The 72,089-nt window shown below is 36.5% G+C and overlaps 3 protein-coding genes, 1 long non-coding RNA gene and 2 pseudogenes across 6 annotated transcripts; 2 read left to right on the top strand and 4 right to left on the bottom strand.

Annotated features, from left to right (window-relative positions):
• Nucleotides 1-6,739: 6,739 nt before the first annotated feature.
• On the bottom strand, nucleotides 6,740-17,856 carry LOC130048677 (organic cation transporter protein-like; annotated as a pseudogene).
• Nucleotides 17,857-23,155: 5,299 nt separating this feature from the next.
• On the top strand, nucleotides 23,156-31,020 carry LOC130048137 (uncharacterized). 2 transcript variants are annotated; one of them, XR_008796984.1, is made up of 4 exons: nucleotides 23,156-23,224; nucleotides 29,757-29,966; nucleotides 30,682-30,808; nucleotides 30,934-31,020. It is a non-coding gene; the product is annotated as an uncharacterized LOC130048137 (long non-coding RNA). The 2 variants fall into 2 exon arrangements; XR_008796983.1 differs by lacking the exon at nucleotides 30,934-31,020 and having other exon boundaries at nucleotides 30,682-30,920.
• A 19,580-nt stretch (nucleotides 31,021-50,600) lies between these two features.
• Nucleotides 50,601-52,322, bottom strand: LOC130048676 (uncharacterized). Its single transcript, XM_056145690.1, has 2 exons — nucleotides 51,643-52,322; nucleotides 50,601-51,141 (listed from the first exon to the last, which is right to left on the bottom strand). The coding sequence occupies exons 1-2, from the start codon at nucleotides 52,320-52,322 to the stop codon at nucleotides 50,601-50,603; spliced, it is 1,221 nt and encodes a 406-aa protein (XP_056001665.1).
• A 4,712-nt stretch (nucleotides 52,323-57,034) lies between these two features.
• Nucleotides 57,035-58,047, bottom strand: LOC130048675 (uncharacterized; annotated as a pseudogene).
• A 638-nt stretch (nucleotides 58,048-58,685) lies between these two features.
• Nucleotides 58,686-64,824, top strand: LOC125656629 (uncharacterized). Of its 2 annotated transcripts, none has more exons than XM_056144398.1 (10): nucleotides 58,686-58,732; nucleotides 59,427-59,519; nucleotides 60,272-60,362; nucleotides 60,597-60,816; nucleotides 61,069-61,606; nucleotides 61,788-61,974; nucleotides 62,131-62,388; nucleotides 63,398-63,569; nucleotides 64,001-64,149; nucleotides 64,405-64,824. In XM_056144398.1, the coding sequence occupies exons 1-10, from the start codon at nucleotides 58,730-58,732 to the stop codon at nucleotides 64,602-64,604; spliced, it is 1,911 nt and encodes a 636-aa protein (XP_056000373.1). In that variant the 5' UTR covers nucleotides 58,686-58,729; the 3' UTR covers nucleotides 64,605-64,824. The 2 variants fall into 2 exon arrangements, with proteins under 2 accessions (XP_056000373.1, XP_056000372.1); XM_056144397.1 differs by lacking the exon at nucleotides 58,686-58,732 and adding an exon at nucleotides 59,734-59,860 and having other exon boundaries at nucleotides 59,359-59,519.
• Nucleotides 64,297-66,795, bottom strand: LOC125663786 (P2X purinoceptor 7-like). The gene is made up of 4 exons (XM_048896162.2): nucleotides 66,362-66,795; nucleotides 65,275-65,496; nucleotides 65,030-65,183; nucleotides 64,297-64,539 (listed from the first exon to the last, which is right to left on the bottom strand). Exons 1-3 carry the CDS (start codon nucleotides 66,577-66,579, stop codon nucleotides 65,030-65,032), a joined length of 594 nt encoding a protein of 197 aa, XP_048752119.2. The 5' UTR covers nucleotides 66,580-66,795; the 3' UTR covers nucleotides 64,297-64,539.
• Nucleotides 66,796-72,089: the final 5,294 nt, after the last annotated feature.

The following is a 72,089-nucleotide window of genomic DNA, read 5'->3' as shown; positions in this document are numbered from 1 at the left end:
ATACCGTACATAGACATATAACCAAGAGGCAGTAGTAACTCTTGCTTTTCATGAAAGCTTGTATGATACTTAATGATTTACTATGAACTATTTACCAATTCTAATTCTTATCAAGGTCAAGGTCCTAGAATTTGATTACAGTCATATTTTAGATTGAAAACTTTTACAATGACAGAAAACATCAAGCTTATACTTGGTATGCTTGTGATCTTGCACCTGGGTCTTTATCAAGATTTTAAAACTTTCTCAAGAGATATTCCTGAAACTGTGACAATATGCTTGATACAAAGTACGTTTATGTTCTGACAGAGTATTATGAATCTCAAGGTGTCTAGGTCAAGGTCATGTAATTCAAATTACAGATTGTACTCATGGGAGTTGATCAAAGAAAACTAGAGCAATGCTTCTTGCTGAACAGGAACTAGGTCTTCATTAGTTTTGAGCTCATTTGAAGCTAAAAGTTTTCTGGTGTCCATTTATTTATATCTATCTGTCCATCTGTAAACTTTATGATTTTAAACTTATTTAGAACCGAAGGGCCAACTTTCAACCAAACCTGGCACAAAACATTCATACATGTAGGTTGAGTGAAATATAATTTGTTCAACTGAAGTGTCACACTTCTGTCAAAGGAAAAATGTGCAGAGAACAGTAAAAATAGATTGCTTCTCAAGAACAATTTCATAATTTACAAGACACGCAGTATCTTCATTATACCGTATCATAAAATATTAAGTAAAATAAACCACGATCTCTGGGTCCTCTAGCCCTAGGTAGGAATAACAAGCGTTAATTCATACAGTGCGTTTAATAGATCTAGATATCTAGCCTACCAGCTAGGCTAGCCGCTACGATCTTGAACGCAGCCCTGACATTAATGTGTAACTTCTTTAATGTCTTGATAACAACTGAAAGAAACTATCAGATTTTGCGTCTTTCATACCTTTCCTTAATCGTAAAGTTTAAGTATGTAGTCGTAAAGTAATCGTGTCTATACGTAAAGCGTTCGTAATGACTCTGAAAAACGTACAAGCGATTGTAACCCGACGTGAATGCAATCGTAAATATCACTTAGGCATTCGTAATAATCCGTAAACAACTCGTAAACTATCCGTAACATATCGTAAACTAGCCGCAAAGATTCGTAAAAAAAACTTTTTACGAGTGTTTTCCGGATTCTTACTAGCAGTTTACGTGTTCTTTCGAGCAGTTTACGATACTAAAGTCTTACGGATTGTTACAAGTTATTTACGGGTTATTTACGGAAAATGAAATCCGTGGACAATCGTGAATTTTTTTGACATGTCAAAAAATTTGCCCCTACTTTCACGGATCCTTACGAGTGTGTGCGAGTTGTGACGAGTTATTGACGGATACCGACGAGTGATTTACGAATGCTTGCGATTGACTACGAGTCTGAGATCCGTAAGGACTCGTAAGAAAAATCCGCGAGTGTGAAGGTGGTATTATGCAAAATCCGCATAGCTTCAATTTACAAAATCTGGTCCACTGCATAAGTATTTTCACCTCTGAAATCTGTTTCGCTGTCTTGTTTCAACGCCCTCTGGATCAATAACTTGAAGCAACAATCGAACACTCTCCTGATTCACAACAAAACCATTCTTGATATACTTCAAGTGTAACAGTTTATATCCTTGTAACTGACCTGATTTATCAACTTGTTCCGTTATAAACATAGCCACAGCAAGAATATTCGAATAACCCTTGCTGCGAAACAAACCCATTTTTGCCAAAAGACGTCTCAAGCTTCTAATACTAATCACGATCCCATTATAAAAAGCTAGCGATTGCAAAATTTCTTTGTGGTTAGATCCTAACTTGAAATAAAACTTCACAAGCTTGTCAACTGTTTCTACGCCGTCCATATTTGTTGTTTGGTGAAAGTATGTCATTCATGCGGCTTAATTATGTCGTAATAACGACTTATTATCTCGTTCGTATGATTTAGTATCTCGTTATTATGACTTAGTATCGAGTTATTACGACTTAGTATCGAGTTATTACGACTTAGTATCTTGTAATAACGACTTATTATGTCGTTCGAACGACTTAGTGTTTCTCGTACGTACAAGTTATTATGTCGTTCGTACGAGTTATTGTCTCGTTTGTACGAGTTATTACATGTATCTCGTTATTACGACTTATTATGTCGTTCGTACGACTTATTATCTCGTAACTACAACTTATATTTCGTTATAACGACTTATTATTTCTTACGTACGACTGAGTATGTGTCGTTTATACGACTTGTTATCTCGTAATTACGACTTATTACATATGTATGTGGTTCGTACAACTTAGTATCTCGTTCGTACGACTTAGTATCTCGTACCTACGACATAGCAAAAACTTATATCAATTGGCAGCAATACCCTTACGTACGAAAGAAACTGGATGAAACTTCTCCTAATCATAAGAAACAAAAAGCGCTATTTCTTTTGTCTTGAAATTATTGCGAAGTCGCAAAGAAATTAGTCAATCAGTATTGATCGTGTTGATATATACCCATAAGACCTATGGACATCCTATTTTTTCGTCGTCATTAATACTTTCTATTTTTAGCTCACCTGAGCTGAAAGCTCAAGTCAGCTGTTCTGATCGCCTGTTGTCCGTCGTTTGTCCGTCTGTCTGTAAACTTTTATCGACTTCTTCTCCAGAACTACTGGGCCAATTTCAACCGAACTTGGCCATAAGCATCCATGGGTGAAGGGCTTTCAGGTTTGTTCAAATGAAGGTCCATTTCCCTTTCAAAGGGGAGATAATCACAAAAATGCAAAAATAGGGTGGGGTCATTTCAAAATCTTCTTCTCAAGAACCACTGGACCAGAAAAGCTGAAATTTATATGAAAGCTTCCTGACATGGTGCAGATTCAAGTTTGTTGAAATCATGGCCCCCGGGGGTTGAAATGGGGCCACAATAGGGGATCAAAGTTTTACATACAAATATATAGGAAAAATCTTTTAAAATCTTCTCAAGAAAGAGGGCCTCCGTGGCCGAGTGGTTAGAGCATCGCGCTCAAAATCACACGGCCTCTCACCTCTGGTCGGCGCGGGTTCGAATCCCGCTCGCGCCGGTAAGTGACAACGTTTCCCATATTACTTTCGCAAGGTCGGTGGTCACTTCCCAGGTATATTAATTGTATCCGGGTTCTCTCTTCCACCAAAAAAAAAAAAAACGAAAAACTGGGCGCCACTAAATAACTGAAAAATTGTTGAGTGTGGCGGAAAACATCAATCAATCAATCAATTTTCTCAAGAACCAATGAGCCAGAAAAGCTGAGATTTACATGAAAGCTTCCTGACATAGTGCAGATTCAAGTTTGTTAAAATCATGGCCCCCGGGGGTTGGATGGGGCCACAATAGGGGATCAAAGTTTTACATACAAATATATAGGGAAAATCTTTAAAAATCTTCTTCTCAAGAACCACTGAGCCAGAAAAGCTGATATTTACATGAAAGCTTTCTGACATAGTGCAGATTCAGGTTTGTTCAAATCATGGCCCCAGGAGGCAGGATGGGGCCACAAGTGGGGGTCAAAGTTTTACATAGGGAAAATCTTTATAAATCTTCTTCTCAAAAACTACCGGGCCGGGAAAGTTGAAATTTACATAAAAGCTTTCTGACATAGCGCAGATTTCAGTTCATTGAAATCATGGCCTCCGAGGGCAGGGTGGGACCACAATAGGGGATCAAAGATTTACATACAAATATATATGAAGGATCTTTTAAAATCTTCTTCTCAAGAACCACTGAGCCAGAAAAGCTGAGATTTACATGAAAGCTTCCTGACATAGTGCAGATTTACGTTTGTTAAAATAATGGCTCCATGGGGTTGGATGGGGCCACAATAGGGATCAAAGTTTTGCATGTGAATATATAGGAAAAATCTTTAAATATGAGCCAAGGTGACTCAGGTGAGTGATGTGACCCAATGGCCTCTTGTTTCCTTAAAGTGTTTAAGCCTTCTAATAATTAGAGTTTGGAACACTTGATATGATACACCAGATTCGCAAAACTGATAAACAGTTTCTGTTGGTCAATTTCCAAATTTAGGACAAATGTTAATTACGCTGCGGAAAAATACACTGTCCGCCATCGTCATTTTTTGTATACAATGTTTAGAACTTCATTCACGCAATCGACCAAAAATCCTTAGAAACGGTTAAAATAACGTTAAAATTTGCAGCAGTATGTATAATTGTACTACATTATCTTTCTAGAGATTCACGAACCTTTATCAATAGATATAAATATCATTCCTTGATCCTTATAAAAAGGAGAGTACTAGTATTTTATATAATTTTAGGGTTGTGCCGTGTCGACGTATTGCCCGGTGTTTTATCATCAATAATACTTAATTAATGAATGAATATCGTATATATAAGTGAAACTTGTGTATATCTATAAGTATGCCAAATTTCATTCTTGTAGCTTTGCCGATGATGATTTTATAGCATCAGTCCACGAATATTTTGATTACCATAACCCCTCATAAACTGATTTTCAAAGTCTTCATTTGATGGTGTGTATTTCAATTTGACATCAGTTGACCGTGTGTATATCAAAGTCCTCATCTGATGGTGTGTATTTCAATTTGACCCCAGTTGATTGTGTGTATATGAAAGTCCTCATTTGCAGGTGTGTGTATCAATTTGACCTCAGTTGACTGTGTGTATATCAAAGTCCTCATTTGCAGGTGTGTGTATCAATTTGACCTCAGTTGACTGTGTGTATATCAAAGTCCTCATTTGCAGGTGTGTGTATCAATTTGACCTCAGCTGACTGTGTGTATATCAAAGTCCTCATTTGTAGGTGTGTGTATCAATTTGATCTCAGTTGACTGTGTGTATATTACAGTCTTCATTTGACGGTGTGTATGAATTGATCTCAGTTCAGTGTATGTATATATTAAATTGTTTTGCCTCGGACTAGAATGACGTTCTGTCATTAATTAAAATGCGTCACGTGATTCACGTCTAAATTTTTGTAGTAACTGTTGGCGAGTGGCGAAATTTAGCAACTTTCTTATATATAATAATATGAAAAGGTTTTGGTCATCAACAAAACAAAACTCTTATTAAGTATGTTATTCTCTATGAAAAAATGTCAGTAACAAACCTAAAAAGTAATAGTCTTCATTTGATGGTGTGGGTGTATCGATTTGACCTCAATAGACTAAGGTGATCAAATCCTCTTACACGGTGTCATCAATCAAATGTTTGGATTGTTTCAAAGTGAATATATACTTATTTGACATTCTCTCTACTAAAGTTGTCTGTTTATGTCATATCTATATCGGATCATTGTTAAAATCCTTCTGATGTCTATGTCAGGAGAATGTCGACAGATATCATGATGAGCTAAAAATATTTCTGAAGTATATTAACAATATTTCAGGAAATACTCATTAAATGACATTCGACATTTGAAATTTCACAAATGTATATTGTGATTTAAAAAATCGTTCCAATATTCAAAAGAAATGAACATTAAATTTTAGAAAAATATATACATTATGCTTTCGACAAACTAAAACTGGATATGCCACATCAGCGGAAACCTCCGACGTATTTCGCATGCGCTATTCGTATAATTTATGCATGTGCAAGACTGGCCGTGGAGATGCATCGTGAAGGGAATGTCGACATCTACTTGAATTTTCAAGTTTAATGCAACTATTCTGTGTTGCAAAAATCCTTTCATTGTCTATTCGTTGTCCTGACAACTTCATGATTTTTCTCTAAAAGGAAAATACTGCAGCATTGCTAAATACCCATGCTTAAGTTTCCGCATATAAATTTCTCAAACTTTTAAATTTCCTCGGGGAGAGACCGGGCAATAAAGTCAATAGTTATTTTCATTTTGCTCTTTATGATGAATGTAAGTACGTTCGGTTTAAGATTTTCGTAGTGAGCTCGAAAATGTAATAGGAAAATATTCTCACTTTTATGTAAAAACTGCAAGAATGTTTTGATACAAATGAATTAGCTATTGCTATTCTGTAACGGTTTCAGTTGTCAGTATGTATATGGTGTCCTCAGTTGATTGTGTGTGTATCGTTGTCCCAAGTTGACAGGGTGTATCTGTACCGGAAGTCCTCACTTGAAGGTGCTAGGTCATATTGTGAAATACTTGTCAAATCAAAATTTGAAATAGCACATGTCTTTGGTAATATTAAAATCAATATATAGCCAAAAAACCATTACAAAATACCAGCTAGAAAAGGGGATTCCCATTTGCCCGTGCTGAGTTAGAGGATCCAACTTGAAGGTGCTTACGCGTATGTGTGTGTGTGTGTGTGTGTGTGTGTGTGTGTGTGTTGGGATTCAGATTCCCCCATCTCTAGCAGTCTCGGGACACCTTAACCCTGCTGTGCAGTCTTTATAATGCGGACCCGGATTCTGATTTAAACCACTTCCTATTGAAATGGTTGAGTTTGTTTGGCAGTGCTGGTCATTTGACATTCTATCCTCAGTACCTAATACGTAACAGGCACTTGAATCATCTATCACAATGACATATCAAAGACACACAGGGTCGTAGCACTAAAGGTTCATTCTTGCCATTGTAAAACACCTCTCACTTCTTACTTCTGAATGATAAAAACGCTTCGAAAAAGTTGAAAATCTGTGCTGGCTATGTTTTCCGTTCATTGTGTCATATTTCGATTTTAAGAAAATAAACCCAAACTGATTTTTGTTATATTATTAGTTTAATTTATGTGTATCCTTGTGACATCAATAAACTGTACTTAACTGTGGACAAATATAATGCACAGTAACTATTGTCTTCCTCGTCACAATTCAGCCGCTCTGAAAGAAAAGCATAACCGTCCAGTGATCACAAAACGTAAAATATCTTATTGATTTCTAAAATTGCAAAGATTAGCTTTATATGTGTACTTTTGGACAATTACCACAAAAACAAAACATATACCCATGGACTTGCTTCGAATGACAATAAATCATACAGTCCCTGAAAACATTTATATGCACCGTTACCCTTACCTACATGTAACAATGCTTACCCACTAGCCATTTGTAGAAAAGGTATATTCATCATAAAACTACATACCAATTATACTTGCATACTAATTTAGTATCTGTGTAAAATAACTTCAACTGGAAAACCCCTATATTTACTGGGGTATCTTCATATCGTTTGAATCCCGTGGAGACCCGGGTTAGATTAAGTACTCAATACCCCTTGCTTGTCGAAAAAAGGAGACTAGCTAGGACGATCCTTTTGTTGAGACTACGAAAATCGAGGTCTATGTTACAGCAGGTGTGGTACAATAACGATCCCTCTCTGTTCAAAGCCCGTAAGCGTCGAGCATAGACTTAAATTTTGCAGTCCTTCACCGGTAATGGTGATGTCTCCATACGAGGGAAAATTTATCGAGAGGGACGTTAAACAATATACAATCAATCATATTTTCCGAATACTATCAATCTATAAAACGACTTAGATATCAATTTGAGAATATGCGTTTGTAATAAATGTATCATAAATCGCAATGTACTACAAATTAGAGCACATTACTGGACGCCGTCAGTACTAACAGGTGCTTGACTAGAAGAGTCAGTGGATAATTCATAATGTGAGAAAATATCATCATATCCTAGATAGTGTGCAGTATACTATAAATGCAACACCAATTAAAAGTCACAAGCTTATTTGAATGCGAAAGGCTATGGTAGATTAATTGTACCCACTTAAATAGGTGGTTTCCTATCTCATTACAGTTACCTAGTTCCTCATTTACTTCACCACATATGTAATCAACATCTTTTCCTTTAAACGTCTTTAGAACCAGTAATGTGAACTACTTCAGTTTCATATATGTCTTGAAATGAAAAACAGTGTAACTTAAAAAAGACGAGTTATCAACCCCGGACTGTTTAGATGTTTCCAATGTGACGTCAAATGTGGACATGTAATGCTTCTTTCTATCAAATAAAAATTTATATGGAATTATTCAAAAATCAAAACATCCAATTTAAAAATAAGGAACAATACAGTGAACAAAACAGATGTATGATATGTTATACTATAGCAGGTATGATGTATTATATGTTCATTGTATCTAACCGCTACAATATTAATAGCAAGAGTTAGGTACATTGAATTGTTCCCGAGGTTTATTGAAACCTAGTACATACTGCACATTCACGAAAGCAATCGACATTTTATCTATCATGATACAAAAGAACGTCCCCGACTTTTATACACAGACTTTTTATGTAAACATATATCACTTCAAGTATACATACCGTTGAAGTTATATGAAACAGCCATACCGCCAAAGCGAGTGACACAGGAACTAGTTCTCATGGCGCCGTTCCGGACCACAGTGGGATATAACTACCGTGTATATGTAGATGACACCAAAAGCCGCTGAAGACCCCATCTTACCAATGATGGACAGGAGTAACGTCAGGATACCCAATTCTGTAGCAATTACGATCACAAAATCGTTAATTGTGGAAATTCGGAACAAATGAGAACTCTTCGAAAGCAGAAACATTACATTGATAATGAGAAAAAGTTCTGTCAACAGGATTTACGCAAGACAGATTCTGTTTACTCAAGCTTGCTTTCTTTGCCACAGAGGACAGGAAATATAATACACAATAATGCAACACCACCTATGATCATAATCAAGATATGTGACTTCTGACGTCCTATTATATTTAGTAAGATCATGGTGGAATTTTTGCCTGGAAACTCTATAATTGCTAGAATGAATTGATTCAGGTAAAAGTCTCCTCCTATATTTCCAATATGCATATTCACTCCATAGTAATCCATGGCTATTACAATCCTAATAAAAATCAAATATCTGCATACAAATAATGTTTACATTTCATGAAATAAACTTTTCGTTTCTTTGGTATACACATAAATTTCAAAGTTGAGTGACACTAACAGAATTTGTTGGCGGTTGTTACATTAGTTGGATTTTGGAGATAGCAATACGACAACATGTTTACGGTTGTGAGATATAAATATGAACAATATATCATTAACACCATCACAAAATTATTCAATCGGATCACACAGGGAATGCTTACTCTTCCTAGGCACCTGATCCCACCTCTGGTTCATCCAATGTCCCGGGTTTGCCCAACTATCTTTTGTATACCTTATTGAAGTTATTAGATTTATCACTGTTCGTTATCTTCACCTTTTCACATTCAGTCTGCATTCAATTGCATGTATAAGTAGAATCTATCTTACCAATTGAAGAATAAAATCAGGGCACGTATAAACAACACACGGTATCCAAACACATGCCAAATTTTCTCCCCTTGGGGATATCAATTTTCCTCTTACAATGAGATTTCCTTTCACGTTGACTTCGTTTATTTTAGCGATACGTTGTACGATTTTTTCCGCATCCTCCAACTGCCCCTCTCAACAGCCAGTAGGGAACTCCGAACACACTTTAAAACAACTCTCTTAAAATATATTCAAGTGATTACTATTCATTTATCAAGTTTCGTGCAATTTTAACCGTTTATACAGCTATGTACATTGATTCATTGTACTAACAACATGTTTACGGTTGTGAGCTATAAATATGAACAAAATATCATTAACACCATCACAAAATTATTCAATCGGATCACACAGGGAATGCTTACTCTTCCTAGGCACCTGATCCCACCTCTGGTTCATTCAATGTTCCGGGTTTGCCCAACTATCTTTTGTATACCCTATAGAAGTTATTACATTTATCACTGTTTGTTATCTTCAGGACAGGACATAAACTAGACATGGTACATCTACGGCCAGTTGTAGATACTGCTAATTACGGACCAAGGTACCTACTCCCGCAAGGTACAATGTACAACAACCCCACAGTAAAAAAACATATGGACATAAACACCGGCCACTATCCTCTTAGACGGTCCCGTGAAATCAACACCTGGCAAAAGCAATCAAATTCTTTCACCATCAAATTGAGCTGTACTCCTAAAACGTTTGATAGCAAACGAGGAAAGCACCAAAGAAAAAAAAACACAATTGATATCCCACAAGATCATTTATTTTGACATTAACACCTCGAATCAATTGTCAAAACACATCAACTTTTTCCATCAAAGAACAACTAGTTACCAATTCAGGCTAGTATAAACAATAGCCTTTGATAGTTAAAACTATATCTCAAAATTGCTACTGTTACGAATAATTTGGTAATATGCTTGCATTATATTGCACAAGTAAATGTACTATCCCTTACTTAATACACTGGCCGGCATGAGTACTCCATGGCATGCAACTCCTACGATGAAATTCAGGACAACAAAGAGGTAAAAATCAGAGACAAAGGCGACGCTGGTTGCTGAGACAACCTGTAGAAAAGCTGACACCACATGTGTGAGATATTGCTATATACGCACATATCGGACAGGTATCCCAGCACTACATTTCCTGAAAGCAAAATTTCCCAAAATATAAAAACAACTGTACATGCGAAGTTTTCATAGCGTCTTCACAAACTAAATTAACCTGTCAAAAAAAATAGATGTACAACATTTTAGATTTATTGAGGACTACTGGGGAGTTTGATAAAATGCATGGGGCATGGAAATACTCATATCTTGTGATGGGTAATTCAAAAAGTTAATTTGTTCACCATCACTGATTCCATGCACAAGTACTATGAAGTTGATATTAGAACGATGTTGGAGTTGACATTATCTATGTTGTTTTTGGTGATCAAGTCTTCCAACAGTCTGATGGAACCTCCATGGGCACGAATTGTGCTCCTTTATTAGCAGTCCTGATGAGTCAGAATTTAATCAAAACCTTCTACATGCAAAGAAAGAATCTCTTGCTGTGACCTTCAACTCAACAGCAAGATTTGTCGATGACGTTTTATCTACTGATAATGTCCATTTTCTTTCATGCATGTATGTTGATCCTGTATATCCCAGTGAACTCATAATAATGAAAGGAAAGACACCAAAACTTTTTTCCATATCTGCTTCATATTTTTATGTTGTATTGACCATGGATGTTAACGACACACCAATATCTCAACTTTCTGACAAACGGGATGACTTCATTATCTCTACCATCAACTGTCCATACATGTATCTATGATACATTGTTCCATTATCACCTGCATATGGTGCTTTGTCTCCCTACCGATTTAATATGGGTATCATTAATTTTTAAATCTAGACAGACTACTGACAAATAATTGATTTCACGGGAGTTTCAACGTTTGACTTCATGTCAGCAATTTGATTTATAGTCATTTGTAGAGTCCCTATATATCCACCTGCACAATATGTCCACCCAATTTTGGAACACACTGTCCTTATATGTCCGCCTGCAATAAATGTTCATCCGATGTTTTGTCCAAACTGTCACTATATGTCCGCCCTATTTTGGAACATACTGTTCTTATATGTACGCCTGCACTAAATGTCCACTCGATTTTTTGTCCAAACTGTCACTATATGTCCGCCTGCACAATATGTCAGTTTACTTTTATAACGAACTGTCACAATATATCCACCTATAAGAATATGATTACTATGATATTTCGATGTAATTATATCAGTATGAAACACATAATTTCGACATTCATACAGTAATGTTTATCTATGTGAATCACTGTAGGGCCTAATTATTTAGCTTACATCAATGTAGCAGTGATTGTGCATCGAAAATTTGGTTTTGTTATGAGAAATTTCCGTTATTCTTATCATATCGAATTTTCATTTCATATTGGAAGGAAAATGTTAACTGCCATGTGTAGATATTTAGCTAGACTTAAAATGTCCGAAGTGGACAATTTGCATCATTTACAACTATTACAGCATTCTTGGGACCCGTGTAGTGTTTAACCATAGCTACATTTCCAATGTTTTGCCTTTGATATCGTTGCAATGAATAATGCGCGTCTGAATCTCAACAAATATAGTATGTCTACTCTAACAGCTGGGAATATCCAACAAAAATGAAAGTATAATGTAAAAAAAAATATATATATATATCAAATGATGGTGTGAACAGCAACGCTTCACGATAACATGCTTAACTGCATTAACAAGTACAACTAAGTACTTTATTGTCAGAATTCACTACATTGCATGAAGAAAACTGTGATGAAATATAGTATACATAAGTTTTGACAAGTTTCAGTGTGGTTTCCACTCTCGGAAACTTTATCTCAGTTTACAATTGTTTTCCGCTCTGCGTTAACTTCTTGGAAACTATTCCCTATACTTTTTTTTTGCAACACAATATATATCATGCTTTACATATCCTAAGTCAGAATCTGACTTTTAAAGAAATTTATTAAGTACAGCAAGTCATGCAAACTGTTGTTTGTTTCTATTCGTATTTACAGCTAGACAATTAAAACATTAATCAGTTATGCAGATCCAATAAATCACGAACACTGGCAGGTTTTGTCATGGCTTTTTATATAAAGCCAACGACTCACGGAACAACAATATCAACACTTTGAATAAGTCACTATACAAAACAATGATCATGAAGTGAATATAACATTTGTCATAGTGATTCTTCCGTTTTAATGAGGCAGAATTTAATTGGTTACTTGCACAATGACAAAGATACAGAGTGATGATAATGATAAGTAAAAACAATGATCTAAAGCAACTTTCTCAATAGTGTATGGCGTAGCAAGTTCAAAGTAAATGATAAAATGGCAGAATCCCAATTATTGGTCCCAGGCCCAGGAAAATAACGAAAAGTTTATGCATGGCGGACTTCTAACATCAATATTTGTCCAAAAAATCTCACGAGCCCCGTGATAATCCTCCTCCTATATTAAAAAGCCACGACACTTTTGGTTGTATACAGTAGAATATCTCTATTAGATGTTTTGCACCCTCGGTGCCGCCATAATTAATTACTTATTTATATGCGTGTCAAGGGTCATAGGGGAAAAAACGACGTAATCATGGACGCAGCCTTTTCACAAATCAACGATGCATTGCTTTGTTCCCCAAAGTTTATAATGATTTATCCCTTATATTACGATATATTTTGTTTACATAATAGGTAAAGAATAGCAAAAGTTTACTTTAGCATATCTTTTATGGAAAAGTTCCTTTCTAGAATTTCTAAGAGAAACTATTTATTGGCACTGATGTTGCTTTTCATACCCATGTTTGAAGATTCCATTTCATAATAAAACAATAATTTTTACACTTAAAAATCTTAATTCTGAATTGCACAAAAATGTAAAATTTTGATAATACCCCTCTACCGACTACTGGACCCATTGTATTGTGATGTTTTTAGGGGGAGGGAGTATTTAATTATTATCAATGGTAATTTTACAAAGAGAATAGATTATAATGCATTACAACAAATCACGGCAGTATTATCCAGGCACGTCGTAGCATTCCTTTTCAAGGGAGGGGGGGGGGGTTACAAAATATAAATATTGACAACTACTACGATCTATACAGATACTATTTTTTAAAAGAAAATTTTACAAAAAAAGGGGCGAGATTATACGCACGATGACCGACGACAAATTTTGAAAAACACTTGTAGTCTACATAGTTAGTGAAAGTCAGGAATAATTCAGGGCTTTTCCAACCCCCTTCTCTCCTTACACTCGTCAAATACACACCCATCTCCTTACAATAATACAACCCCTCCTTTCTTAGAATCGTCTATTAACCAACCAACCACCCCATCCTTTTCCTTACACTCGTCTTATACACCCCTTTCTCTTTACACTCGTAAAGAGAAGGCGGTGGTTTAAATCAGACTGCTGAAAATGGATTGACTAACAGTTGGGTATTGGGTGGTGACCCACAACCTAAATTGCCTGGTTTATAATTAGTATCCTTGTTATTTGTAATAAAGTGTCTAGCTTTAATATATATAGGCCTACATATGTTATTACATAGAGAAATGAACTTTGAACTGGTCATTTGTCAAAAGTTAGAGATAAATCAAATAATTGTGTAGACATCTTGTTTGATTTTTTTTTAAATAAGATTTAAAATCATACAAATTAAATATATCTCTAACTCTGTCTCACGGGCAAGTAGAAGAAATTCATAATTGGGAAAAGAATATCATGCGGCCGGGCAGGAGCTCTAATTAGAATTATTGGCACGACAGGCATGCTGATAGACACTTAAAAAACAAAACTCTTAAAATCAGTGTGCGAAACTAACTTTAAAGTCCTTTAGACTTTCGGTCCATAGTCATTTAATTTCCTATAGACCACAACAAATTTCTATAGACCAAAATTTAACATGCAATATTGTTATTAAAAAATAAATATTAATAGACACAAATTTGATTGGTAATTCATTCATAGTTTAATTATATTCTTTTTTCAATTTCCTGCACAAGCTTTTCAATTAGAATTTCGTTTTCTTTTTCATTTTGTTCCAGCTCAGTTGCACTGTCTGATTCTTCATCTAAGTCACTTCTACTACGTTTCGTTTTCTCATGATTTTCTGCGACTTTAGCCTTGCTGGAACTTGTTGTACTGACCGCTTTCCGTTTGATTCCAGTGCGTGCACCTTCCACATATTTTAACCGTTCAAAAACGACATTCTGAATTTGCACGAAAAATGGTGTACATTGAAGTAAATATCAAATTGATCCCCCCCCCCCCCTCCCTTGTTGAAAATGGGATAATCTGATTCGAATGATTTGTAATTACATTGTGAAACATTAGGGGTAAAAAGAAACATCAGCGTAATATATATAAACTGGTTCCGCTTTTCATATATGTTTAATAAGCGGCGGGGAACCAGTTATTTACTCAGAATTCCTATAGACAGTCGGTCTATAGCTATTTCAATTGTTATAGACCAACTCGATTTTCTATAGACATTGTCTATCAGTCCATTGTTAATTTCGCACACTGTAAAACTTACTTCAAAATCCTTAACTGTGTGAGGGGTGACTTAATTCATAGATTCAAACTTAATTACTACTCAGTACTGCATACCACAGAAGTGAGAGAGAAATGGGAGGGGGAGGGGGTAAGCCGATAAATCTTAAAAGTCAAACGACTCTGTCATTTTAAAACAAAAAAGACACATTGTCAATAAAATTATTGAACTGTTATCACTTCTCTATGCAATGAACTGCTTCACTGGGTTAATTTTAGAGAGCTATTTATTCCGATAGAAAACATCGCAAGTGAAAGTAGCGAGCGCGAGCAGACATAAACAACCTATACTTCACCAGCTCAAATTAAACAAATGTGAATGAAACATTCTAATCGGCAACTCTTAGTGGTAACTTAAAATTGTATTTTTTTACAATTGTTATATTTTTATCATCTTACATGCTTAAACAAAATATGTCACACCAGTAACATGTTGCTGAGCAGCCGTCGTCGTTCGCTGTTTCACATTAACAAAGGACCCGGATGTAAGATTTTTTCCCCTATGACCTTTTGACCTAGTATGACGTTAGAGTGTGCAAAACATCTATTAGAAGGAGAAGTAAACTCTGATGTATTATTTGAAGTAACTTCGTCGACTGACGGCAATATGTCGGGTTCATCCAATAACGGTGATACGCGTTCAGGGTATGATTTTGGGGAATGAATAGTGACGGACATTGCACTATAGTTTGTGGATATATGCAGTCCTAGAGATGTTTCATTTGCAATATCATATGGCGGAAATTCCTCATACATCTTGTCAATATCCGGATGGTCAGTGTTGCTATCATGAAGTCGTGGTGGAATAACATTCAACGTTACCGACCCTACATTACCATTACCAGTAATGTCAGTTCCCATGCCAGGTATAGGTTCAAGGCTTATAAAATGAAACTCAAACTCATGGCCCAATGATATGTGTAAAAGATTATCTCTATCACTATTTTGAAATGGTAATATATAGTTAATGTTTGAAGTCGTACTGGAGATAACACCTACAACAATATTAAACGCATTTGCAACAGCTGTGACAAAGATGTGGTCGCCCCACTCAGTTCCTAATAAGCCATCTAAGTAAGTATTCCAATCTAAATTATGTACAAAAATTGAAAAGCTGTCACCAGATGGTGTACTTGGATTCTGTATTAACCAATTGACTACTAACTCTCGAATATCTTGTTGATACCGATTGTTAAACCGTTCTTGGCACACTGATTTTGACTGCGATAACTCCGTTTACCTGATCAGGGTATAGGGCTCACGGCGGGTGTGACCAGTCAACAGGGGATGCTTACTCTTCCTAGGCACATGTTCCCACATCTGGTGTGTCCAGGGGTCCGTCTTTGCCTAACTATCTATTTTGTATTACTTATAAGAGTTATGGGATTGATCACTGTTCGTTATTTTCGCGTTTCATCTGAATGATGTCAAAAAGTATAGTCTTTTTTTTCTATATATATATATTATTTGGAAGCATGCAATTTTGGTTGGGATAAAACATCCTAGGATATTCCCACTTATTCCTCACCTATGGTGCCAGGAGCCCATTGGATATGATCTTTGGGAATATTTCCAACGGGCATTAAACCGTTTTCGAGACCGTTTTGAACCATATCCCCATGCGCTGAATCGGTCTGCGAAAAGTTTGCAACTCAGAGTTGTTTAACTGTACTTTTTGAGAGATAGAAATCTGATATATGGGGGAAACTATGAGATGAGATAGAACAAGGTGACTTACTTTTACGACAGCAGATTTCACTCATACTATTTATACAGTTTGGATCTAATTTCCCATAACAATCGTCAGAAGTGCATTCACATGATGGATAAAGTCGATGTGTATGTCCCTTGTCTCTTTTTAAGAGTTCCTCGGCTCGTGAAACTGCAGCTATATTTCTAACATTTACCCAACACGTTTTTCCATCGCAAAATTTTATTTTATACGTAAACGAGTTATGTTTGGTTTTCACAACTTTTCCCTATTCAAACTTTGGTTTAGCTTTTTTGTAATTCCCGCGTACTTGCGTTTTACGAATACATTATCACCGATACTATAAACTTTAACCTGATGCTTCTTAAAATGATGTTTAATCATGGTCCGTTCGGGTTTCTTGGACGATATGACAGCAGCTTTGCGGATAGCGGACTTTTTTAAAACTCTCTGGCGACTGACGCGGGGACAGTTCGACTAATGCGGATCGATTTTCGAACGCGGTTGGATTCATGACCATGGTAAACGGGGAAAAGGGGTTGCTTTTAATGAGGAGTGGTACTCTTCATTTCGCAACATAGCATGTTTCTGAAGGTCGCGCACCCAGTTAGAATCGTGTGATTTAAGTATATCATATTCAATTTTTGACTTCAAGATTTATGTGATGATTCAATTGTTTCTTGACTTTGCGGATAGCACGGTGTACTGTTTATAATTCTGCATCCTAGCACATCAGATAATTGTGTAACGGCCCTCGAAACTTTCGACGATTATCGCATTGAAAAAATTGCAGCGGACCTTCGCTCTAATAAATAGCATCTAAGGCGCATGCTATGTCCGTGCTTTCTTTGGAACATAAAGCGCGAAGCCAAAGGTAACGACTAAAGACCTCAATAACGGACAAAATATATTTGTATTCCTGGCCATTATAACATTCCGTCTGGCGTGACATACCTACTACGTCAATCTGATGTCGTTCGTGCACACAGGATGCACGAATACGTCTAAGAGGCGCAACATTGTCAAAATCGGGATTGATATATTGTTTTTTCAGGCAGTGCATTTAAAGAACATTTCTCTCGTCTGTAGGATATCCCATTGTGCATAGTTTTAAGCCGATGTCTGATTTTTTTTCGTTCCCGCACGTTTACTCTCTTCAAAAGCCTCTTTCGTCGCACTATCAACTTCGCTTACCTTTAGTATCATTTTGCCGCCTAGGAACAAACGCTTACCAAGGCAATTACTCATGGGATCCTTGTATGAGCCTTATTGAAATCTTGTGACATTTTCGCCATCTACGCAGCATACGGACGGCATTTCTATTTTCTAGTGTCGCCGTCTTCTCATTGACGGTTCTCGTTCCCGATATGATTTCTAGATATTTTATCCGAATAAAAACTATTTTATAACTTACCATGCTAGTGTCATTTTTGTCTATTATATCATGATTCAAATATCAAGTTTTCTGTGATATATAAATATATACTTGTATGTTGTAATAACCCGACTATGTCGTATTTTTTACGTGAATGATTAGCTGCAGAACTGTAGCTTCAAATGACCCCGTGGGTATCCGGGTTAGAATGGGTCCTTGTCGTAAGAGGCGACTAAATGGGGGGGGGGGGGGGGGGGGGGGGGGGGGGGGGGGGGGGGGGGGCTACAGATGAAACCGCAGAAACCAAGGCCTCTTTTCACAGCAGATGTGGCACGAATAAAGATCCCATATGAGCGAAATATTTTCTGAGATATCAGCTCTTCTGTGATGGAGGTACATTCAGTATTCTATTGAACGATTGGGTGGGTAAAAGATGAATACACATACTATATACTACCTATGTAAATAAGGATAAAAGTTATGAAAGCATAAATTTTGTTTATATCTGCCGTTGGTATATATTAAATTGACCATATCAAGAATGGTATTTGTTTGAATCAAGCCATTAAATTAAATATGAAATTATTTTTTATTTCCTCTTCAGCATGAGTAATACTTTAATCAAAGAAAGATGACGATTATCGATTTTCGTTTCAGCTATTTTATTATTAAATGCTCATAAACTTACTAATAGTGTGTGTCCCTGCAGTTTGGGTGCTTGCATAGTATCTGATAATCGGCCTTTAAGGTAATATATGAAGGCAGCGAAAAGAATTTGTACCCATCGCGTGTAGACGAAAGTATCTTTTGCGTCTCACTGTGCGTAAGAGTTCCACAAAGGGAAAGAACTATTAGGCAACTCGAAAATTACGTATGAAATGATTCAGATTGTTGACGTAGCCGTATGTTTTTAAAACAATGATGTATATATATAAGTGTGTGTGTGTGTGTGTGTGTGTGTGTGTGTGTGTGTGTGAACAAATACCCCCACATATATCTTATAGGTAAATATTTTACTTGAAGTCGTTCCAGTTCGTTTAAGAAATTATTATTTACTTATGTCTGATTAAAATTCGTGGCTTTCATGACACTTTCCTAATTGGTGGGTGCGAGGACCAGACTATAGAGGCTTTGTTTTATGGGGAAAAAATATGGGCAGACATATGGTGACAGTTCGTTACAAATGTAGGCGGACATATAGTCATTGTGACAGTTTGGACAAAAAACTTGGCGGACATTTAGTGCAGACGGACATATAAGGACAGTTTGTTCCAAAATTGGGCGGACATATTGTGCAGGCGGACATCAAGGGACTGAACACAGTTCATTTTAGTCGGTAGTTGCTCTTTCGATAGTATTTCTCAGCGAAGTGCATATTCTTTTTCAAAATGTCTCCGGCTAAATTGAACACCTTGTTCATGTCTTATGATCGGTGAGATGACATTATAAAACAGCAGTTTTCTTTGTGAAATTCGTGAATTCCATTTAGATAAAAATATATTATATCGATATTTTATCAAAAATGCTCCCGAAATACCATTAAAAATACAAGGAGACGGAATGGGACCTGAAGTCCTGTACACAAGCACATGTGCGTTTACCTAATCAGGATATAGGGCTCACGTCGGGTGTGGCCGATCGACAGAGGATGCATACTCCTATCCTACCTCTGATATGTACAGGACTCCGTATTTGCCTACATGTAACTCTTAATTTTGTATTCCTTTAGGAGTTATGAAATTGGTCACATTCTTAGTTATCTTCACCTTTTCACATGTATAAAATTAAGACCGTATGGCTATTTTTGTAGATTGAATACATTTTACCTATTTTACTGTCATTTCTGGATGCTTGTACGGAGTTACATTTACGTATGTCGAGATTTTCCATAGAGCTCTAGGAATTGAATTTCAAATTCTAAGGAAGACCTAGGACGTTAAAATAGGTAGTAATTGCTCTTTCGCCAAACGCTCGGCATTTAGAAGTGAGAATCACGGGTCTTTCTGATATGGCCTTATACACAGAGGTCCCATGTCGCGGCAGGCGTTGGCAGCATAAAGAACCTTGAGTGCTACGGCCTTGTGCGCTAAGCATAGGTCTAAAGTTGTGGTACTTCACCTACAGTTGGTGATGTCTCATTATGACTGACAAATTCTCGACGGGACGTAAAACAATCAATCAATCTAATCAAGACCTTAGAGAATTTTAAAGATAACGGATAAGTGAATGTCTGAGGTTTAAGTACAAGTTATTGCACTTTAAGCAATGAGGAATTGTTTAGTTGTATAAGTCATGTCGACCCCCCCCCCCCATTTTTAGGAGGAGTTGTAGAAAAAAATTAAAAATTACCATAAATACAAGAATTACGACAAGCGAGGGATACTGAGGACCTATTCTAACTTGGATCCCTACGGGGATGCTAGAATATCAATGCTGGGACATATCGTTACTAAAATGAGCAATTCTAACAGTAAATACAAGTCATGTAATATGTTGGAATAGTAAAATATGATCCAGACAAGGTGTTAACTTACCAATGTCTATAAGTAAGTAGACATAGATAAATTCGCGTTGATTGTTATAGATACACAACATACGTTTATGCGTAAGTTTATGATTTTTAGTGTACTTCTCTATTTTTTTATTTTTTTTTTAAGATAATTCTCAATCCCAGAAGCATTTGGTGCAAATCTACATTAAAATCAACTCCCATCCGTACGTCTAATACTTTGATTTGTTGTGATCTTATTACTTTTACAGAATTTCACACACATTAACCGGCATCATAACCCCTTTGATACATTGAAAAATATATAAGTAATGTTTGCACGGGGCTCTATATAGTTCAATCTGGAGTTTGGTCATACTGCATCATTCAATAACTTTTTTTAAATAGAAAAATGTTTATCGGGTTAGCGAGACAATAATCTATGACTATAACAATGACATGTGTATAACTTGTACATTCCATGCAAATTCAAAAGGGTTTTCGCCTCAATAGAACAATTGGGGGTCAGCTAATCCGCATATTTGAAATCAAGAGAAGTGTTTGACTTCTTGCGGAAACTGTGCAATATATTAGGTCGGCGCAAGATACATGTACATGTACCCGTGAACGTAAATAAGATCTGATATCTCGCCGACCCAATATATTTCACACTTTTCATAAGAAGGCAAAAACTGCTGTTAATTTCAAATACCAAAACTAGCAAACCGAAATTTAGTTCTATTGTAACAAAGACCCTAGGAATTAGCATGGAATATACATGTAATACAAAATCCATTGCATTATCCAGACACTCCCGATGAACATTGTTTTATGAACATATCTATTAAAGTGCATTGAACATAAGTCTCGGTCAAATGTAACTAACTCCGGATTTTAAAAATTAATTATTCGATGGTTTGTATTTTTGCTTCTAATAATTACGAAATAAATTTGTTAATTATTGACAATGTTCCAATTTTTATATTGGATTAAGTTATATTTGTCAAGATGCATATTAACACAATATGATGGAAGTATTATTATGTACCTTAACACTGCATCTGTCAGAGAGAGAGAGAGAGAGAGAGAGAGACAGACAGAGAGAGGTGATTATTGAAAATCCTTATTACATCCTCTGCTGGTGGACTGTTAGTCCCCGAGGGTCTCTACAGCCCAGTAGCTAAGTACTTCGTTACTAGCTTGAAAATACGGATGTATATTTAATTGCTGTTATAAAATTTAGAAATTCATTTCAAAATTAAGGATTATCTCCCTCATGCATAGCTCTTATCCTTGGACGAATTTGGCTCCACTTTTTTGGCACGCTGTTTTTGGCTATATTTAGCTCTGAAACTTCATAGTTATTTCGGATTTCAAACATTTCGGTTAAGCATCACTGAAGAGACATTATTTGTCGAAATGCGTATCTGGTGCATCAAAATTGGTACCGTATAAGTTTTACATGTTGTACACGTATGCTTTTCATTTACTGAATATAATAATCCGCATTCAAAACAGGAATTGCCTGCAGCACGCATTATTATTTAACATAGAAATTGAGAATATTTTAATGAAGAAAGGGGTTGGAAGATTTAAAGGAAAATTTTCTAAACCAAGTTTTCTCAGAAACATAATAAATAGTGTGTGGTATCGTTGGAATTGACTCAAAATGCTGCAAAAAAATATAAGTATCGGGGGAGGGGGTATTGACATGTTTTTCTTTCTTAAAATTGCACCCGTATCATTATTATTTAGCCTGCGGTACATCTTCACTCCTGTAAGGCGCCCATGTCCATAACAAAGCTCCTAGAAGGTGATTGTATTCGCAAATAACACACACCGTGCAACACGGAGAACACCGTGTAACTCCGTGGATTTTCCACCGTGGTCTTTCCACGGAGGGGTGTATAAAACACGTGTCGTGTACTGAATATATAATACACTTTTCAAACACCAATTTTAAAAGGGGGGTCTGTTCTTACATATGTACAATCTCACATCTATAAGAAATATTGATTGCATAGTCATGTAGAGAAGAAAGTCTTTTACGAAATTTGTAAATTTGATTTTTGGGATAGAGGATCTGAATTCAGGGTGGGGCCAAACCTGGTATATAGTGTTTATGTATAGAACAATTCAAAAGTACCTTCTTTAATTCTATTCATACTAATTCCAGATTCAAGAGATGTTTAGAAGAAACGGGTAGTTCTTTACCAAAATTGTAAATTCCATGATCCCAGGGCAATGTTTTCGTTCCCGGCTGTAGCCAAAGTTGTTATAATGACTTGCGATTATCAACGCCATATACATGTACATGTACAGCTTATTTTTCAGCATGGTTAACAGTTTCAGGATATTGTTTCCCATTTATATCTGTTACATGTATCTCCTTACAGAAAATGTATGATTTAGTTGTGATATAAATAATAATACCTGAATATTTGTTGTTCCTCCTCATTAACATTTCAGACAGAATATATAATGTCAGTTCAACCTTTCCAATACTTTCAGTACTTTGATTTGTTGTAGCCAGTAGGCCTAAAATCGATGGTTTACAACAGCTTGTCTTCGTGGAGCGTCGTCTGATACCAAACGATAAAAACGACCCAATACCTTTAAAATTTGAATCAATATAAAAACACCAATCTACACCAAAGAAGGGTTTAAAAGTAGCGGGCACGCGTCTCGTTCAATGTACAATGAAATTTCAGGTAAGCTTCATGATCACTCGTGACTCATTTGAAAGGTATCCTGCTATTTTAAGAAAGTATCTTCAGCTGTTGATCTCAAGTTTTAATCAAATTGAATCATACATGTCGATCAGTTATATCCTTAATAGTTTGTTCCCAATAACAAAATTGTGTAATGTTAGCTCCGTAATGATATCAAAACTTGGTCATTCTCAATTTGAAATCGTTTATTACTTGCATGAATCTGTAAAAATATGAAAGAATTACTCTACACAGTCTACACAATTGATTAAAAACAAGAAAAGAAGATTTTTCTGATCTTCAAATATCTACAATTTTCGAAGTTAGTCCATTACCATGGTTACATAATATGTGGCACTGTATGAGAATGCATACTGTTGTGAAGAATACACACCGACAAATGTTATACGAAAACATTCAGAACAGCTTGTGTTAGCAACCTAATTGTGGCGCTAAATATTGAAACGTTAAAGAATTAAAACACAACACATGGTACATGTGCCTTTGTTCTTTTCCTCCGACAATCTTAACAGATCTGTAAAACTAAGATCTACATAGAGAGTGATAACAAGAACTATTGTGGAATCAGGGGCGGATCCAGGAATTGTGATTACGGGGGGTGCCACTTTATGAAACAGGGAGTCTGGGGGTGACGTCTTGTGGGGGTCCAGGGGGGAAGACCCCGGAAGCTCCTGGATTTTACAGATTTTATAGGGCTTGAAATATATCTCCTATTTAGTCTTTTGTACTATTTTTTATGAGGTGAAATTAATAAAATGACGCAAATGTTTTTGGAAAAAATTAAGTTCTTCCAATAAAGTAATTCAAGAAATCAATAGATTTTGTCATTTATTTCTCCGGGAGTGGAATAAATTATTGCTTCTTACATTGTTTAGTACATTTTTTCTAAACAAGATACCACGATATACCTTATGTTTGAAAATTTTAGGGGGGGGGGGGTGGGCGGCTGCAGTCTTTTTTGTGTAAGAGAGTGTGATGAGATCGGCTCTCGAATATCTCATTTCTATCTATATATGCAAATATTTATCCACATTACTGTGCATGCAACAAAAAGCTTAATTTCCGTTCAGTGGGAACTGCTTAGAAAAAACAATAATCATTAAAGACATTGTATACCGTTATTCTAATAAGTATACACTTTCCACAAAATAAGGTCCTATATGTGTAAGTACGCAGGTTTATTTTTCTCTGTTCTTTAAAAGAAAAGCTAACTTATTTTGTGTCATATTGTTTTCGTTCAAACAGTACTGAAAACAAATCATGTCCATCGTAATGTTGTAGTTAGTTGCAGATTTGTAGCTCTCTAGGAAACTAATTGGACAGACCAAATATCTACAGATGCACTGATACGACACAGTATGTAACAACGAGATGATATGTAACAATTACACACCATATCATATCAATGCACCCCTTATAAAAGTATTCGATTTACAGCGCAAAAAAATACACACGATGGAGGTCTTCTGTCACTGTATTCTTGCATCGCTGTCTCAAATAGTTTTTTTTTCTGTCAAAACACTGCTAACCCATTTTCCCAATATACTTGTATCCAGACAAACCTTCAAATATTCAATAGTCCCAAGTGACCCGGAAACTTGAAGCTTCAAATGACTTGGTTTTCATTTTTGTCTGCGCTGTAAATCGAAGGTTGTTATAAGGAGTAGATCTGTAGCTCTCTGGTCTGTCGAAATGCTTTCCCAGAGATCTGAAGCTATGTTGTGGCTTGACCTGTAGCATAAGAAGACATATAGTTGAGTAATCACAACATCTTGTATAGAAGCAAATGTCTAAGCAAATTCTCCTCAGTAGAGACTAAAATACATCGGTAGTGTTACTTTTTGCGGCTGAAACAAACATTGTCTGTATTCGGTATCGATAGACTAAGCGCTGCGACGATATGATGCGAGATGTGATCATTCTTATTTTTCTATCAATTATTCCAATTATCTTTTCAAATTCATTTTGTTATCATTATCATTATTATTATTATCCATTTTTTTTTAGGGATTAGGGGTATCAACGATCCTTTCTGTTTTTAAAAAACTGCACATAATTCATACATTTCTGAACTTGAATTCATTTCCATCTGAATACAACTTCTATAAAGTATTGAATTGGTATGTGTTGATATTCCCCTTCATAATTCACTTGAACCTTCCGGAAATTATGTTACATCTTCTAAAGGATGTGTCGACAATGGTTGAGATATGTGGGCGTCATTTCAGATTATTTTACAATTTTGGACTCTATAATGTTGTGATGTTGGTACTGAAATCATCTTCCGACAAGGCCGCTCACGCTGACTCAGTTGAGGTCAATGAGTCGGTCTCGCAGAAACATCAACAATCCTACCCGGTGCTCTCGCTACCGTTGCGTGTAAAGTTCAGCATACGTCGTTGCAATATAACAGACACACACATGGAGGTAACGCGTAGGTTCAAAGAGGTAACAGTAATTTAATCAAAATATCGTCAATGATACTACATTGTTATTAGATCCAAAAATATAATTATAACAGGAAATAAATACAAATATATTGTATATTTTCTTTTACGAACACAATTGTATTTTTTTTCTATTGATTAAATACATGTATAACCCTTGAGTGAAGATTGACAAAGCGACAGTTTTTTATGGAATAGCAGTTTTTGGTAATATACTAGCGGAAAAAAGAAACTGTATTATTTAATACATAAACAAATAATAAAAAATAACAATGAACAAATTATATTTTTTGTAATACTGTTAACAAATGTATTCGTTACAACATTTCATAATCCATTAATGTTAACGTCGAATAACGTCAATTTCAGCACACTCGAAAGACACTGGTATTCGAATTTGAATTAACAAAGTTAAAACGCGTGTGACCACCGTTTGCATTTACACATGCTTGCCAACGGCGCCTCAGTGATGCTAAAGTGTTCAGAAATGCTTAAGGGATGTTGTTCCGGATGTTGATTAAAGCCTAGCTTAAATCAGCCAATGTCACTGACTGATTTGGTAAACGGCGTAGACGTCGTTCCATTTCATCCCAGCCGTGCTCGATCGGCAATAAATCTGGGGAAACAGCTGGACAAGACAAGACATCGACATTTTGTTGAACAAAAAAGTCCCTGACTACACGTGCAACATGTGGCCTTGCGTTGTCTTGCTGCAGAGTGATGTGATTTTGCTGTCCCTGTATGAAGGGTATGGCATGGCGCTGAATAATTTCGTCTCGATAGCGTACGCCGGTGAGATTTCCATTGACAATTTGTAGAGGGGTCCTTCCACGTCCTGTCATTCCAACCCATACCATAACAATACCTCCACCGAATTGTCGACGTTGCACAACACAATCGTCCCGGTACCGCTCCCCAATGCGACAATACACTCTACAACGGTCGTCACTGTTATCCAAATGAAATCTGGATTCATCAGTGAACAGAATATTGGCCCAGTCCTGTATTCTGAACCGCAGATGTCGTCTGCACCATGCTAGTCTAGCTATACGATGACGTTGAAATAGCGCTGGGCGCACCGCTGGACATCTTGGTCTGATGTTGTGCTCGCGCAGAAGATTACGCACAGTTCTTGGACTGATTGGTCCACGTCCAGGAATGCTACGAACAGTCAAACATGCTCTCTGGAAACGATTTCTCAGGTGCAAAAGTCTAATGTGGTTGTCCTGTCGACGCGACGTCACACGGGGACGCCCAGAACGTGGTCGATAACGAGTGTTACCAGATTGTTGGAAACGTATCTATACTGTCTGGATGATGTTCCGATGAACTCCAAAGTGTCTTGCTACGATATTTTATGCCATTCTAGCTTGAAACATCCCAGCAGCACGATTACGTTTGTTTTCGCCGAGTCGTGGCATGACATAAGGGTAAATGTTGTCAAAACTAAAGTGCTTTCCTTAACGAATAGTGTCCAAACCAACCTTTTACACTTCTTACTCCAAACAGTATTGGCCAATAAAACTCCTGCATACGAACACTTCAATAAACAACATGGGTTCACTAATCATAAGAAAGTTTGTGTATCTACGTCGGGTACTATCCGATATTGTTCACAAACATCACCTTTATCGATTGTTCAGATTTTATAAATATAAACAATAAATATAGAAAAATTATATCAAATTTTATATTTCAGAGTTTCTTTTTTCCGCTAATATATGTATGTTATGGTAGACTATTGACTTATATACTTAAAATAAGCTTTTTACGCCTTTTACATATACAGGGACTCCTGCAGACCTATGACTTTGAAATGCATAGCAGCCTGAGTTCATTATCACGTCAATACCTACCACAACAGTAGGACATGACCTTCTTTCGAAATAATATCGGGCACTAAACGTCTGAACATTGACTATCTGTTTCAACAAGTAATTTGCTTGACGCGATCACCGGAGTTCGAACCCAGATCCTTCTGATTTGAGGAAAATGCCCTCACCATATTATGCTCTGATGACGTTTGTTGTTGACAACATCAACAATTTTTATATTAAAAAACTTTTGATATCAAATATTTCTACGTGAGAAGAAAGAAACATCCTGCTGTGGCCTTCAATTCGACATTTAGACATATCGACGACGTATTATCTATTACATGTAACAATGATAATTTTCATTCATATGTCGATTCGATATATCTCTGTGAGCTCGAAGTAGAATACACCACATTCGTCCACTACTGCTTGTTACTTGTATATTTTATTGAAAGTAGATATTGACTACAAGCTAAAATATCAACTTTATGGCAAACGGGATTATATCAACTTCTCCATCGTCAACTTCCCATATCTAGGTGGCAATATTCCATTATCATCGGCATATGGTGTTTATAAATCTCAACTGGTTCGATGAGCCAATGATTGTTCTGCGTATGGTTGGTTTTTAAATCGAATCAATCTACTGACAAACATATTGGTGGTACAGGGGTTCCAACAGTCTCGTTGAACGACCACATTTCGTAAATTCTATGGTCGTTATAACGATTCAGTTTGCCAATATAACCTATTATTGGGTCAATTGATGTCTGACGTGTTTCATGCCGATTGTTAGGTATTGATTTTCATTATGGATAACGGTGGGTTTCGAGAGGGTATGTTTACTCCTCCTGGGTACCTGATCCCACCTTTGGTATATCCAGGGGTCTGTGTTTGCCAAACTCTCTATTTTGTATTGCTTATAGGAGTTATGAGATTGATCACTATACGTAATCTCTACCTTTCAATCTGATTGAATATACCTTTTGAGTGTTCATTATACCATCATTTTTGTGTTTTCTGTTTGTCTGTAATGCTAGAAAAATGTTAATGGTGGTGTATTTAATGGGAAATATATTTATATTTAATTGCTGTTATAAAATTTAGAAATTCATTTCAAAATTAAGGATTATCTTCCTCATGCATAGCTCTTATCCTTGGACGAATTTGGCTCCACTTGTTTGGCACGCTGTTTTTGGCTATATTTAGATCTACAACTTCATAGTTATTTCGGATTTCAAACATTTCTTTTGAGCATCACTGAAAAGACATTATTTGTCGAAATGCGCATCTGGTGCATCAAAATTGGTACCGTATAAGTTTTACATATATATTAAAGTAATCAGTAATATTTTTCGAGTAAAAAAATGTTGGGATGACAAAAGAATCAGATGTCCCTGTTTGCCTCAATTGATATTATATTTGATAGTGTGTGTTGTATATTATAACCGATGCCAAAATCAGCATAGAGAAATTCCTTTTGCCATTCTTATCATTCCTCCCTCGCAGAGAGATCTATAAAAAAGCAATATCTAATAAAAACCCATGGTAAGGTGTAATCCTGCCGATCTTTCTATATAAAAACAATCATGGTTTGATTTTTAATTTTATTACTATATTTTGATTTCTGATTCTGTTGTTGTTTTTATTACCACGTTTTGGTTTATGATTTTGTTGCTTTTGTCATCACGCTTTGACTTGTTATTATGTTTTGATATTAATGTTGCTGTTTTTTGTTTTATTAAATCAATAATATGGTAGCTATATTCTTGTAAAGATGTTTAAAAAATGTGTTCTAAATTTTCTATAGAAATTGCAAAGTAAAATTGTTAATTATATCTCTAGTTGCCGTAGATAAATTTTCTATATGTGTGCATTTTTTGCTATTACACATCCAAATGTACAATTTATCTACCAAAACAAAAACCAATGTGTATAGGTAAAACGATATAGAAGACTAGGCAGAACATATTTTATGAACTATTTTCTTATATAGCTTAACTTCTCTTTTGTATTTCAAAAACGTAATTCATCCATACTGGGGCACTTTCTAATTGCTCTCACTTTTGTTTTCATTTGAAACAGCTATGTCTCCAAAATATCACTATCGCGGTACAATTTACCAGTTACTTTCCACACTTTTCTACTATGCTCCCTGAATTGTCAAATTCATTTATTCAAAACAATTTTCTGTTTAAAAAAGAGCTCGACATTGTAATCTTTAGTTTTACTTTTCTAACACATTAGATTCTGGGTATCACGACACTGTCAGTAATACTGTAAAGCAGAGTACCGAATTATCAACAGCAAAGTATAGCACTGCAGGCATAACAATCGGAGGGATTAAAAACCAGAAACAAAAGTGAACAGTCAGAGAAGAAGGAATTACAAACCAAGAACAAATGTACAGAAATAGAAAGCGATACATTATACATTATATGCAATCCAGAAACAAAGGTAGGGGGATAGAAAGCGACATATTATATATTATATGTAAACCAGAAACAAAGAACACAACTGGTAAGATATTGATCACAGACCAAGGACAACAAAGAGAGACGACGAATCCAATAATAAAGATCAACAATAGGGAATCATTATTATACAAACCAAGAACAAAGGTAAGCAAGGAATCGAAGGATCACAAACCAGAAAAACATATGTAAACAATAGAGAAGTTGTTGGTTACAAACCAGAAACATATTTTCCAAAAAAAAAAAATAGGGAAGTGATTAATAACAAACCAGAGACAAAAGTTAAGCAACATGGACACGATAATCAAAACAAGAACAATGGTAAGTGAGAGAAAACAAAACAGAAAAAGAGTAGGAAACAGGGACAATAAGAATCACAAACAAGGAACAAAGGTAAGCTAGGAATTGAAACCAGACACGAAGGTACGTAAATGGAAAATGGGGTATAAAAATTCAGAAGGAAACCTAAGCAACATGGAAGCGAGGGATTATAAACGAGGAACAAATGCAAGCAAATGGAAAACGGTGAATTATGATAAACATGTGTACCAGAGACAAAAGTAAGCTAAGGAAAAGATTTATGACATTCATTTAGTTGCATGTGCATATATGGATTAAGTGTGATCTTTGTTAACACCCGAAAACTGAGTAAATCACGACGGATGGATTGTAGTACAAATACTGACTCTGTTTTACAGGAGGAAAGAAAACAATGTTGAAGGAGATGTTCTGATGATCGTCTTACCTAGTGCCGGAGTTTTGATTGCAGTTGTTGTAATGATAATAATGATATATCTTAAACCGAATGGAAACGAAAAATGAAAAGTATGTTGAATATTAGAATAATTCCATTTATCTTTTCAACAACGAAGGTCAAAAACATTGTATTAAAATTGTAGACATGCTCTAATCTCTATGTTATAATTTGTTTTTCTAATTTTGTTTCCCAGCCCTCTTCCATGCAAGATGGAGATAACGAACAGAAATCCTGATAACAGGCGGAAATATTTCAAAAGAACACCCAATTACAGTGCAATCATTTTAATATGTGGGGGGGGGGGGGGGGGGCAATGTTCGTCGGTAAGCAACAGTTTGCTGGTTCGTGGGGACGTAATTTCGTGGACAAGCGATACTATGCACTAGAAGAGATAGCTCCACTTGATCTAAAAATGTTCGAGGACACGTAAATTTGTGGCAAGTGTGACCCACGAAATCCACGAACATCAACCCCCCACAGACAATAATTATTCCACAGTGTAACTTGAAATCGCAATTGTTATTCTTCGTTACGAAATCAACGTCGTCAAAATATGATTTTGAATCATGCGGAAAAAATAAAAATACAATATGATACTTATTGTTAGGTTTATTTAATGTTTAACAACCTGTGTCACGAGACAACATTTTCTTCATATTTAATTGCTATTAAAAAATTTAGAAATTCGTTTCAAAATGAAGGATTAATTCCCTCACGCATAGCTCTTATCCTTAGACGAATTTGACTCCACTTTTTGGCACACTCCCCCCCCCCCCCTATAATAGCTCAAAAACTTCATTGTTATTTCGGATTTCAAATATTTCGGTTGAGCATCACTGAAGAGACATTATTTGTCGAAATGCGCATCTGGTACATCAAAATTGGTACCGTATAAGTTTTACATTCATAATTCCTAGCATACTTGTAAATATATCATAAGTATTATGAATTCCACAACAATGAAACTACGATAAACAGCTTAGAGCATTAGTCATCAAGTAGACACCATTCAATGCGAGAATCCTTGGTATTAGATATTTCATATCACATTGACCCGTCATTACCAAACATCTCTTCTCTTTCACCCGACTGTTTCTTTTACAATCTGCAACCACAATATTGTACATGAGAAATTTGAACACTAATAGAGGTTATGTACAAATGACGCACGACTGCTAAAAATGATGTATTAATTACATGTACATGTGTACAACATTATGTTTCTCCATCAAAATTTAACTTTCAGAAACACGTAATACATTACCGTGTCTCATCATGGTACCGTATCAATTTATCCCAATCAAATAAAGTAGTTTCCTATGATCATCTTACTTTTTTAAAAGAAATATTATCATCTTTTGTACTACATATATACAAGCGTGGTTTAAAAAAGAGGTACGTGTGTTTTAATATAAATTAACAAAACCTAGCAACACCAAGCTTTTGAGGCACTTCGAAAGAAGAAAAAAAAAGCATTTAATGCTAATTGTATATATACTCAGTTCGACTACCTAATATAAATAATTAGATGCGGACATAGTGAAGAATGTTCAAAACATATGATCACTCAGACATTATTTTGAAAATATGCACCCCCATTCCTCGTGCATTTTTAAATGAGGCACATATTACTTTCATAGACTATTTCAATAATATTTTGAAATGACAGCCTCCTTGGCTTAAATGTCAGATTTTCCTGCAGTGACAATTCCGTGTTACATTGCCACTATACTAAAACAATTCTTTCTACAGGGAATGAAAACACAGCTACATGTGCATCTAACAACGCAATGCACATATTACTTTAAAATGAGAGCCAGAGAACGACATCCAAGAAATATATATGTGCATGATGCTATCTGTTCACACAATACGATGGTAGTATGCTTTAAATTCCATATGCGCCGGTGAAGGTCTTTGATTAAACACGGTTATAAAATAAAGCAAGGAGTACGTGTGCGTTTGGGTACGACCAAAAATATGCACCAGGGTATACAACAAAATTTCTGAATACCTTGGTATATACCACGGGATACCACAAATGGAATATTTTATGTGGTAATCAATTTACTTACCTTGGCTTTACAATATCGGTTTCTAAATCTTAGATACACTTCGGTTTTCAAAGGAGGAAATGCATGTTTTATATTCTAAAACTAATAAAGATAATACATATATATATGTTTTTTTATATCTTTCTTTGATACGTATGCAGGTAGGATAAATTAGTTATATTAGTGAAATATTTGGGGATGATACAGGAAAGCATAATTATAATATCTTAAAGGGACTGATTCACGATTTTCTCCAAACTTTTCTATTTCACTTTTAATGATCAAAATTTACTGTCTAATGTGTTTAAAAGATTTCACATAAAAATCAAGGTTATACATTATCACAGAAGCTCAATTTAGAAAGTTATAATTATTTGTTTTGTAAACAAAGATTGGGGTGTGTTATTGTTTATATTTTCAAAAGAAATGGATATTGATCTAAGTTTATTATATCTTTCACATTTCAAGCATTTTGGGGGTAAAATGTGTCATCTAAAAGTTAAAATTTGTGACTATGCAAAATTATGATGCTTTACATTACAAAATCAACATTTCACTTGTTTGTTTGTTTACATAAAAGGACTCGAGTCTTTGTTTACACAACACATATTTAAGGCTAAAATATTGCTTTTATTCTTGTATTCAGAAGGTCAAAATTTTGGCTGTCAACATTAAATGAGTTATATTTTTAATGTTTAACAACAAAAATGAAAAATATTTTTATTAAAAATCGTGAACCAGTCCCTTTAATTAAGATTATGTAAATAGTTAGAATAAATGAAACATTTATTCTTACTATCTACATTGATAGTCTACAGTGGACTTAGTCGTTTACCATTTTTATTCAATATACTGAAATATATTGAACCGCATTTACAAAAATATGAAAGAATACTTCTCATTCCCAGTCTGTCAGAGTTATCGCGCTTTCATGGTTCGTGTGCGTCATTGGTGAAAAAAAAAAAAGAACAAGTCTCGCAAACATGTTTGAGATTACCTGGGCATAAATGAAAACGTTGATAGTGTTACCCTCCTCTCCTTTTAAAAAAAAACAACAAAAAACATAGTGTTTTCTAATAAAATAGCTATTGATCAAATTGCATTAAAAAAAACTTCTAACATTCATATATCAAAATAAACGTGTTTTAAACAAAATCACATCCGTTTTAAAATTTCCATAAATCGATGTTTTCTATTTGGATTCTATCAATTCTGTAACTTTTCAAATAACATAGATGGAGTTCGGAAACACATCAATCAATTGTGTTAATTAGTGTAATAAACGTCCAACATTTGTTTTGACAATGCATTTTCACCGATGGATAATTTACTCTAAAATTTGGAAAGGGAGTGGGTTTCATATACGCTTACAGTCCATGTCTTATGAACCCGTGCTGATTGTATGATCAGATATCTTCATAGTTATGATAATTCACGGTGATATAATGTAGACATGTCCAATCATGATAGTTAGATCAAGGTTATTGACGATTTTATAACGTCAAGAAATTATTTTGATTTACATTGACAATTTCAAAATGACATGTGTAGAACAAATTATTAATTATGTTACATATAAGTGCACGCTATACATGTTGCATATAAGTGCACGCTATACATGTAACATTTTCCTCTAATCATCTTATGTTGTTTTAGAAATATCACAATTTCCCATACTACATATATACAGACGTGATTTAAAACAGAGATGCTCATGGCATAATTTAAATTAACAAACTTAGCAACACCGCGCTTCGAGGCATTTTGAAAGATAAAAAGAAATCATTTAATGCTAATTGTGTATACAATATATCTCAGGAAAGTGTAACTCAAACAAATTGTAACTTTGAAATTTATTAGAATAAGTGTGGTGATAGCATGGGCACGGCTGTTATGAATGAATTGCCAATAAAATACAACATGGACAATGGGCCGCCAACAACGAGCATGCCCCAACAAATGCAAATATAGATAGACAACAACATTCAACATTAAAGTTACACATACAATCATGTAGCTAGATCATGATTAAAATTCAAAGTTCATGATCATAGGTCAAAGTTCAAACAACATTAAAGTTCAAATTTAGTACAACCAAACAAGCTCAAAGTTCACAACATCAAAGGTCAAAGTTCGTTATATAAAAGCATTGATCCTGGGAGGTGCAGAGATCAAAACTTGCTTTATGATATATACATTCAGATTGCCGCTTTTACGCCACAAGTTCACTGGGACGAGGTTCAGAATAAAAAACGGTCCAGGGAACTCCGTCACCATGGTGGGGGTAAAGCGGCAAACACAAACAGCCGTACCCGACCCCTCTCCAGTTAGGAAAGCAAGATGTCATTGAAGAACGAAAACTCCCAGTCCTCCCTGGAGAAAGTTGAGGCATATGATCTTCCCAAAGAGGACATGTCTACCCCATCTGAGCAAAAAAGCTGAATCAGTCTTAATGTCTGTATGGCGGATTATGGCACCCCCGGAATGCAGGATGACTGTACCAATATGAGAATTAACACGTTTGCGTGCTTTTCCCATATTTTTCAGACTTACTGAATTACGCCATTGTAACCGTGGGACGATAAATTATCATATGCTTTTATGTTTGGAAAGTTGTTCCTATAAACAAACGCAATTGCTTTGCAACAACTCTGATTCTCCTAACCAACAACTTTCCCAAATCCCCCGTGTGTTTTATTTAGAATGAAATTAAGTACAGGACCCACGTTTCTCTTGTTTTACTTAATTAGAGGCCACTATATCCCGCCACCACAGAGAGATGTGCTGTCTTCTAGTGTCAAATTCATGCCACCTGTCTTAACACAGCTTCCAAAAATGCATGTTTAATTATTGAAGAACCTACTAACCATATTGTTTGTGTATCCAAAATGAATTAAAAACTTTGGTATGCGAATGTAGGATTCATAGAAGATTTCCAACGCCTACATCCCTGAACATCATCACATGAAAAAACCTTTAAAGCGAGCTCAGTGATTGCACCAATACGTAAAGAATGTGATTTGAATCCTGAACTAGCAGGCAAATCCAGGTGCTTAACTGCCTTATAAAGTACCCCTGTGAATTGGTATCGAGTGGAGATAAATTAAAATGTTAAAACAGTGGGCTTGAACCCTCTGGACCTATGGACACATATGTGGTTACAAGCTGATTTTGACAAGCAACACCACCCTGTTGTCAATTTGTAATATGAGCCCTACGAATCTGGTCCATTTTCGAAAACGGATAGTCAATAAGAGATTGAGTGTTGTGATTATGGATAAATTGAGTATTTGAATTGTATTTTGGTGATACCCTTTGCTTGTTTTAACTAGTAATTCAATTAATAGTAAAAACCCTTGAAAGACCAAGGAAAATGCAGTAGAGTTGTACTACCTAACATACATTATTATATGTGGAAGTAGTGAAGAATTTTTGAAACATATGATCACTCAGACATTAGTTTTAAAATATGCATTCCCATTCCTCGAGCATTTTTAAATGGGGCGCATATTACAGTACACGACACGAGTTTTATACACCCCAACGTGGAAAGACCACGGTGGAAAATCCACGGAGATACACCGTGTGCTCCGTATTCCATTGTGTGTGTTAATTGCGAATACACGCAGCTGCTAGGAACTTCGTCCTGGCCACGGGCGCCTTGCAGGAAATGTGAAAATGTGGCGCAGGCTAAATAATCATGATAAGGATGGAATTTTAAGAAAAGAAAAAATGTCAACACCCCCTCCCCCCACACGTTGTGTGTTATTTGCGAATATACACAGCTTCTAGGAGCTTTGTTGTAGCTGAAGACACCTTGCAGGAGATGTGAAAATGTGACGCAGCCTAAATAATAATGATAAAGGTGGGATTCTTCGAAAAGAAAAATGTCAATAACTCCCCCTCCCGATACTTATATTGTTTTTCAGCATTTTAAGCCAATTCCAACGATACCAAACACTATATATTATAATTGTTTTTAAAAAAAACCTGGTTTTGAAATCTTTTCTTTTAGTCTTCTTTCTTCATTAAACTATTCTTAACTTCTATATTTAAATAATGCGTACTTGCGGACAATTCCTATTTTGGATGCGAATTAGTATATTCAGTAAATGAAAAACATACATGTACAACATGTAATAGGGATATTCAATAATTATCGATGCTCTCTCTCTCTCTCTCTCTCTCTCTCTCTCTCTCTCTCTCTCTCTCTCTGACAAATGCGCTGTTTAACATAATTACTTCCATCATATTGTGTTAATATGCATCTTGACAAATATAACTTGATCTAATTTGGAAATTGGTGTCAAATGCAACTAGTTCATGAAAAAAAGACTAATATCAATATAAACAGAAATGACTTAACGATTATTTGTTTTTATTCATATACGCCATCGATTATTAAAATATTTAATTGCTATATGAAATCATTTTAAAATTTAGATGCATTAGATAATGAAAGAACACACACACACACACACACACACACACACACACACACACACACACACACACACAGAGAGAGAGAGAGAGAGAGAGAGAGAGAGAGAGAGAGAGAGAGAGAGAGAGAGAACATTGGTAATCATCGATTATAATATTCATGAATGTATGCAGATACGGGGAGTTTAATTATCCATCCCCTTTCATTCTGATATTTTTTTTTAAATTTCCAATATTGTTTTCTTTACATTTTAAATTTTTCGGCTGGTCCGGGTTAGGACTAATGATTGACCCCCCCCCCCCTCTAAAACGACATTACGTGCTTAGCTGTCTATCTCCCTCTCAGTAAAAAATAAAACAAAATACAAGCTATACTACAACGTAATTGGATTTACTAGATAATTCTTCGATTTAACCTTCATAATACGTTTATGCAAGCGGACTATCTAGGCATTTTTTTCCATCTTCGCTAGCCAAGATTATTCATCCACGAAGGCACATTTGACCCAAATCCCATTGCAAGCGGATATGTGCTGAATGTTACCCCCGTATTATGTTATAACTGACCAATACCTAGTATGTGTGTTTTACAACGTTCATCCAGAAGACGCGCAAGTTTGTGAGTCACTGAATAAACGAGAAAACGTCTGCATTTTTATTTCAATCGTTGTCAACTGAAGACTTTGTGATATTTCAAGACTACATGTACTCAATTCAATTTATTGGATCTCATCACCATTATACAATGGTATAGAAGGATATAAAGACAAAAAGCTGTTATATATATATATAGTAAATAATACATGCGTGTAATAAAGTATTTATCAAGTTAGAAAAAACCAACGTGTTATTATTAATGTGAAGTATGGGCATTCTAAGTAGGGGAGCATATTTTATTTTATTATTCTACTAATGAAAGTACGTAGTTGTCTAAAGGTTTGTTTAAAAGTAAAGATATTTTTAATTTTTATTTGTTTAGGTGATAAAAATTTGAATCTTTGCTCACATTGCATCACATTTGAGTACATAATGAAATTAATCTCCAATGCAAACATCTATATAACAGACCTTAATCACCTATTTCTAATTACAATGAAAACCTTACGTTGAAATTAAACCACTGCTAATGGTACACATTTCTTTGAGCTGCTATTTATCAAATTGAAATTACTGGCATGTGATTGCACCTTCATAGACTGTTTCCAAATGACAATTTGAAATGACAACCTCCTTGGTTTAAATTCAAGGTTCCTTTGGGGTGACAATTCCGTATTACATTGCCACTATATTACCACAAAACAATTTTTATACAGGAAGTGAAAACATCTAACAACACCACACAGGATGCTTTACTTGAAGTTGAGAACCAGAAAACACAATGCAAGTGTGTGATGCTACCTGTTCAGGCAATACGATGGTAGTCTTCTTAAAATTTCGAATGTGCCGGTGAAGGTCTTCAGTCGCTTATGCTTACAATCCATGCCTTATGAACCGGTGCTGATTGTATGATAAAATAAAATAGCTTCATAGTCTGACGGAATAACTTTAACATCACATGAATCCCATGTTTTGCGAAAAAAAAAATCTATGTGATGGATGTGCATGCATAGGGTTTCCCTTTACTATTCTTGCGATTGATGCTTTACCCCACATAGTTGAACAATTTTATCTTTTTTCTGTTTAGTATACCCAATTGTTTTGACTTTACAATTTTAATCAGAAGATCACATCATATCATTTATTACATTGACTCACATCATTGTGTCCAGGGGTCCGTGTTTGCACAACTCTTTGTTTTGTATTGCTTATAGGAGTTATGAGATTGATCACTGTTCGTTATCTTCGCCTTTCATCATATAATAATATAATACCATCTGTTACATGTACACTAGGACAAACCAACACGATACTATTGGATTCTTGTATTTTACCGATGGACGATAATGTAATATTAAGTATCAATTACCTTGACGGGAACAAAGGAGTTTTGGACATAAAAAATGGCACTTTCTTTCTATTAGAAAATGTAGGGCGCCATCGCTCATTGGTCAAGATTAGGCTGGCTATCCGAACTCCCCCAACGGCATTGCCAGGATTCATGTTTCATTTAGCAGACTTATCGGTCAGGAATATATAGAAAAGTATCTCAATTGCAAGAGTTACTAGGTGATGTGAACGAACAGTGTTCAATCTCATAACATCTATAAGCAATACAAAATAGAGAGTTGGGCAAACACGGATCCCTGGGTATACCAGAGGTGGTATCAGGTGCCTAGGAGGAGTAAGCATCCCCTGTTACCCGCTCACACCCGCCGTGAGCCCTATATCTTGATCAGGTAAACGGAAATATCCGTAGTCAAAATCAGTAAGCCAAGAACGGCCTAACAATCGGTATGAAACAAATCAGACAGCATTTGACCCCATGCTAGGTTGTATTGGCAAACTAGATTGTTATAGCGACCATATAATTTGTGAAATGCTTACTGTAAATGTGTATACATTATGCTGGTACTGATAAAGTTGTATTGTATTTAATAAAAAAAAAAAAGCAAAAAAAAAATACATCTTCAAACTATCATATTTCATTCAATTTAGGTCACCTGAGTAAAGTCAGATTACCTATTACAGTTGGTCTGCATGAAAGGTGAAGATAACGAACGGTGATGGATCTTATAAATCCTATAAGCAATACAAAATAGATAGTTAGGCAAACACGGACCCCTGGGTACATCAGAGAGTTCGAGACAGACAGATATGTTTCTCTAGATTGAACTTTATGAACGACTCAAAGTCGAACTATCAAATAGAACTTGTGCTGGACAAGCAAGTGTGCTGGATACTATATTTAATGACAATTGTGGGGAACATCACTCCGTGTTTAGGTGCAATCTTGTCCTTCCTGATGATAAAGTGTTAACTGGATATCTAAAACATCAGAAAACTACGCAGATGATCTCATTACTATAGCATTATAAACGTTTACCAATATTTAAATTTAGGTTGCTTGCCGACAGTAACTCACAAGATAAAAACAAAGTTGTGAAGTACTTACCTTGGGTTTCAAGAACACGAAAAACATACTTAGATCAAATGTTTGAAACTGGTGTTATTTAACGCTATAATTTCCTTTGGGTTTCAACAGTATTATCATTGAGATCATATTACCGTATATCAGGGTTTTTTTCCGCGAATCAGAACCTAAAATAGTGTATTAAATTTACACGAATCAATTTTTTACTATTTCAAAGTCATCGTGAAAATATAATTCAGGATTATTTAAATTTATAAAAGAAGCCAGCTTGTGAAAGTACAACTCTTGATTTCTAATACAAACAATTCACACAGTGAAACGATTTACACGATTCCTGAGTTACTGATCACACAACGATGTTGCATTTTTCTTTACAATATAGTAAATAAGCAACTCGCTGCTGTATGTGAACACAATAATCCACCCCAAGGCGTTACCCTACCTATTGTACTTGTATTAAACGACCACCCGTCTAACGCGACCAACGATCGTGATTTTTACAACATTTCCGTGTGATTTCACGAAATTTTACCTTTATTCAACGACTTTACATTTTTTCGATTATAACGCGATTCCTACTTTCGATTTCAGTCGAGCATGACTATTCTGGGAATTATCGCCCCTAGCACTTTCGTTTTAAAACGCACGGGTAATAGTTCGGCTGTTTTCTTGTTTCGTCGACACACTGACTCAATTATTATACCCAAGCTTTCAACTGATTAACATATAATCAACACAGGATCTCATGAGGTTAATTAACAAAACCTGAGTTGTTTATTTAATAAAATCAAAAATCGGGGAATCAAGGGCGTTTTTTCATAGTTGTGAATTTCAATAGACTTTGAGATGTGCAGGGTAGATCGGCCGTATAACTTTATCATAAAAGTAAACTTTGTATCAAATTTACGCGGATTTATTTTCCGCGACTCGGAAATCGTCGCAAACAAAGCGGAAATTTTGGATACACGCGGAAAAAACCTGATATACGGTACTATGATCCTATCTATATTATTCAATATACACCTTAGGTAATCTTTAATGTGTTTATTAACATGAAGAAACTTTCAGAGAGACAAAAATAATTTCTCATGCCTGCCCCATGTCTATCCTTGCAATGTTGATAAAAGGCAGGGTGGGATGAAATGTGACGTCATGTCTATGTGTTGATGTACGTCACAATAACTACTGTGACAGAGACTAGGAGTTCGTTTTTATGCAACAAAATAGAAACAATGTAAACAAACGGTGTTTTAGTAAATGAATATAAATATAAGAAATGAACATCACTTTTGAGCTGTTCGTGGTCAATATGAACGATTTGGATTTGGATTTGAGGCAAATTTCGCTGTGAATCCCTAGCGCGATTCACAGAATTCGCCTCAAATCCAAATTCGTTCATACTGACAATGTACAGCTCAAAAGTGATGTTCATTTCTTAAATGAACGGATTGTGTCGCGTGCTGAAATTGGTTGGTTCAAAGAGGAAAATGCGATTTGTAATATAAATATCACTATATAATTCAACAATTGTTACTCCAGTTCGTGATAGAAACCAATCCTTCCCTACAATTATAGTTTAAGATAGCCAAAATTGAGTAGATGGGTGCTATATTTTCCTCGAATGTATATACTGGTTAACACATTATATTTCAACTAGATTGTTGAATATATCAGCCAATCGTAAAACATAAGATTATTCGATCATACAAAACGGCGTATCATTATCCTTCAGAATAATACAGTAACTTTGATTGGTCGAGCTCTGGTCGCATGAAGGGAGATAGTCCGAAATATTTGACGTTTTCCTGGCTTTTTTTATGGTTTTGATATTTACCGTGCCAGGAAAACGTCAGAACCGGCGTCATTACGTAAACTGGAAATTCGCCGCCTACAGCTGGAGGCGGTATTCTCGGGCCGATTTTGAATACTTACGAGCCGAATTCAATGTTAAACTCATAATTGATCAATAAAACGATGCTTCTTATACTTACTAATATCAATTGTATGGGTTTTTTCATCACATACACAGCCTCGTGAAAACATGTTAACAAACTGTCGAGCTTTATTTTGAGTCACGTGACTCGTTCGCTCTAATGACTGCGAACATTTGGTTGAATACAATTGTGTGCTTCTGTTTCAGACAGAATCTATGAAGTCAGCTTAGCGCTTTTCAGTACTTTCAGTACTTTGATTTATACTTTGAATTGCAGTTGACAAACTTTGATGCTTCGCTTAACTCCAGTAAGGATTTGATCCAGTGCTTTACGTTTATAAATATTTTATACTTTACTTTGCTGTAGTGAGAACGTTGATATTTTTTAATAAAGTTTAACCGTGACACAGTACATCCTATCGTAACATTCACTTTCATTACTGGGCGATAAGCAGAACAATAACTTTGTGATTCTAATTTTCTCTGTATGTTCTTTACGTCCCAAAAGATAATTCTGTACAAACGCCATGTGCTTTCCATGTATTTCGATCGATACTTGACGCTTACGGTCGTATCAGCGATGCCTCTTTATCATTTCAACGCTTACCATGACACGTGACCTCAGCTTCCCATAACCCTTGACGTCCACGTCTAATGGCGTGTGATTGGCGATGTAACAGTCACAATCTACGTTAAACGGCTGAGTTCTGGCGTCGAGATCGATAATCCAACCTGTGACCGCGCAATTGTAAAGCGGCAGTCCTACATGTAACCACTATTGATTTGTCTCGGATCTAGAAATATTTACATTTGCAACTGTTTTCTCCTACATAACACTATTACGAGCAATACGTATTTATCCCTGGATAAATCTACTACGGGGTCAACAGAGGTCACGGCTGTGCGTATGAACATTTGTTAAAAGTAGGTAACAGGTACTACTTTTACTAAGGCAATACACATCTAGCAATCGCTCTCTCTTACTACAGAAATCTTTCAATAGATGAAATCAACATCACAAAATGTATTTACGGTTTTATTTGTATTCCAAGCAGTGGACTTTCATCAATAATTGATAAAAGTATTTCTGTAAACAATGTCTTTAGTTACTAGCCTACTAGGCCTGAATGTATGTCTACAATTTCGTCTGCTACAATTTCACCCTGGTCATCAGTGATGCAGAATTGTACCTACTGCTAGACGATTACATTAGGCTTTAACAAAAAGGTCATTCACAGGATGTATGGCCGATAAGTCGTCAAAGTGCATTAAGACCTACACACCGTTCACTGCTTCCGTGCTACAGCAGCCATAGGTGATTGATGTTGGTTTCCAAGTTTATGTCGGGACATCGAAGCGAGGAGTCGTTAAAAACCTATTACAGTCATTTATCGAGTCAAAAGAAGCGTTCAGTGAGCTCAAGTTTATCAACAATTACATGTATCCAAATCCAAACCGTCCCTTACCTTCGTGCAATTCCACATTCTCTGCGATGTTCAGTTCTTTCCGGAGATTCATCTGAGCTGCGTCCTCTGTCCTGTCTATAAATGATTTGCCTACACCTGACGACTGCCGCCCTGTTCTTCATGTTCCGGCATAATACCGTTATCTGCATCGCATATCTTGAATATACAGTTTCCGTAATAGGTTTGAATTTTGCATAATCCTATAGTAATTTAACGGAATAAACCAAATTTAAAGAGCAAATAACTCTTACACTTTATCGCGGTGCAGATAACGGTATTATGCCCATGTTTCTCCATCTCAGTCTTCTGTTAACTCCGTAATTTTCAAAGTCGGTCTTGAACGTCTTCACTTTTCAAAAGTCAAAGCGCATCACAACTCTAAGTGTAACACTGCGCATCCCCGTTTAAATCATAATTCCCCCACCCCCTAAAGTTAGACATATGGAAGAGTTTTCCATTATATACTCCCGAGTTAATGAATAAGTATATGTTGATATACTTGCTTTCTAGCGTCTTAATAATTAAAACAGTTCTTCATTTTATAGAACTTTGTTTTGTGTTGTCGTCATTTTGAACATCTATGACGCATCGTTGTGGACGTCAACAATTTGAAATGTATGGAAACGTGTTGTTAACACAATTCAGCAATGTTACCGACCAAAAATGTAAATATAAGTAACAAGGTATCATTTAAAAATATTTATCGGGATATAAATACGGGTTGGTACATGATCAAATTTTCCATAAAGCCCTTTGATCACGTGACCAACCCGTATTTATATCCCGATAAATATTTTTAAATTATACCTTATTTTTTAAATATATAGAAGGGGGAGTGAAGAATCGTCTTCTATGAACTTCAGCAACCAGAGGAAGTTTTATAGCCAGTCGATAGCAAACCTAAAATCAATGGTTTACAACACCTGGTGTACTTTATTGATGCAAATTGCCTTCAAACAAACAAGGAGAGGGAGCACCGCAAAATGGGATAAACATACACTTGAATTAATTTTATACAGGAATTTAAAAATACAGAACAAAATATGTCTCAGTAGAGACATGCATATTATTTCTTCATTTGTCTTCGGTCAGTTTACATCTATTAGATACTCATCATTCAAGTTATTTCTAATTTATACCTTTGTTAAAATAAATGAAAATGTACCCCATGCAAACGTTTTAAATAATTCGAACAGTATCCATTGTCGTCGTCGAGCGCTGTCGGATACCAAACGAAAAAAAATCCACAATACCTTTAACATTAAATCAATATAAACACCATTCTACACCAAATAAGGGTTTAAACGTAGCGGGTATGCTTCTCGATCAGGCAATGCAGTTTCAGATAAGCTTCATGATTACTGGTGACTCAGTTGAAAGGTATCCTACTATTTTAAGAAAGTATCTTCAGCTGTTGATCTCAAGTTTTAAACAATCTTAAATGTCCATCAGTTATATCCTTAATGGCTTGTTCCCAATAACAAATTGTGTAATGTAAGCTCCGTAATGATATCAAAACTTGTTTATTCTCATGTTTATTACGTGCATGAAAATCTGTAAAAGTAGGACAATTTTACTCTACACTGTATAAGAACTCATACTGTTGTGAAGAATACACACCGACAGATGTTATACGAAAACCTTCAAAACAGCTTGTTTTAGCAACCTAACTGTGACGTTAAATATTGAAACGCAACACATCTTACAGATGCCTTTGTTCTTTTCCTCGATCGACAATCTTAACAGATCTGTAAAACTAAGATCTACATAGAGAGTGATAACAAGAACTATTGTGGAATTATATCCGTTTGTAATTGATATGAGTTAATGGCAGTTCCACAAGTATTTCACATTTCATTTCATGTAATAGATGTAGATGTACATTGTAATTATACAGTATTTTGTGTTTAGTGTGTGTGTGTGTGTGTGTGGGGGGGGGGGGGGGTTGAATAAAATTCCCCAATAGACATAATGGGAGAACGCTTTTTAGGGCTTGTTTATAACACTACCATTGTGACATCAAATAACCCGTTTATCATATTAAGCTGTAGGGCTCTCGGAGGGTGTGTTCGGTCATCAAGAGATGCCTACATCTCCTAGGAACTTGATTCTGTTTCTGGTGTTTCCAGGACTCTTTGTTTACAAAACACATAATTTTGTATTCTTTATAGCTTTTGTTAGGTTGAACCCTGTTCGTTATCTTTCACTTCAAACTTTTGAAACAAAATTTGTAGTGATTTATTCCTGTTTTAAATTCATGGTTATACTCTTGAAATAAGAAAGTAAATTATTCAAAGTTTATAACTGAATAATGATGATCTTATGATAAGGAAAAAAAAACTATCATGATTTCATTTTGCAGTTATGAAAAATTTTCATTTGTCAAGAATTGACTATAATTCAAACCCATTTGAAAATGTCCTTATATTTTTATTTTTGATACGGACATTATACGTTGTATCCTTGTCAATGTAGATAATCTTTGTTTTATGTTCGATATCTAATACTTGAAACATGTCCGCAATGTATGGGTTTTGTTAATCTCTAAAAACAAATTCACATCGTGTAACAAATGCTTGGCGCTAGACATGACCTGACCTGGAAATCACGTAACTATATTTGCGGTAAATTCTAATAATCAGTGATTAATCAAAAGATTGAATCCAGTTTCATTGATTTCTTTATCAAGTCTATCATGCGATAGATGTCATTTGTTTTTCGCTGTATATTTTTGTAAAGAAACAATTCATGATTTTGGTTTCAAAATATAACATCGTTATAACCTGGGGGTTTAGGAGATTATTTGGGGGGGGGGGGGGGGGGCATAGAAATAGCCCATTTTTTAAATACACGCTCGTTTTCTTCAAAGCAAAATTTGTCAAACTTGAAAAGAAATCATATTAATTTTTTTTTTTAATAATGACGTTAGGGATATGCTGGGCGTCATTCAACGACGTTATTCGTGTGTGTTTCATGCATGCATAACTTCAAAAACTCAAAACAGTGTTACTAACACCTTTCATTAAAAAAGAAATGTATATGGACAAAATATCAATAATATTTACAAACATCAATAAGAATTTCCGCAAACATTGTGTATTTTTTTTATGCTTATACGCGTACATTTATTGCGCTATATCTTACGAGGTTATTAAATGAATTTTGTCTTCCTTTGCGAATCACATGATTTATATATTTCAATTGATTTGATACACAAGAGCTTGTTCAGCGTATGACCAGTTTTTAAATCGAGGTAAGCTACTGATAAACAAGTTGGTGGTACAGGGGTTTCAACAGTTACGTTTAAAGTCAGCATTTCGCAAATTCTATGGTCGTTATAACAATCCAGTTTGCCAATACAACCTATCATTGGGTCACACGCTGTCTGACGTGTTTCATACCGATTATTAGGCTGTTCCTGGCATACTGATTTTGACTACGGATACCTCCGTTTACCTGAACAAGGGCTCACGGCGGGCGTGACCGTCGACAGGGAATGTTTACTCTTCCTAGGCACCTGGCCCCACCTCTGGTATATCCAGAGATCCGTGTTTGCCCAACTCTCTATGTTTTATGACTTATAGGAGTTATGAAATTGGTCACTGTTCGTTATCTTCACCTTTCATGATCGAAGTAAAAATCAACTTAACAGTATAATAGTAATTACGTTACTTTTGAATTCCATAAATTTTAAAGGGAAAGGTCAGGCAAAAAGGAAAAACAGTTGAAATAATGATTTTTACCATAGCAATTATATTACTCATTCTAATTTTCTCAACATATACACAATTAAGCACTTGTCACTGATTAAAAATCAGAGTTTGACAAAATCATGCAGGTTGCCATTTTGATGTTCTTCACTGTTTAGAGTTGTAGCTTATCATCAGGTTTTATCCCAGAATTCCGACCACTTCCAAATGTTCTGCTACGTCAGCAGACTCCTTTCACTGTTCTTAACAATAATATGTTTCTAAAATTGCCAGCTTGTCAAGCCTTTAATTGCACACATAATGAAGATCTATGCAAACAATGGATAACTAATTTGAAGAATGGCAAGTTGTGTTATGAAACTTTTGTGTACGATCTTACTTGTTAGAAAACTGTTCTGGTGCACATACTTGCTGTCTTTTGTACATCACTATTTGAATCAATGCAACTGCAAGAACATTTGGGTTTAGAATCAATAAATCTAATTGTTCATGGTCAGTTATACACTGGAGCTCCCCCATATTCCCTACTGTGTAATCACATTGTTTACAACACATGCATTCCTCTGCAGTAGGCATGTCCTCACATGTCTAATGTGGGGATAACTGCATTTGATGCATCATCAGTGATGTTTTCAAGTAATCTTCCATATATTCAGGCTCAAATGCATCTGGAACAATACCAAGGTTATTTTCTTGTGTCATTCTTGTTTAGTTGTAACCATCTGCAGATCAGTTTACAAAGGCGTTTGCTGACGTCACAGAGATGCTATCATGACAGCCTTCATGCGCTTGTAGGAGAATTAACACTGACCATATAACTGAACCAAGTTTTATGGCTTTAGATGACATTATAAAATAAGAAATATGGTGAGTGTATACAACATACTTTTGTTTATTTATTTCACTAGAAATATGTTGTACCTGACTTTTCCCTTTAATATTCTAATTATATATAGTTCAGTTATGTCTTGATATTCTAACCAGGAAGACAATTAAAAGTTGTTTCTATTTATAATCATATGCTCATTTAAATATCTTTCTGATCCCCTCTCCCAAACCATAGCACCCCACGAAAATATCAGTGTGGTTTATAACTATGATCATTTGCAATTTGTATTGCAGATTGTCTTGAAACTTCAGTTATTTTTTTATTCCAATATACAAAATTTACGACCAAAATTTCCTTCCCGTTATTTTAGTGTCCTGTGGTGGGCAGTAGGAAGTTCAACTCTCCTAGAATATAGTTTACTAATTGTTCCTTAGTACCGGTGTTATATAGTCGCCTTTCCCCCTAGCCATATTTTCCACCGGAAAATGGTTATAGTGTAATCCCCCTCCCCCCGGAAAATGGCTAAATAGTAGATCTTCCCCACGGAAATGTGCCTATATAGTAGGGTTTCCCCCCTTTTAAAGCCAGGTGACCCCCCAGGAAAACCTACTACATGTACATGTATATAGTAGATCCCCCCTTTTCATTCCGGTTACGTTTACGGCGGACCATTCCCATACATGTTTTCCAATCTGAAATTACATGTAATCATTATCTGGCTATTCATTTCTTTTATATCTAAAACTCACTCACTCACTGGATACTGTTAGTGATTGTTATCACATCAGTGCCGCTATGGTATCCCTCCATGTCACACGGTCTTTGACTATATTTTCGGCCTCCTGATATGTTAGGCCCGCAGTTGTAAAGTTTCTTGCCAGCGTGTCTCGCCATCTCTGCCGTTGTCGTCCTTGTTTCCCTCTGCCTCCGACCGATGTAGGGTCCCACTCGTACATTTGCTTAGGGAATCTTTCGTCTCCCATCCTCGACATGTGACCAAACCATCTCAGCCGATTCCTCATGAGTAGTGTTGAGGCATATGGTTGATCTGTGAGCTCTCAAATGTCACTGTTGCGCCTTCGTTCCCACCATTTGGTCTTCAGGATAATTCTAAGACATCTGGAATCGAAGGCGTCTAGTCGTTGCTCATGTTTCCTGGTTGTGGCACATGTCTCAGATGCATACAGCAATGTTGGAATGACAACTGCTCTATATATTCTCATCTTTATTTGGAGGCTGATCTTTGCTCTCCAAGTGTTGTGCAATTTCTTAAATGCATTGGCGGCTTTTCCTATACGAATGTTCAGCTCAGTATCGATGGAATTAATTGGTGTTATAGTTGAGCCTAGGTAGTTAAACTTCTCAACCTTATCAATGGTAGACTCTCCATCTTTCACGCATGCCGATTTTTCACCTATTGACATAACCTTGGTTTTCTCTGCAGAAACTACAAGGTCAACCTCTTTTCCTGCTCTCATGAGTCTTGCCAGTGCTGCTGTTTATTTTTCCTCGTCTGGTTCTATCAGAGCCATATCATCAGCAAAGTCGAGGTCTGATAGTTCCCAACCATCCTTGATTCCCCTGAGTGTACGAACACGCTTCTTCATCTGCAATCCATGACTGTCACGGGACTTTCTTAATACCCAGTCTATGAGAATGCCAAACAGTAGGGGAGATCAAACACAAACTTGCCTCACCCCAGTCTTGACAAAAAACCAGTCGGGAAATTCGCCTCCTACTTTCACTCTAGCCTGAGATCCATTATAGGTGTTTCTGATAATGTTTATGATCTTGTCTGGGATGCCGTATTTTTTCATTATTCTCCATAAGGGTGGTCTATGTACGCTGTCAAAAGTTGCTTTAAAGTCGACAAACGTGGTGACTGCTGGTATTTGAAACTCAAGGCATTTTCCGATCAGTATTCTCAGACAAAATATTTGGTCAATACATCCGCTCGATCTCTTAAATCCTGCTTGGTTCTCTCGTAGTCTTTTATCAACAGCATCCTTTATCCTGTTCAATGCAAGGTGAAGATAACGAACAGTGATCAATCTCATAACTCCTACAAGCAATACAAAATAGATAGTTGGGCAAACACGGACCCCTGGACACACCAGAGGTGGGATCAGGTGCCTAGGAGGAGTAAGCATCCCCTGTTGACCGGTCACATCCGCCGTGAGCCCCATATCCTGATCAGGTAAACGGAGTTATCCGCAGTCAATCCAGGCGAAGGCTTTTCCTGCCACAAACAATAGTGCAATGCCCCTGTAGTTCTTGCAGTGTTTGATGTAACCTTTTTTTAAAGAGAATATAAAGTTCACTCTTTTTCCAGTCTAGAGGCTCCTGCTCGTCTTGCCAGATCTTAAGCAAGAGTGAATGGAACCTGGCTCTGGTGGGTTAACCTCCATATTGTATCAGTTCTGCTGTAACACTGTCTGTACCAGCTGACTTGTTGTTCTTCAGTTTGTTGATTGCCTTTTCTACGTCCTCCTCTGATGGTTCACTTGTATCTATATCTAATTCTTCCCATAGCTGTTGACTTGGATGGTACCTTCGTGCTGGGGCTGGTCTGTTTAGGAGCTCACAGAAGTGTTTTCTCCATCTGTCTTTCACTTGATCTTTGTCAGTCAGTATGTTTCCTTCCTTGCTTTTTACAGACATGGGCTGTGGTGCTGATCTCCTATTCACCTTTTTCACAATCTGAAATACCTTCCTTTGATTTTTCATACCAGATGCTACCTCTAACTCACTAGCACATTTGTCAAACCAATTCTCTTTCTCTTTCTTTGGACTCTTTTTTACAAGGGCATCAAGCTTTCTGTATTCCTCTGAGCGTCGCCTAGTTCCAGTTGAATCCTTCCTTCCATTTGCCGTTCGTCTCTTTTCCACCAATTCTTCTGTTTGAACACTAATCCATTCTTTTCTTTTATGCCTAATCCTACCAATGGTGTTTTATGCAGCATGTAGAATGCAATTTTTGATGTTATCCCAGTCTTCCTCTATCTCAAGCTGTTGACTGTTCTCCTCTCTCAGATGTTTCTTCACTTCTTGTTGGTATCTATATTTCATTATCTGGTCGTTAAGTTTATAAGTGGCAAACTTTCCTTTTGCACCCCTTGATTTAGGTTTTGCCAGTTTCATGGTGATAGTAGAAATTAGTAGCTCATGGTCGCTAAAGATATCAGCACCCCTGTAGGTTCTACAATCTGTCATGGAGCGTTTCCATCTACTATTGATGATGATATGATCAAGCTGTGCTCTTGTTCTTGATACTGTATTGCTAGTCCACGTATACTTATGAATTTCCTTGTGCTAAAAGATGGTGCCAGCAATTACTAAACCATGGGTACTACATGTGTCAAGGAGTATCTGTCCATTCTCGTTCATGTCACCCATGCCATATCGGCCTATTACTCTGGGATATTCTGTTATATCTTACCCCACTCTAGCATTAAAATCACCAATCAAGAGGCACATATCATGTCGTGGTATATTGCCCAGAATGTTGTTCAACTGTTCATAAAATTCATGTTTTTCTGGTGTGTTTGCTACTTCTGTTGGTGCATACCCTACAATCACAGTAAGGTTAGTGACTCCAGCTTTAAATCTTATCTTAAGTAGGCGCTCACTAATACAGTCGGTGGAATTAACGGCATCAGCTGCTCTCTTGGATAAAAGTACACCTACTCCTGCCTCATGTTTTTGGTCATCTCTGCCTGAGTATATAAATGTCCATGAATCATGCCGGTTCTTATCCTTTCCACTCCATCTAACTTCCTGTACTCCAACGATATCAAGATGGTACCTTTCTGCATTATCATATAATTCCTTCAACTTTCCTGTTTGTAGTAATGTCACACGCAGTTTTCCTTTACAACTGAGTAGTTGTGATTTCCATTTAGGTTTCCCCGTCAGGTTGACACTATCCTCTCGGCTTTCAATGTCCGCCTGTCCTGGAATACTGTTGTTTACTATAGCGGTTTCTGTAGCTAGATAAATAAATTCGGCTGTATAGGTTGCTGGCCTATCGCAGCCTTGGTCGGATTTCCACCTGGATGAGTCTGGCCGTCCAGGCTTTGTGATCAGAGTGACCCATTTCCTAGATGGGCTGCTTGACATGGCTATAGAACCCCATCTATCCTAGTTTGATTTTGGGGTGACTTTCTCCTAGGAGGACTGCTAACCAAAGCTTATGAACTCTTCATATCCAGTTATTTAACCCATAACTGGGGCTTGGTTGGTGGACGTCAGGGCATATCCATCCGCCGATGGGCCTGCACATCGCACTTCTGGGGGCCAAGCTCCTCCGAGATCCCTAACTGTTCAGCCTAGAAATGTGAGGCACCAGTGGATGTGTGGTACCACGTAGAGGTACAGTTAGGATCTTAGTGATGGAGAGGTTATATACTGTCAGGGAGGGCTTATGCAATTGTGCCCCCTTTTCGCTCAGAAGGTCTATACAGCGGCAGCAGCTGGAAGCAAGCAGTGCAAGCACTCACTATACTACATTATCCAAGACAAAATATGGTAAGTGCAGGGTTAAGCAAACTAGTATGCACAGACAAAGACAGACTCGTAGGTAAGGTTATTAAATTTATTGGCGCTAAGGATCACGGCTGCTCATAACTAGTGCAAGTACAAGGAGAAAACATAACCTGAAGTGAACCCTGGGACCAGATGTTCACCCAGGAAAATATTAGATAATGTTCATTTATACTTGGAATATCAATTAAATGAATGAAAAATCCAGGCGAGCTCTACTGGCAAGCTAAATATCACCACTAGACTAGGCTGCGCCACCAGTAGAGTCAACCCTCCCCAAAGCAGGGCAGTAATGGGACAAAAAGATTAACCCTCTTAATAGGCTGGTGCTATCAGTCCCAAATACACATATATAAAACTAAATTGTCTAATAAAAACTATCTTTCTATGAGCACCCCAGCGAAACCAACAAGGAATTACAGGGCAATAGCCTCATATAGATGTCCGTAAGCACAAATATGACAAGTGAATACCAAAACACAAACAATAGCAAGTATGAACTGATTACTATGCACTATGTAAATCAAAAAGGGGGCCAACCACAAATTGCTTGATTGGGCATTCGCCCTTAACAAAAATGACCACGTCATCAATCAGTGATTGCTACAAATAGGAATGAGTGCGCAATAATGCCACAAAGGGTGCCAGCAATTCTACTTCAATAGGCATCCCTAAACAAAATCAGATCAAGTGTCACTCATTAAACACCGAAAAAATAGTACACTATGCAATGTGTACAAAAAAGGGAGCCAGCAACAATTTTGCTTAAAATGGGCATCCCTTAACAAAATGTGATCACATCATCAATCAGTGAACACTCAGAAAACAATTTAGTGTGCAATATATACATAGATGCAAAGGGGGGGGGGGGGGGGGCAGGAACAATTTTGCATAACCAGGCGCCCCTTGACATGTTCGTGTGATACATCATCAATCAAGAACACAACTAAAAACCATGCAAGTGCCAATCGCCAAAAATCAGATTTAAGTATTGCCCCAGTGAATGAGTACTCATAGTTGCCTATCTATGAAATGATTGCCAGCCCCCCCCCCCCCCCAAAAAAAAAAAAAACCCACTAGAGCAGCTATGGATCAAGAACACAAACATTGGGGGTTACAGATGCTAGTGGATCCGACAGAAAATACTGAAATGCTTGTTGTATTCGGTGATGAAACAGGCAATTGCCCAAAATACTTAAATGAACTTGATCCTTGAAAAGATCAGGGCTTGTGATTTTAAGCTCTGGGTATCGTATGTACTTCCCTCCTAACCTGAGTATGAATGTTGCAATGCAGCTATTAAGTCTCACCCTAGCCCTCTCTACAGCGAGATGGTCCCGTTCCCCTCGCCAATGCACCCTTGGTAAGATCTGAGACCAGACTATTGTAGTTGTAGGTAGCAAGTTGTGCAGTTTGACTAGGTCCTTTTTAATACGATTGCGAAGCATTACACCTGTATCCCCTTGCCCAATGTCATTCCCCCCGCAATGTATTAGCAGGTAGTGTGGTGATTCCTCGATTTTCAAAAGAGTCTTTACCTGGGGGTAGACTTGCTTCCATTTCATGCCCCCCTTCCCTTGCCAAAACACTGAAGCGTTGTGTCTAAGTAATTGGAGATTAGCCCCAAATGAAGAAGAGCGGGCATGCAAAAAAGCATGTTTAATTAGTGAGGATCCTACAATCCGAATCCTCTTGTGATCTACAATGATATATGAAATTGAATTGCTTACAAATGAAGGCAAAATAGTAATAAAAGGGTAATATTGAATAAGGAACGTACAAAAATTAGCCAAGAGACAACTTCAACATTTTATGTAATTGTACATGCATTTTGACTTCCACCGGCCTCCTGCTGCTATTTCATCTTCAGTCTTGCCTTGAACCCAAGCATCTGTGGCAGCACCGATGCGAAAAGAGTGAGTGTTGTACACTTTACTATCTAAACCCAACTTGGTGATGAGCATAGTAAGTATCGCCCTAACCTGATAGTTAGTGACAGGAGTTCCCCCAATGTGGCAATAAAAGGAACCAAAACAGCCAGGCCTAATTAGCATAAACGACATCAGCGATTCAACTGGACAAATGGCCTCAAATGTTGGGCGCAAGGTTATGATTGCCCCCTTACCTTGCTGGTCAGTTTTTGAATGCTTTAGTGAAATTCTGATGGCGTTACATTATGCTAAAAACCCAACATCTTCAAACTGAATAGCATGCCCGACTTCCCTGAAACTATTTTGAACCAGCTCGCCCATGCGAAAAAAAACCCAAAAATGCCGTAGTGAAGACAGCAACAAAAGGAGTGGCTTCATACTGTGATGAGCAAACTGATGGGAACATGTTGACCATTCTGTGTAGCATGTCTATAGATAAGGGCTTTCGCTCGTCTACTTGAACCTTAGTGCGACATGAGCCGGAAAGAATTTTCTTCACTACAAAGGTTTGGGTTGTGTCTGTGATGTTGGAAATTTTACAATAAAAGGACATTGTAGTCAGATAGGACTTGATGGTATTGGGGCTAAACTTGCGAAGGGATAAGAATGCAATAAAATGGGCAAGTTGGCATGTGGTTGGAGGCCAAGTAATCTGATAGTTGTGAGTTGTTCTAAATGCATTGAACGTGTGAAGCCCAGAACTGCACAATTTCTTAGTATTGTCTGCTAAGGAGTGGCTCAGCAATTCTTGAGATCTATGCTGCAAATCAGCTGGTGAAAAACCGGAGGCACCTGCGATGGCAGCTTGTCGGCCCCTGGAAATGACTCTATGAATCTTGACCATTGCTGTCAGGAAAGAGAGTCTGCTTTAATGTTTTAACACCCTCTATGTGTTGTCCCCTGAATAATATGCTATGGATTAATCCCTGCAAGACTAGGGGTCTAAGTAAATGCATTATGAGCTTGGATTTGGAAGTTTTAGAATTCAATATTGATACCAAAGCGTTATTATCAGTGTATAAGATGACCTTTCTGCCTTGGAATCTATCACCCCAAATGGTGAATGCCATAACTATGGGAACTAACTCTAAAGAGGTGACCTGCCTGAATATGTTGGAATGTTTCCATTCCTGCGGTCATAGCATATAAGCCCAATGAGAATTGAACACGGCGCCACACCCAAGGTCTGGACAACCGGCACTGTCTGTAAACAATTGCAGGTCAAGGTCAGAAGTTCAGTCAACCAGCTGATACGAAGTTATCCCATTGACGAAATCCAAAAACAGTAGCCAAGTGTGAATGTCTTTTTTCATTTCATTTGTAATTCTACGTCTGTGGTGTGGCCTTGATAGACCTCGGGTAGCATCATACAGACGACGAACAAATGCCCTGCCAGCCGGTATAGCTCTAATGCAAAAGTTCAATAGCCCTGTAAGCTTTTGCAATTCCTTAAGCGTTGCTCTTTTTTTGGACAACAAACCTAGCAACTCAGTCTTAAGCTGACCTAACTTGTCTTGTGGGATCTTAATAGTCATTTGGATAGTGTCAATTTCTAAGCCTAGATAGGTCAGGACTGATGTAGGACCTATTGTCTTTTCATGTGCCAAAGGTACACCTAGATCTGAGCAGATAGAACAAAGACACAACATGAGGTTTACACAGTTTGTGGTACCAGGTCTCCCTGCTAACAAAAAGTCATCTAAATAATGTACCACGTTGTCACTTGCAGACTTTTCCTTTAGAGTCCACTCTAAAAAAGTAGAAACCTTTTCAAACTTAGCACAACTGATTGCACAGCCAAATGGTAAGCACATATCAATGTAGACATTGCTTTGAAATTTAAATCCCAACAGGTTAAAATCAGATGGGTGTACTGGCAAAAGTCTAAATGCACCTTTAATATCAAGACGTGCTACAAGGGTCCCCTTTCCTAACTTCGCCAACATATTGAGGGCCTGGTCAAAAGACGTATAAGTTACTGAGCAACAATCTTTATCAATGTAGTCGTTAACGTTGGATCCTGTGGGGTATGATAGATGATGAATAAGCCTAAATGATCCATCCTTCTTGGGAACTAACCCGACTGGCGATAACCTGAGGTTAAACAAAGGGGAAATGGGGAATGGCCCCGCCACTCTGCCTTGATGGATTTCCTTATTGATTAATTCAATTGCTTGATCTTCAAGCCCCTCCAATGATCGAAGGTTACGACAAACTGTCGCATATCTTGGACCATTGTAAGCAAGTCGAAAACCTAGTGAAAACCCTTGTAATAGTTCCCCTGCTGTACTTTTATCCGGGTAATGCTTTAAATAATTTTCTAAATGTGCAGTTTGTATTGGCGTAGTTGCTATGGTATTAATGTCTAAATGACTGGCCTGGTTTTGGATTGTTGGGTGTCGATTGTGGGACACGTTCAGATGTCTGTGGCGTGTTGGGTCCAGAACTGAAACGATTTGAATGGGGGGTTGATGAAAAACACTTGATAGAGGGATGATTGCGTGAACATTGCATACAGAGATGTTTATATGGACAGGGCTTCTTTTGACAATTTCCCCGGAAATTGAAATCGTAACACTTGTTGATTTGGTCCCTGTTCTTGTTACTGGAGGGTACCAAGGGGCCAGCATATACAACAACCACAGTTCCTGATCGACACTAGCAAATGACATACCGGGGTTTTGCTCTTTCTTTAAACGAAACTGAATATCATAATCACGCCAGCCCAAACCAGATGACCTGCTAGTTCCCAAACGAATTGTGTGCATATACTTAAATAATGAAGTGGTGCATTCTGGATGCACAGTGGCAAATATTGAAGCGTAAGCAAGGAATAAATCTGTCCAGACTTGGATATATGTGATATATTTGACCTTAGATTTTTTGGCCATTGCTAAGTTACCATCTTGAAGTGCTATGTATTGGGTTTCATCATCGGGGCCAGAGTAATTATGCATTAATGTGGCTAAATTGACATATTGCCCATTAGGCACTTTTATTTTGTTGGGCACATTAAAGCCCAGCTCGAGACTATAACTGGGAGCTTGCTCAGGCGAGTAACTATTACCCCCGGTTTCATTGAAAATAAAGTCCAAGTCTGCATTACCTGGTGGAGTAGCCTGGCAATTCACACTTGCGTCCGTGGCCCGGACTGGAATGGGGGCCTTGGATACACTGGCCGTCATGCCCGCAGAGATAGCATCTGTGATTTGCTGCATCTGTTCGTCAGTAAAGCGTGGAGGAGGGTTGTCATTAACACTAGCGGCCTGGCTCTGATCGTCAATACGCTCGGGCTCACTCACAGTCACAGCGGGGATTCTCCTCTTTCTTCCCCTAGACGAAGGTTGCGCTTCTCCCTTTCTCTTTGGCATTTTGTACTCCAACAATATGCAAGTAATTTAAATTTAAAGTGTCCGTGAAGCCGTTTTCAAAGTGTTTCTTTAAATATTGTTTATATAATAAAGAACAGAAAAAAACAAGTCTGATCACTCAGTGCTTTTTAATATGCGAGTTATTGCACGAAATATCAAAATATTGCTAATCCACACCTTTACGATAACGAAAACGGGCTCTACCGGAAGTGACGCCAACTAACATCATTGGCGCCATTCTCAATGCAAAATTGGTAGAGCTCGGTAGTGATTATAACATCGAAATGGCTAGTAAGAATAAAGGACGGATGTGCGTTGTGGCAGGTTGTAGCAAAAGACAAGCAGATGGAGTTTCGGTGCATATTTTCCCAAAAGATCAGCGTCAGCGAGCAGCCTGGGTTCGTTTTCTAAAGCTAACAAGGGCAGACTGGCCTGGGCCATCGCAGTACACAGTGATTTGTAGCGAACATTTTAACGAGGATTGCTACGAGGCCCGTTTTTCGCTGATGAAAGACTTCGGCATTCCTGCGAATAAGTGTCTTCGTAAGGGATCTGTGCCATCGATATATCCTAAGCGGAAGAGGGATGAACTCAACGACGCCTTTCTTCAGTCTCCTCAGCTCACGACCCCCCCCCCCCCCCCCCGCCCGAACGAAGAGCATATGCAAAGCGCGCAAAAAACATGGTAATTTTCTTTTCTGTTCTTCGTTGTTGTTTTTTTTTTAATCAAACACACTCAGAAGTATTATTCCCACAGCGATGCAGGTTTCAACTTAATAACTTTATAAACAATGTACATGTCTAGCTGAAAGTAGCCGATGTCTAATGCAATCATTTCCATTTACCATATGAAACAATATAAATCAATGTACAGTAACATGTTAAATACAAAGATGTCCTTTATTTTGACTTCATGAATTGCTGGACTTCACGCATCAGTGAGGCGAGACAGTGACACAGAAGTGCAGTGGGTACAATGCACCTGTCTCATAAGCAAATAGCATACCTATCTGATTATTTGTTGAATCTCATCTTCGTAATTAATTACTAATTTACTATACTTGCAAAAATTTGAGTGTAGGTAAATTTTTAGCTAAGGATCTATATGAGTTGCTTGTCAATTCATTATTCCTTTATTTAGACTATGGTACTCAGTAAAACATTTTTTTTTTTCATCAGGCAAAAAAAATTGAGATGGGATGCATCCTTATGTTTTCTACGTTTCTTGCTTCATTGTTGCTTTCATGCTCAGATTGGGGATTCGGGGGGGTAGGGGTGTCCAGACCCCCACCCTTAATTTCCTAGACTTAGTACTGCATTTCCTCAAGCCTCAAGGATGTGGTTACACTTGTAACAATTGTTGCATTGGTTCATTATAGATACTGACAGAGTTGCTGTGTGACAACAATACAGAAATACCAGTAGAGGAAGACCTACAAGAGCATGTTGAGAGTCATCAAGCACCCATTCAGGTATTCCTGTTTACATAAATCAATTTAAACCAGGGTTTAAACTTAACACCTGTTCACTCACCAAATGCAAGTGAAATTTGGGTTGAGCGAGTACAATTGAAATCTTGGTAACCCACATGGCCAGTACAGTTTCTTTTCAAAAAAGTATTTTATATCGGGTTCGGTATTGTGATAATCCATATTCATAAATACATTTTCCAAAATGATGCTTTAGAAATTTAACCAGTCCCATCGGACTGACTAAAACAGATGAATGTCAGTCCGCCAGACGTTTAACCAATCACAGACTGACGAGCATATATGTTAATTCCGAGCCCTGTCCATGGTTCGAGGAAAGTGAGGTTGGGATGCTTTGCTTGATGTTGATATGGAATGAACACTGATAAACATATATATATATATATATTAATATTGATAGTGAGACTATTTTACATTATTTGAGTTGGTGGGCTACAAAATTCTTCGGTGGGTTCCGAAATAGCAAAATCCCGGAGCCCGCGTGACTAATGGTATAATTCATAAAGTTTAAACTCTGTAGGAGAATTTCACAAATAACAATTTCCACATATTTCTATAACAATTGATTGGAAATGGTTATAGATCATGTTTGAAAATTGTCAAAACAGAAATCTGTTTTCAAATGTAGGTTAATAAATCAAACATTTCTGAAACAGTAAAACTAGTTAAAATTGTTTAAAAAGTGTTAGCATTTGCATATTCTACAGAATACTCAATATCTATATCTATTTTAGGAAGAGAGTAGCATATCAATGGCCTGTCAGACAGAAGAACCTAGGAAACGCAGTGTTAAGATCCAAGTGGCTGCAAAGAATAAAGAGAAAGGTCAAATTTAATGTTTACAGACAATAATATTATATCAGTGAATTGATTCTATGTACAGTTAATGTTTATTCATGTTTTTGTTACAATTAAAAAAAACCCAGAAACACGATAAAAAGTTTTAGATAAAATAGAAATTTTAATACAAATCAATTCTCTCCTGTTTGTATTTTGTTACTCAAAAAAAAGTCACTTTTTACAATTGGGCAGATTGTTAATGGCCATTTTACTCTCCAGGGCTGCAAGTTAATCTCCAACCACGTGTTCGCAGCATTGGTGTACAATTTAATGGCAGGGATGACTTGCCCACTCCACAAGTACCACCAGCAGCAGTTCCTGTCCTGGATTTGTCAAGTGGGGGAGAGTCAATAGAGGAAGTAGGGAGTGAGGCTGCCTCACTGTATGAACCATCTAGTGGCTGTGCCAGTTCAGATGATTCTCATATCCATAATAATAAGTAAGCTCTATTTTGCATTCTGTGAGAATTCAAGTGTTTAGTTGAGGGGGGAAAATTAGCATTCTAAGTAAATTCAGATTGAAGTTGTAGAAATTTAAAAAAAAAAATTGATTATGTAATTCTGAACTATTTTCTATTAAAACAAAACAACATTATATATCTATTGTTGAAAAAAGTGTCTGAAAAATCCTATCAGTTGAAGTACTAAGGAAAACCTAAGCTATATAATCAGTTTAATTTGAAATGTTTTAGCAATGAAAAGCCCTACAACCCACTGGATGAAGAAAAGTTTATAGTGTCCAGATCAAAGTTGTTGGAGCTATTCAGTAGCTGCAAGAGGTGCCATAGACACGCCACAGCCACTGTTCATCAGGTGATAGGGACGATGGCCAGGATTAGTGCAGAGTGTGAATTCTGTGGATTTACTTGGCAATGGAGTAGCCAGCCCTCCCTTGGAAACATTCCTGTAGGAAACCTCGGATTATCTGCCAGCATTCTGTTCTCTGGAGCCCTTGCTGCTAAAGTTCTGCGGGTTCTGCAGTTTATGGGAGTTGCAACCATAACAAGTAGAACATTTTATTCCCACCAGGCATCTGTGCTGTTTCCTGTCATTGCTCGTGTGTGGAACAGACACCAGGAGACGTATGCCAGGCAAGCGGTGGAACGAGGGGAGCCACTGATTGTTGGTGGAGATGGGCGAGCTGACTCCCCTGGTCACTGTGCCAAGTTTGGCTCCTACAGCACTATTGACCTTGAAAAAGGAATTGTGATTGACATCCAGCTAGTTCAGGTATTTGCATAAATGAATGAAAGGAAAGATTTGACATTAACTAGTCTTTATGTATGATATTTAAACATCTATTTTAAGAAGTTTATTTTGAAAGTTGTATTTGTGATTTCAAGTTCTTGATGTTGTGTGTGAGATGTGGTTTACTTTTTCTCCTTATTTATATTGTTATACAATTTTGTAGAGTAATGAAGTAAAAAATAGTAATGGTATGGAGAAAAGAGGTCTCGAGCGTGCTGTTGACTGGGTAAAAAATAATGATCTGGAGATAGGGACGATCGTGACTGACCGCCATCTACAAATCCAGAAGTGGATCAGGGAAAATTTACCCGAGACCACTCATTACTATGATGTGTGGCATGTTGCTAAAGGTAATATTTTTAATTGTTCACTCGATTTATGCTCGCAACATTTGCAGACATTTACTAGACACATAGCTATGCATGCTTAATTATTTGAAGTTTGGAGAGAACTGTAGAAAATATGCATTGAGAATTATCTGAGTTTGTCCTGTTTATTCAATGTAGGTTTAAAGAAAAAAGTCCTGGCTGCCGCCAAACAGAGTGAATGTGGACAGCTATCGAAGTGGAGCAGGAGCCTGACAAATCACCTATATTGGGTAGCAGCCTCTACACCTAATGGGGATGGGGACTTGATGTGGGCAAAGTGGGAATCCGTTGAAAACCATGTTCACAACAAGCATGAGGGACACAATGAGCTATTCCCATCGTGTGCCCATGGCATGCTTTATGGCGACGAACGAAAGAAGAAGTGGATAAAACCAGGTAGAACCACTTGTTAAATTTTTAGATCACCAAAGTTTACTCGAATGACCTATTGCAATTGGTCTGCGGTCGTCGTCCTTCGTCATGCGTTAACAATTGAACATTTTTTACTTTTTGATGTCTACCATGCCAATTCTTTTCAACTTTGGTATGTAGCATTTTTTGAACAAGGTGGACATAAATTGTAAATTTAAGGATTCCTGCACTCCTGGAGTCTAAGGGGCAGGACAAAAACTGCCCAAATTTGACAAATTTTCTTTATATCCACATGTGTGTGAGAAAAACTAAATACATAGTAATGTAGAACAGGAAAGCCTCTACCAAAATTTTAACTTTCATGATCCCCAGGGTAGGGGTTCTGACTCCAGGACAAGACCAAATTTGGTATAGAGTTTTAAACATTCAAAAGACATCCTCTTTCATGCTATTGATACTAAATTGCAAATAACAGATATTTAGAATGATTGGGTAGCCCATTAAGTTGTAAATTTGATGATCCCTAGGTCAGGGGTTCAGGTCCTAAGGTGGGGCCATATAGTGAAAATGTATTAAATATTGGGAAATCTCCTCTACTCCCATATACATTCGCGAAAAACTAATTGCATGATTTTAACGTCTATGAAAATCTCTAACTTGTGAAGTTTATGACTCCTGGCCCTTTGGTGGGGTCAATATGGACACGCAGTGAAAATGTATTAAATCTTAGAAATTTTTCTTCTTCTACTTCCATACAGAACTGAGAAACACTAAAGGCATGATTATGATGTCCATAAAGCTTTCTACCTGTATTGTGAAATTCATGGGTTCAGGCACCCCGTATGGGCTATGATCCTTAGGTGCCCCATTAAGGCCTGTGGGCCTCTTGTTCTTTACATAGGTCTGTTGATAATTAAACATTTTCTTTTGTTAGCATATTATGGTTTTTATAAAAGTGTTGAGCCTTATTAAAAACTGCGAATGTTTATTGATTTCATTTTTACTAATTTTTTCTTATATCATTTTCAAAAAGGATCAAAAGCAAGTGAGAAGATTAGTGACATCATCTTGTCCAATCAGATGAAAAGGGACATTCCCAAGCTATCCCCATTGTACCAGACATCACAGATAGAGGCATTCCATAGTACTGTCAACCACTTTGCCCCCAAAATGGTGGCCTTCTCTTACTATGGCATGTACTGCAGGTATGTTTATGCTTCAGAAATTTCATGAATGTTCAATAACCCATGCTGCTTGTATATTTTATGCAAGGCCAAATAAAATCAATTGATAGATCAACAACCCCTACCGCCCCTCAAAAAAAGGGAGTCACCTCGATATTTTTTTTATTTTCGCAAAATTTACAATTTCAAACAAACTTGCTTCCCAGTGACATGAGTGAATGATTAAAGTCACAGAATGTTGGTTTTGTATCTTCTACCAAGGATTCTTTGAATTTTAACTTGATTAACACTGTGATGTCGTTTGTCATTAATTTTTTTCTCTCTCGGGAAATATATATATAAAAATAAAATCCTTCCATATTTTTTGTGCTCCTGTATGATAATCTACTAATTAAGTTGAATTGACCAAAGCATGTTTAAGATAAGTAATTTTATAGCAATATTGTTTTAAGGTTGATCGTTGCTGCTCTTCATTTCAATGAAAATACGTCAAGAGTGCAGGCTGCTACAAAGGAAGGGAACATGCAGTTCAAGATCAGCTTTCCCAAGTTTAAGCATGGAGAGTACAGTGTGCGAAAGAGAACTGTAGATTCAACATATGGTACTACAACAATACTCCTTTCCTCTCCTCTTTTTCTCTCTCCCTCTCTTGACTAATGGGAATGCCTAAATAAAGTATATACATATATATATATATATATATATATATATATATATATATATATACCAATAAAATAGAAACAGTATAAAGAATTTAAAAAAATTTATTTGAATTTATGGAAAACAATGAGCACCTAGAAGAGTAGAAATTAAGATTCTCATATGACACAGTTATTGCATATTGACTTCATTTCAGGGTATGTAACTTCATTGATGACTGAGACATTCGCATCCATGGAAGCTTCAGTTGATGCTACATCACCCCATCAACCACCTGTCTCCTGCTTGCCAGAAATACAGCCACCACCACTTTGCAGTAACTTTGTGCATCCTGAAAAAAGTGAGGCAGTGCAGCATTTCAGATCTCGTTTTAGGAGGAAAGAGACACCAGTATAGAAGAGAAGTGTGATGAACATGTGCAATGAACAAAACTTTATCACGTCCATCATGTATATAGTTCTGTAGTATATTGCATATGTAAATAACTTAGTATTAGATTGCTTTATTTTTAGTGTCATAGTATGTAGCTATAGTGTAAATAATTCCCCTTGTATAGTCATTAAAGACATGGAAACATGTAAGCAGGGCCCACGTCCCATTCCTGGGTGCAGGATTTATTTTGAAGCTGATGCTTTCATTGATTTAAATTATTCTAATTAAAAAATAGATATCTTTACAGATATTTTTTATTTTTAGTGTTCTTTTTCTTGCTTATGTTTTTAACTTTTGTATAATATTATAAATATTTTTTTCATCATGAGAAATATTGCTTTTTTTAAACTTTTTAAAAAATGTTTTACTTTGAGTCAAATTATGCTTACTCATTCTGGGTCTTGATATCCGTGATACTCCTCTGAGCTGAATGTCTCACGGATCTTTGTTACTGCACAGGAGGGGAGGGGGACTCGAACACTCTTTCCTAAGTAGCCCCAACACCAACGAGCTAGTTGACGATATGCGGTATATCTGTTTCTCCTATGATAAAAATGTATAAATTGTTACACAACTGAATACACCACTTTTGTTGAATTCCTAATAATTATCGATAATAAAACATCATTCTTACTCATTCATGCTGTTCTGTATATCTCCATACTGAGAACGATACTGGTAGTATGCAGTCTCCAGGACAAAGACGTCTAGACAAACAGTCTGGAATCCAGGATGTCTTGTAATGCAGGTTAAATCATCACTATAAGACTCAATTTTCTCGACAATCTGTGGAATTTCAGAGCAGCATTTGCTTTCTAATGCTGTGGGCATGGGTGTGCATGATCCACAATTGCACCTAAAATTGTAATTGCATTATCAACATGTATTACTGAATCATTAGTTAATGAAGTATTTGCTATGAATTAATTTCCTGAAGACAAATAGAAAAGCAGGTAAAATATTACATGGCAGCTTAATTACATGATTACCAGGTGCAGCACTCTCTTTATTTAGCAATTTCCTTGATGTCAATACAACACATTGTAAACAAAAAAATAATTCTTAAACTGATCCTTCAGTATTTTGATTGTTGAGGATTATTTTAAAAGTTGTTGAGCAACATTTATCCAATCATCAGAATAAAATAAAAGTTAACAAGGATCAAAATAATAATGGATTGGCGATCGAATTCCAAATTGTAAAGTCATCATACTTATCCACGGGGTTTTGACACAGTATGAGCAAATGGGTACTATTATACTATAATATATACCCATTTCCTCATATTTTGTCAAAACCCTGTTATCTACATGTATGTTTCAACGCACACAGGGTAGTGGACAGTTAACAACACAGAAGAAATTTTCTTTTCATTAACATTCTTAAAATGATTGACTTTTTGTTATGAACTCTAATCAGGACAGTGTTGTGGTCACTTCAAAGTAAAAACACGTTCAAAAATTGTCATGCGACTTCTTGGCTACGCCACTACACTTAACAAATTCAATTTAATCTAGCTTAATCAAGCTATTATAATTACGTTTATAATGAGAGCTAAATGAAGAAACTGTGCTGGACCTGATCAATGGCCAAACGTTTTCAATAGCGTGGATACAATTATTTTTTTTCTACACGCATAAGCTGTGAAGTTATAAAGTTTATAGATATATTTTATCAATTTAATTACATGGGTAACAAATAAAAGATAGGGAAAGTTGTACCAATCTGTATTTTCTAGTCTGTGCTGGTCGTCGACTTCGTCTTCGCTTGAACCATCCGATTCGCTAAGATCAGTCGCTTCAAGTTCAAACCGATATGGGACTATGTCCTGCTGATGTTCCTCGTGTTCTTCTTCGAAGGATGATATCTCAAATGACATGTGTAGGTCAATATCCGACGAAGAATCCGAGGTTACGCTGTTATCGTTTACAGTTGCCATTTCAAAGCTGATGTAAAGTGACGTCACGCAAGTATTTTGCTAATAATAGTACAACCGGAAGTTGCCTTGATTGGTTTTAATCAGGTGCGAAAATCGACAACTTTGAACGGGAATAATTTCCTTATCGCCGCTATATTGACTGTAAAATTTTGGGATATTGACTTTCGTGTTATTCTACACCAATTAATCAAAACTTTGACTTTGACTTCACGGACTCTTTAATCAATCACAGTGCAAAAGAAATTGAGGTAATATAAATGCAATTTTTTTTTCAAATTTACCGTAATACACAAATACAAAATTGGTACAGACAAAAATAACCAAATTAACGCTAGGGGCCTAACGTCTTGTTGTAGCTACAACATTTTAAAATTATTTCTTTTCTTTCTTTTTTATACACCGATACTTACATACATTTTCCGTCTTACCTCTTGAATTCCCATGTGACAACTGCTGGGGAATCTTGCACGGTGGTCGTGACGTAATTATGACCTCACTAATACCCGAATAGAGGATAGCTGGCATCCGGAAATATCCCGGTAATACAGAGTAGTGATAACTAATGATATTTAACTTTGATAAACCGATTTAACTTCGATGAGTTAAATCCCATTAAACTACCACCTAGACGCACCACATCATCCTGTGCACACTCTCATGTACACTTAACCACACTATATCTTAAATGGAGAGTTAATTTCCGAATTCCCTTGATTGGGATTTTTGGAAATATTTATTATTCCACAAAAATTTCATTCGGTCGAATGTTATGTAAAACAATCATTTTAGAATGCAAAATCAGAATATTTCGTGCTTGTAAAATAGCACCTATTTAGGCAACTCAGAATTAAACAAATTAGTATTTATCGTACGAGAAATCAAAACTGCCTCTCTCCATTTGATTAACACAAGAGCTTTTCATACATATAGTGGAGTAAAACTTGAATTCTACAACTCTGTTGATTGTCTACCCCTGATTCCAAATAGCAGCTACTAAGGAATCAACTCGATTCCTCGCTAGACATGATTCTTAACACAGCATTGGGAGAAATTGGGATTTTCAATTGAATTATACTTTTCTGAGAGGAACCCCTCTCAACTGTTCTCGAGTTGGTGGATTAATAGATGTGAACATAATATCGATAAAATCGAACTACAGTGTATTCCAGGCAGTGCAATTCCCAGCTGTACTGTCAGCACTTTGATTTATACATATTCGTTGATAAAAATTTCTCCAAAGATATATTTAATTTGAATCTGACAGATGGACAACGTCATTATACTTTATCACATACGATGAATATTTTGGAAAAGTTTTGATTTTTAACATGTACTCCTGAAACTTTTTAGCTCATCTGAGCTAAAAGCTTAACTATTATTCATTTTGCCATCTCAATTTATTACATGTTCATACATATATTACATGTATCTGCTATCCTAAAAGATCCTAGATCGTTTTAAAAATTGAAAACGAAGACTTTGGGTAATATTTCGTTCATTTCAAATTAAAATATTTTGCGTTTTACGCAGTACCTCCATCCCTATGGAAGTTTGAAATCTCATTTTTTAAATATATATTTGAAACAAAAAGAAATGTTGGATCCCATGGGAAAATTGGGTCTGTACCTAAAATATTTGGACCCCCTGGAAATATTACCTGGATCCACCCCTAGGTTAAGTTGGTTTCGTTTCGTTCCTATGTAGGCCTAGGCTCATTTCGATTTCGTTTCGTGGTTTTGCAGTGTCCTAATGATCAAGATATACAAACGAAAAAAAATGACGAAAGTGTCAAAAGAACGGCCTCAAACCATTTGTTTCATCTAAAAATTCAAAGTAAACATGTTTTAGACAATAATGAAAGGTGAAGATAACTAACAGTGATCAACCTCATAACTCCTATAAGCAAACCAAAATAGAGAGTTGGGCAAACAAGGACCCCTGTATATATCAGAGGTGGGATCAGGTGTGTAGGAGGAGTAAGCATACTCTGTCGACCGGTCACACCCGCTGTGAGCTCTACATGTATATCTTGATCTGGTAAACGGAGTGATATTGATAATGCATTTGTACATTCATTATTTCAAAACATTGAAAATGAATCCTCATGAGAATATAAAACGTACGTAAAATAATGGTACATACAATTTTTCTTTTTACTTTTGTTCCGCTGTTCAGACTTTGCGTTACCATGGTTATCAGGAAACGTTTTCTTTCTTTATTTTTGTTCTTACTTATACGTTTTTCTTAATATATGAAAAAATTCTTTGCTAAAAAACACTTATACTTCACAAACGATGTGTTGCAATAGCGCAGTAGAAACGCACAGCTACTTACAACTTGCGTAGTAATACCGACCGCCTCGTGGAGGCCCGTAAATTTTTTCCATTCATGATCAAAAATTCTGATTTCATCAGATGTGTTAAAATATGGACATAATATTAGAAATACCAACAAATCAAATTAATATTATGCATGTATTCTCTAAATTGTACTCGAAAATACAGATATCCTAACCTTGGGCATATTTATAATGAGATTACAAATTACAATTGAGAACTAGCTAATTCTCTCTCTCTCTCTCTCTCTCTCTCTCTCTCTCTCTCTCTCTCTCTCTCTCTCTCTCTCTCTCTATATATATATATATATATATGTGACATGTGTAATATGGGATGAAATTAATTAACTTTTTTAATATATAATTTCGTATGTTTTATACTTTCTCAGCAATACTGTAATGCATATCACAAAATTTGTCTGTATGAAAATACATGTACATGTATCTAGATTCAAACTATCGGCAACATACACTTATCAATACTCAGATAAATGCAATATCAAAAGTTGTTGTACAAAGCCCGATTGCCTTTCCATAGTCTGTTTTCTAAAATTAAAACCAAAAACGTGAGGGGTAACCCTGTTAATGGGGGAAGATCTACTATATAGTAATGTTTCCCCATGGAGGAAAGGCTTCTATATAGCCATTTTTTGGGGGGGGGTGTTCTATATAATACCGGCATTCAGCCTATATAAACATCTGAAAACATGATTGATTGATCGATTCTCATGCAAGGTGAAGATAACGAACAGTAATCAATCTCATAACTCCTATAAGTAATACAAAATAGATAGTTGGGCAAACATGGACCCCTGGACACACCAGAGGTGGGATCAGGTGCCTAGGAGGAGTAAACATCTCCTGTTGACCGGTCACACCCACCGTGAGCCCTATATCCTGATCAGGTAAACGGAGTTATCTGTAGTCAAAATCAGTGTGCCAAGAACGATTTAACAATTTTCATCCATGAAGTTTCTGAAAATGCCTCCAAAGGTATTTCAACATTGTTACCTGTATCGATTCCTTAAAGTTGTCCGATATCAGTAAATTATTGCTTCTTTATTTTCAGTCAACAACATATGTACTACTTTACTAAATCAATTGTTACCTCACAATCAAATGTACACTTAATAAGATGTTGAGTCGTAGGAATTGCGTACCCGAAAACGAAGACGCAAGCAAGCGTGCGACCTACGTTAAGTTTTAAGTTCGTGTTCGTTTCATCGAACGAAGCTCATGTCACGAAGAGATGCGACGAGCTCGATCCAATGACTGCACATATGAGTCACGTAATGTGTTCTTCATCACTTGAAAAATGATGGAGTATCTAAAGTGCTCTGAGAAAACGTCGCGGTAACTGCGGAATTATCGTGTTTTACTCACCTATAATTCATTAGGCACATCCCGTGAATTATGCAAGTTTCTAATGCTTTGAAAAAAGATCGATTCACAGACGGAGTATTGTAAGAATTATTGATGTCCTGCTTCCGATATAAAGTCATTCGAAATAGACGAAGTTGCGATACATCAATTCTCGCTGAGTCATCCCCGAATACACACAGACTTACCAGAAGCATCATAAAAATGAATCGACTTCACCAGTAAAATGACATTATAATTACACTTATCATCATTTGATTTTTATCTCAATATACTTATTCATTTGTTGTTATTCTGTTTTTTTTCGTTACTGACGGAAACATGTCACCCACCGTCTTCTGCCAACTACTTGGACAAGTGAACTGTCATTTGTATGTTCAGCCGTAGTTACAGAAGGCTGGAAGTCTCAAATAAGGTGTAGCATATATCGATTACTAGACATTTTTTACGTTTTATCGCTTTTGATGAAAGACCAAAAAAAAAAAAAACCAGTGAATCCAAAATAAGACTTCACAATACACTGTTTATATAAAGTGCTTCAAATTGCCCGTGGTGAACTGAAGGCAGATTTCAATAGTATGCTACATCTTATTTGATACTTCCAGCCTTCTGTAACTACAGCTGAAGATACGCCTACACTGTCCACATATATTTCTACTATATCATCCAAACGTGTTAATTACAAACGAACTTTACAGTGCATAGACATAGACCATATTATATATAATCCACCTGGGTTTTCTGGTTCTTCGTCTCCTTTTAACTATAGACCAACTGTCGTTATTGACGATGTTCATATAAATGGAATTATCTTAGACCAAAAATCAGAGAACCTCAGTCTTCCAATTGTACTAAATGAAATAACAGTACTTTATCTTTATTATGAATTCTGTCGAAGAGTGTGCCTGACAATGGGCTAAATATGAAAACATGAACTCAATGCCTTTTCCGAATAGATAAATATCAAAATCACGTATTGTACACATTAAAACAAAGGTGCACAGTATCTACCTTTCTGTGTTTAGTAAACAAGAAGAGATCAAAGAATCAGATAGGTTATATGAGGAATAAGTTTTGGTTCTAGCTGACAAAGCTTGTAACATCATTGTCTTCTTGTGGGGCTTATTCTTCCAACTGTATTTTAAACGAACCTAGCATTAGTTCCACATTTGGTAATCGTACTTGTACTCCAACTGCCTTTTTAAAATATGAAATTCTTCAAAATCATGATTCATTTTGAAACACATTGAAAATCCCTGTAAATGTGACGAATAAGTATGAGTTACCGTATCTATATTGGATTCCTAAACTTCCCAAAACCCATAGAAATGAACATGCATTTTTGGATGCAGTAAATCTTCAACGAAGCCCATATCTTTGCTCCTCACAAAAATATCAACAGTTGTGAAGGAGAAATTTTAAAAGTGTTGTGCCACAACATATACCAGAAGAGGTTGAAATCAATTGTGGATCTAGAAAATCTACAGAACTTTTAGTACACTTGAAATCACAAACCTTTCCTCATATCACATTGCAAACAATTTCAAATCAACAACATCAAAACGTATGACTATTCAACACTTTGCACGATCACTCCTCGTGATAAATTAAAGACTAGACTTTTGCAAATCATAGTCAATTGCTTCGTCAACAGAAATGGAAAAAGACACATTTATATCTAGTAATCAGTAAAATTCCTCTGTTAAAAACCATTCTTATTGGAAGCACACGTACTCAGACGTTAAAGAAATAGTATGCTTGAGTTCCTCATTGACAATATATTCGTAGTCTTTGG

Source organism: Ostrea edulis, chromosome 7 (genome assembly GCF_947568905.1).
Source record: "Ostrea edulis chromosome 7, xbOstEdul1.1, whole genome shotgun sequence".
In the NCBI taxonomy this organism is placed as follows: domain Eukaryota; kingdom Metazoa; phylum Mollusca; class Bivalvia; order Ostreida; family Ostreidae; genus Ostrea; species Ostrea edulis.
Note: the sequence above shows the minus strand (reverse complement) of the source record. Positions and strands in the feature narration are given on the sequence as shown.

Bases quoted from the DNA above. Each gene is read 5' to 3' on its own strand.
- LOC130048676 (XM_056145690.1), bottom strand. From the start codon at position 52,322: ATGTCAAGCAGCCCATCTAGGAAATGGGTCACTCTGATCACAAAGCCT. The intron at 51,142-51,642 runs GTAAGATATAAC...CACCATTGGTAG, and splicing joins GATTTTAATGCTAGAGTGGG to GATTAGGCATAAAAGAAAAG.
- LOC125656629 (XM_056144397.1), top strand. From the start codon at position 59,491: ATGTTGAGAGTCATCAAGCACCCATTCAG. The intron at 60,817-61,068 runs GTAAGCTCTATT...GAAATGTTTTAG, and splicing joins TCTCATATCCATAATAATAA to CAATGAAAAGCCCTACAACC. The intron at 63,570-64,000 runs GTATGTTTATGC...TATTGTTTTAAG, and splicing joins TACTATGGCATGTACTGCAG to GTTGATCGTTGCTGCTCTTC.
- LOC125663786 (XM_048896162.2), bottom strand. From the start codon at position 66,579: ATGGCAACTGTAAACGATAACAGCGTAACCTCGGATTCTTCGTCGGAT. The intron at 65,497-66,361 runs GTACAACTTTCC...TTACAATTTTAG, and splicing joins AGACTAGAAAATACAGATTG to GTGCAATTGTGGATCATGCA. The intron at 65,184-65,274 runs GTAAGAATGATG...TTTTTATCATAG, and splicing joins ATACAGAACAGCATGAATGA to GAGAAACAGATATACCGCAT.